Genomic DNA, 69,981 nt, shown 5'->3' on the forward strand with positions numbered 1-69,981 from the left:
TACACACAAATGAAATGCACGATTTTAGGTTTGTGTAACCGTACCGAAACATGTACATTCGTTGGTTCAACAGTAGTTAACCAAATGGTTAGCCATATGAGCACTTTCATATCAACCATATTCTTCTTTACCATAACTAGTTCAAATGAGTCAAATGAACCAGTTAGATAGTTTTCAATTGATTAGAAGTATACAAGACAAAATCGAAGCAAAAACGATTTGATTCACTCGAACCGATTCATGAACTTTATATCCACGGTTTGCAAACTTGCATTCCTTAGTTTAAATAAGTATAAGTTCACGAATAATCTTTTTTAGAAAATAACCAACCTTAATTTCATTACCAAAGACCAATATTCAAGTATCAATCAATGTAAATAAACAACCAAAGGTCGGGTATTATAATTGATTGTTTCAAACGCACAACCTGTGATATTTCAATTATATAACAAAATATAATGCGGAAAAGAAATAACACAGACACAAGAAGTTTTGTTAACGAAGAAACTGCTAATGCAAAAAAAAAACGGGACCTAGTCCAGATTGAACACACACTGTATTAAGCCACTACAGACACTAGCCTACTACAAACTAACTTCGGTCTGGACTGTAGTTGAACCCTAATCAATCTCACACTGATCCAAGGTACAGTTGCGATCCTTACGTCTCTGATCCAGGTAGGATACTACGTACTTGATTCCCTTTGATGATCTCACCCACAACTAATAGTTGATACGACCCGAAGTCGAAGACTTTAATAAACAAATCTGTATCACACAGAAAAGTATACGGTAATAGATAAATCTATCTCCCACAGAAATACAGACGATTTTTTGTTCCGTCTTTTGATAAATCAAGGAGAACAGGAACTAATTGATAAACCAGATATATATTCCCGAAGAACAATTCAGTATTATCAATCACCTCACAATAATCTTAATCAACTCGGGAAAAGAAGATATTCTGGAATCACAAACGATGAGACGAAGATGTTTGTGATTACTTTTATATCTTGCCTATCAGAGATATCAATCTCAAGCCAATCGTTACGATTGTACTCAATATGATAGAAACAGCAAGATCAGATCACACAACTACAAGAAAGTAGTATCGGTCTTGCTTCACAATCCCAATGAAGTCTTCAAGCCGTTAACCTACAGGATCTCGAGAAGAAACCTAACGTTAAAGGAGAATCGACTCTAGGTTATACAACTAGTATCACACAGGAGGTGTGGAGATTAGGTTTCCCAGTTGCTAGAGTTCTCCCTTATATAGTCTTTCAAATCAGGATTTGCAATCAATGTTAGCTTCATAAAAAAACATTCAATATTCACCGGTAGATGAAAACCTGATTAGATTCAAGCTAATATCTTTCAACCGTTAGATCGAAAACTTAGCTTGTTACACACGAATGAAATGCACGATTTTAGATTTGTGTAACCGTACTCAAACATGTACATTCGGTTGTTCAATAATAGTTAACCAAATGGTTATCCATATGAGCACTTTCATATCAACCATATTCTTCTTTACCATAACTAGTTCAAATGACTCAAATGAACTAGTTAGAGAGTTGTTAAATTGCTTAGATCTTATAGAAGTATACAATACACAATCGAAGCAAAAACGATTTGATTCACTCGAATCGATTCATGAACTTTATAGCCACGGTTTGTAAACTTTCATTCCTTAGTTTATATAAGTATAAGTTCACGAACAATCGTTTTTAAAATATAACCAACCTAAGTACGCGGACTAGGTATGCGGACTTAAGTACTCGGAATAAGTTTGTAAATGGTTTACAAACTCCAGCAGATTTTCTCGGGAAGAGAACCTCCGACAGTTCGCGGACTGGGTTCGCGGAATCTGTTCCGGTTTTCCTGAACAACAAAGTACGCATACTTTGGTTCAAGGAATAAGGATTTATACATATATGTTTTACCACACAATGCTTATATCCAACAATGATTATATATTCTAAACTCTCATTTCAATCATTGAAACATTCTTAAAGGACGTTATATAGTTGTTGTTCACAAACTATTTTTCGTCAAAGCCATATTCAAGTAATTGAAACATAATATGACTTTCGTAACTAGGTAAAGATGAACTTGGCCAAAGCGAAATGTTACCAACACATATTTCGAGAAATAGTTAAGCGAGATAAACTCGGCTCGAAATAGCAAATGTGTATAATCAAAGTCTATATAGCAAAACGACTTTTGTCTCAAGATAGGAGATAGAGTAGATAGACTTTTGAGTGATAGATAAGTTCAAGTCTCCACATACCTTTTAGTCGATGAAGTTCCACCAGTTCCTTGAGTAGTTCTTCGTCTTGTATGATGATCGTCGTGGAGTTATTGAGATCAACTACACTTTCTATCCTAGTCCGAGACTTAGCTATAATAGACTAGAAATCAAGACTTATAGTTCTGATCACTAAAATTGACAAACATACTTGAGATAGCAACGAATGCGAGTTCGACGGTGAAGTTCTCTAACATATTGTTTAAAAGAAAAGAAGATGTTTCTTACTACCTTTTGATACGAAGGCTTCCTCTTGAGAGCTTCATCATTTTTAGAACCCAAAACAGATTTAGGGTTTGTAACTGTAACACGAAGACTACAGTGGGGAGGAACTTTTGATGAAACAAAACCAGTATAGGAATAAAACAACGGATGATTAGCAATGGCATTAGGAAATGGAATATAGAACAATCTTGAGAAAATACACTAACCTTAGATGAGAATCCATAAGAGCGGCAGCAAAATCAAGACTTGGAAAGATGAAGAAAATCAAATAAAATCAAGATTCTGAAAAGAGGAAGACGCTGAAGGTTTACAGAAGAGTTGCAGAAAAGAAAAATGAATAGCAAAGTAAAGAAGGAAAATTTATCTCTCCTCGTCCCAGTTAATAAATACAGAAAAAAGACAACCGGTTAATTCAAGGCGTGCAGGTTAGAAAGCAGAAAGCCAATACGTGTAGACGATTAGGCTGAAATCACGGGAATGTGTCGGCAGATAAAAATATGAAAATATGAGAGGGTGCGGAAAAACAACCTGCTAAGATTTCTCTTGCCTCTCCTTATTTCATAAAGAACACCAAGAGAAGAGGAAAAATGTAGGGGTAAAATATCACACACTAGGTTATTAAGCGAAATGGTCTTCTCATTATCATGTGAACGTGATCGCACGCAACATATCCCAGATGACGTCACCAAGTCACGAGTAAGGTGTGAAGAACCATGCGTTTTTAGAGAACACGTGCGAGAAGAGTCAATGTAAGCATTGACGCACGTCAGATCCGAAAATAGGGGCTTTATTAGTTGTCTTCCACTATGTAAACTCCTATATATAGGACCAACCATCATTGTATTGAGAGAGAGATTTTTTTGAGAGCTTAAACAAGATATTTAGGAAAGAGAAAGATTATTTGCTTCCCAAGTTAGGGTTTTCTCATAACTTTGTACCTTGCTTGAAGATTTTAAAGAAAGTTCTTATGATGATTACTTAGATTGTTCTATAGATTTTACTAAGGGTGTGGTTGTAGGATTTCCTGCAACTACATGTGGAATAATTATCTGGTGCCCTTCCTAATAAATTGGTACCGTCATTAGCAGTGTTGAAAATAAAATTTACCCTTTTCAGTAAATTGGTACATTTAATTTAGTAATGTTTAAAACAGGGTTCAGGGTATATTGTTACCAATACCGTCGTTAGCAGTGTTGAAATCAAAATGGAACAAAGAAAAAGAAAAATCTCAGGATATCGATATTTCAATATCCGAGAAGGTGGTATTGTAAAAATTAAGAAGACACAAGTGTTTTCTCTTGCTTAGCTTTTCGAGGATAAACAAATTTGGTTCTCTAGGACCAGTGGCGAATACAACATGTAACTAGGGTGTGCACTTGCTACCCCTGTCCATTGGGCTCCCAAACCAAAATTTTCAAGCTCAAAATTTTCTCTAAGCCTAATTTTTGCTTTCTTGCTACCTCTAACAAGACTTTGCTTCCCTTTAATCTAGTTTCTGGCTTCGCTGCTGTCTGGGACAACCATCCAAAAATATCTTGAATGGAAACTCTCCGAACAGTATGAGAACCACGTTCCAACTAGAGTGTCTTCGTATGGTTTAACGATTACTGTTTGTTTCGGAAGGTTTGAATCTTCTTTTCAATATGGCGGCCATAGAGGCACCTATAGGATTCTGAAATGAGTGGGAATGATATCAAAGTAACTCCAGCAAACAATGAATTATCTAAGAAATTCTTAGTATCACACTAGAAAATCCTTTTTCTAAAGACGACGTGGGGCAGGTGATTTTGCATTTTGGTGTAAATAAAATCCCAGCACCGGACGACTTTACGATGGAATATTTCAAGTGTGCTTGGGATGTGATTAAAGTTGACTTGATGCAGGTTATCAAGGAATTTGAGAATATTAGCATGTTGGATTAGAGATTGAATTGCACAAACATCACCTTGATTCCTAAATGCAATAGGGCAGTATATTTGCATAATTTTAGGCCAGTTAGCTTAATTGGGAGTGTGTATAAAATTATATCTAAATTTCTCGCTGAAAGAATGAAGGTTGTTCTTCCACTCTTTATTTCTGACTTTCAGGGGGCGTTTTTTCATGGCACACAAATCCATGATGAAATCTTAATTGCTTCGGAGTTAATTGATTCTAGATTGCGACAACAAGAGACTGGGATTCTCTGTAAGGTTGATTTTGAGAAGGCGTTTGATAACATAAAATGGAACTGCGTGGACATTCTCTAGCAAAATTTGTATTTGGTATGGAGTGGAGGAGTTGGATTAAATGGTGCATCTCAACTCCAAGATTCGTAGTACTTTTAAAGGGTGAAGCTACTTAACTTTTCAGAAGTGAGAAAGGTATAAGACAAGGTGACCTTATATCACCATGCTTATTCATTTTGATTGCTAAAACTATATCTCTTATGTTCAAAAAGGAGACTGATGTTGGGTTAATTTCAGGGTTCAAAGTATCCCCAAATGGTACATAGATAAGTCCTCTGCAATTTGCAGACGACTTAATGGTTTTTCTGAATAATAATGAACAACAAATCCATAATCTGAAGAATATTCTTTTGGGTTTTGAATGTGTTTCTGGGTTAAAAGTTAACTTCGGGAAGAGTACTATTGTTGGCTTGGGTGATTTACATAATGGGGAGATGTGTGCAGACATTTTTGGTTGTTCTTTATCTCAACTGCCAATAACTTATCTTGGAATGCCTCTCGGTAGCAAGTCAATGAGTAAACTGGTATGGAAAAATATTATTCAAAGATTACATTAGAAATTAGCTTTTTGGAAAAGGACATATTTGTCGAAGGGGCAACGATTGATTATGATTCAAAGTGTTCTTGCAAGTCTGTTAGTATATTATTTATCGATGTTTCAAATGCCTATTAGTGTGATGAATGAGATGGAGAAAATTATGCGCTTGTTTCTGTGGGGTTCTAGTAGTGCCGTCAAGAAGAGAAGTTGGGTCGGTTGGTCTAAGGTTAATTTACCTAAAGCCATAGGTGGTTTGGGGATTAAGAAACTGCAGTTGGTGAATAAAGCTCTCCATTCTAAATGGATCTGGAGATACGGCAATGAGAAGCAGATTTTGTGGAGAAGAATTATCAATTAGAAATTTGGGGGTGCATCGGAGGATTTATTTCCTAATTTTACCAACAAATCAGTATGCAATAGTCTTTGGGAAGGTATTTTAAAGGCAATTTTTTTTGTTAGTTCCGGTATTGTACTTCATTTAGAGATGGTAACAGTATTCAGTTTGGGAGAATGTTTGGATAGTCGGTAAATACCTAAAATTAGATTTTTCAACCCTCTACAAGCTTTCTAGAAAGAAACCTTGTCTTTTCAAAGATATGTTATCTCCAATGGGTGCTTGGGATTTTCTTTTCTCTAGAAATTTGAATGAAAATGAGATTTTTAAGGTGGCTAATCTACTGCAGTTGATTGGAGAGCCACCAGCTCTACAGACAAATGAAGATACTAGAAATTGGAGATATGGAAATGGTTTTTTAGTCGCAAATGCATATACAACACTTGAAACTGATGGACTGCTAGTTTTCCCGTATAAACAACTTTGGAACCCCAAGGTCCCTTTGAAAGTAACTTGGACTTTGTGTTACAGTGGAGCTCCGACCCTGGATTCTTATAAAATGCAGGTTTGATTAAAGATGCAACTTGTTTACTCATTGACAGACATACGAAAACAAATGAACATCTGTTTTTACATTGTAAGACGGTGTGTGAGGTATGCAATTATTTTCTGCATAGCTTTGGTATTCACTGGGTGCAGAATGGTGATGTGAGACTTATGGGAAGGGGAAACAGAAAGAGAAAAAATAGAATTAAGAGAATCTGGTCTCTATTGCCTTTTGCAATATGGTGGAGCTTGTGGAAAGAGAGAAACGATAGACTTCATAATCACGTGAAGAGAACCGTTAAGCAAATCGTTATTTATGTTAAGTGTTTGTTGTTTAATTGGGCTATGTAAATTGACATCTTTGGTGGTTAAAATTTGTCAACTTTATTTTGTAATTGGGATGTAGTGGTACACACTTCTTTGTAACTTTGTTTTCGTCTTTTTCACCGTTTTGCTGACTTATGCTATTTTAATAAGCTTTGGCCTTTTTAGGTCAAAATTTTTCCTTTACCTAAGACTATATCGATTAATTGTTCTTTTCCCTGTTCTTCCTATGCCTTGCGCTAATAATGTATCAAGAACAAACAATTGTCCTTCGCACATCGATGTCATCTTTACATCTGAGACCGCAACTAAGACATCTCTAAGCAGGTAAATGCAAAACATGCTGCATTGAAATGACCAAACTATGACGTGCATTTTTGGGTAGAACGAAAATTTCTTCCGACATCATTCATGGCGGCTTTTCTGCCGACATAGATGATCAGACCAAACATATTGATTAGTTTGGCTGTCTAGCTTCCACAAATTCATTAGTTCTGACAAGATTCAGTTATTTCATTTCTGCCAGAATCATTGTCGTGTCCCTACCACATTCAGTCTTCGACAGTCAACTCTCAAATCGGTCAACTAATACACATGTCGAAAATTCTTGAAAGATCATCAGCTCAAGTTGTTACATCATCTTGATCTTTCGAATATGAACGGAGAAAAAATTTCCCAGGATATCGATAATTCAACATTCCGAAAATTGTATGCATTTGTGGAAACTTAAACGAGACTAGTGTTTTTCGAGGATAAAATTGTATGGTTCTCTGGGACAACTGTCCAAGAATCTCTTGAGAATGGTCGGCGGAGAAACTCTCCAAGTTCCAACTGAGTGTCTTACTTAAGATACTATCTTTACAACGGGTTAGTTTCGGGTAATTGGGAGCCCAGGAATTGGATTCCAAGGGAATAGGCCCAATTCCCTTGAACCGAACAGCCACAAAAATTCCAGAATTATCTCCTATCGGCCCTATTCTATTGCGTCGCTCAGTGGATGCAAAGGAATTCGATTCCGGAAAAAACAAGGGAATTGAGCAGAAAATTACCAAACTGTCCCTCAGAAAGCAAAGTCTGGATCTGTTTTCATTTTTCATTTCTGACTATTTCTTCGTAAGATCGAGAGACAAGAAGAAAAAAACCACTGAAGAGTGAGAGATGGAGATCTACGATAATTAGGTTAGGGTTTGAACTTCTCGTATTATATGTCTTTCTTCTTCAATCTGTATGTAATTTCCTTTTCTTTTTTAACTGCTCGTTTAGTTTAAGTATCTGTCTTGACAGCACGTTTAGTTTCTATAGTCATGTATCCTTGACCATTTTGTTTTTATGCTTTTCGAATTCAGACCCACTTCCAGTATGGCACCTTTAGTCTTGACAAAAAAAAGAAAACTTGAAATGATGACAGATAATATCCGAACAACGTTGGATGCAGTAACTTTATTTTACATTTATTTCTATTCATATGTCTTGCGTCACCAAAGCTGTGTGTTGAGAGCCAATGATCGTTTTGAATTAACTAGGGTACGATTGTGGGTGATGGAAGATTTGGTATATAAAAGAGACACCAAATGTAAATCCCAACTTCGTCTCGATAGACGCACTTTTAGAGTTCTTTGTCATAAGCTGCGCACCACTAGTGGATTAGAAGATAATAGAAATTGTGATGTCGAAGAAATGGTGGCGATATTTTTATATGTAATTGCGCATCACCATAAGAATAGAGTTGTGGGTTTTCAATTCAAGCGATCAGGTGATACGATAAGTAGACATGTGAACACGGTGTTGAAAAGAGTTATTAGGCTTCAAGGAGAGTTTTTAAAAGAACCGGTAGCAGTCGCTACAAGTTCTGTTGACCAGAGATGGAATTGCTTTAAGGTATGAGATTATCTCTAATGAAATATTAAAACCTTGTTAACCTTATTTGTAATGAATATTAACGCTTGGTTTTTCGTATCTGTAATGAACTATTAACACGACCTTGTTTACATTTAGAACTTCCTAGGGGCATTAGATGGAACACATATTAGTGTCCACGTTGCTACAGAAGACAAGCCTAGGTATCGTACAAGGAAAAGCGCAATTGCTACCAATGTCTTAGGTGTATGTTCTCAAGATTTGGAGGTTATATATGTATATCCTGGATGGGAAGGATCAGCTGCCGATTATCGTGTTCTTAGGGAAGCCATTTACAAAAAAAAATGGCTTAAAAGTTCCACATGGTAAGTTTGTTAGAGTATTGTAACTTGAATATGCGGATTAGCGAGTGTTTTTCATGTTTTTTATTAAGATAATGATGGTTTTTTACATGCTTACTTGTTTAGGTTACTATTACCTTTTCGATGCCGGTTATCCAAATAGTGGAGGATTTCTTGCTCCCTTTAGAGGTCAATGTTATCATTTGAAGCAATGGGAGAGAGATCGTCTAGAACCCAGGAGAGCTGAAGAGTTATTCAATATGAAACATTGTAGGGATAGGAATGTAATTGAAAGAGTTTTTGGATTGTTGAAAATGAGATGGGCAATACTTAGGGATCCCTCATGGTATCCTGTGAACATACATTGTCGTTTTATCATGGCATGTTGTTTGATACATAACCTTATTAGGAGAGAAATGTCGATGGATGAAATTTTACCGGAAGATGAATATGAGGATGGACCAATTAGTTTGGTTTCTCCTCAAGAAATTCGAATGATCGAACATGTTGATTCCTCGAATTATTGGGATGTTCAGAGAAAGGAGTTAGTTGATCAACTCATTTAGAGGCTATGTAAGCGATGGATTTCGAGATGGTCGGCGGAGGAACTTTGAAAAACTTTGTGTGGAATGAGCAACTCATTTAGAGGCTATGTCAGCGATGAAGGATTGCCTAGCTTCTAATTGGGCCGATCGACCGGAAAGCCCGAACGATCTGAAGAGAGGGAGTCTTTTTTTGGGCCGACCGACTAGAGGGCCTGAAGGGGGACTTTTATGGCCCCATCTTTGTAAATTAAAACCTAATAAGAATGTTCAATTTGATAAAAAGATTGGAAATGAATTTGGTGGTAGTCTTTGGGACATAAAAAACCTAAAATGTCCTCCTTTTTAGTCTCATTACCCATTTTTGGTTCACCTAACGGAATTTGGTTAACCAAACGGAATAAGGACCAAAATGCTTAACGGAATAGGGACCGTTTTGTTAATAGATCTCAATATGGACTAAAATGACTAACAGAATAGGGACTTAAAATTAATAATATGTGAAATCGTTTATTTATATAAATGCCATTTTTATAAAAATGTTGATAAATATTTTCAAACTTCATATCTTTCAAATGGTAAGTCGGATTTTTGTGAATTTTATATATTTGGAAAGTTCTTTGAATTACCTACGCAACGAGTATAAACAACTATATCAAATTTTTAATTTATAATATATTTGTAGTTCTCCAAAAAAATAGCTATAATTTAAAGGTAAATCGAAAGAGCATATATATATATATTTTTACATATTGCCTATATGATGCTCAAATACTTCATTGTTATACTATAAAATTACTTATAGATTTTAGTTTCGGATACGAAAGATTGTCTCCGTTCCATTAAAAATGATATTTTCATTTCTTTCATTTTTACATAATAATAAACCAAATTGAAAAATAAAATAAAAGTACTTCTTTTATCAGAAATGGAATGAAATATTAAGAAAAAGTAATGTTGCCGACGTGCATCGCACGTGAACACTACTTGTTATTATAACTCCTTAATCCTTATCCATCCTATTTTTTCAGAGGTATAATTGGCAACCAAACTTTAATATAACATATTTTAAAATCCGTGCCTTGGAATTTTACAAATTTTATGCCATTGGAAAGGATTTTAAAAAATCTACACAACGAGTACAAACAACAATATAGAATTTAGTGTTTTTGCGAAAAATTCAATGGTGACTTTTAAAATTTAATGCATAGTCATTATGCAAAGCACCACAAAAGATGTATAATACATTGGGAAATTGATGCAAACCACCACAAATGTTACATAGCACATGGGGTAAATTGATGCAAACCACCACAAAATATGCATAAAAAATGGGGAAAACTTATGTAAACTACCATAAATTGGATGGTTATCAATGTTGTTAGCCTTATAACACCATTACGCATAATGGTGCTTCGTTTTTCTTCGGTCGGCCCTCCTCACCGTGGCAGCGGTGATCTAGTATAGCCACTTTTTTGTAATATTGTATTGTAAAATGAAACCTAACACAAATATCTAATTTGCTAAAAAGATTGGACTTTGTGAGGCTTTTTTTGGTGAAGCCATTTCACATAATTCCCTATGTATAATTGGAAAGCAAACTTTAATATAACATATCTAAAAATCCGTGCCTTCGAATTTTACAAATTTTATCTCGTTGGAAAGGTTATAAAAGAATCGTGGAAATTTCTGAGGAACCCAAGTTTGGTTCCTCTCTCTTCTAAAAACCCGTCAATAAAATGATATATATATATATATATATGTAGTCCAAACTATAAGATCTACCATTAAAAATAATAGTTTTAGATAAGATTTACATCTTCACATTTTTAAATGAACCAATTTAACCTTGATTAGTTACATATTATATTTTTATAAATAATAAAAAAAATTGTTGACGTAGCTACATTTCCGCTCAGTTAGCTAACGTTACATCTGTTAATAACAAATTAATATTTTACCATTAACTTCGGTCAATCTTTGTTTTGCCAGTTTTTTGGCTCAATTATATTGTTCTTTCCCTCTTGTATCTCTCCTCTTATAAGTAAAATCATCATTAGTGGACGAAATGAAAAACACTAGGGTAAAGAAATGTATGTTGTAGATTTTACTGATGATACAAGAACATTCTACGTCCATAAAAGGAGTTTTAGGAAAAGACCAAGCAACAGTGGTAATTATCAGGGTCAAGTAAATGACTGTGGCGGTGGTCATTTTCAACTTGTGATGATCATAGTTTAATCTTTTCACCTCATTTATGTATCATTTGATTTTTCAATCATATATATTAATGATAATTTGATTTTTCATCTTATATATGGATGATAATTAGACTTTTTACGTGGATGATAATTTGATTTTTCACTTTGTATGGACGATAACTTGATTTTACACACCGATGATAATTTGATTTTTCACTTTGTATGGATGATAATTTGACTTTACACATCGATGATAATTTGATTTTTCACATCGTATATGGATGATTGATTGAACTTTCATTATATATGTATGATTATTTAATTTATAAGGTTTGAACTTTAAAAAAATGCTTGAAAATTCATTTTAAGTGGTGAAAATTTTGTTCTTTACTTTATAATATTTCAGTCAAAATTTATTTATTCCCTTGTATTTTGGGGAAAAATTAGGTTTTCATCTTATAATATTCTTGTGAAAATTTATTTTTTCACTTTTATTTGCGTGAAAAAAAATGTTGTCATCTCGCTAGATTAATGGAGAGAAGGAAGACAGAATGAGGTAGAGAAAACCCATATTTATGAAACTAAACCGAATTAAACAATCAAAGGAAGAGTGAGAAAAGATAACTAGGAGAGAGAATCTTTTGAGGAGATTTGTTAGGGATTGACATTTATCGCATGTTTTTTATTTAAAAAAATAAACAAAATTAGTTTCTTAATTTAGGTAAAAAAGGTCATTAGTGTAATCTGTTCTCATTATAGTTAGTTATGGGTTTCTAATATACAAGATCTTATTGGTGGATTTCTGATATAAAAAAATAACAAATTGGGCTAGAAAAAAAATTCCTCTGAAAGAATCTACTCAATGAGTACAAATAATAATATCAAATTTACTGAGATATTTATTATTTTATGCACAATTTTAGAAAATTATGTATATTTATCATGCGAACCACCACAAAAGATACATAATACTTTATGTAGCCATATTTTGGTTATGCATCAACTAATTTTCCGTTGCAACTAATAAAACGACGTGTTCCCTCTATTTCAAGAAAAATGATACTTTCACTTTAGGCACGACTCTCGGAAATTGAATGCATAACCATTATGCAAACCACAACAAAGAATGCATAACACATCATACAACCATATTTTGGTTTATGGATCAACTAATTTTACGTTTCTGGAAAAGTGATACTTTCACATTCCGTTTCAGGAAAAGTGATCATATCACTCCGTTTCAGGAAAAGTGATGCTTTCCCTCCGTTTCAAAATAAAATTTCACTTTTTATTTGAAGCGGAGCAAAAGTATCCCTTTTTTTTTCTGAAACGGAACGAAAGTATCACTTTTTATGAAATGGAGCGAAAATATCACTTTTTCTGAACAAGGCGAAAGTATCACTTTTTTAAAACGGCGTGAACGTAGTCACAGGCAAACCCCATCTTCAGATTTTTCTTCGGTCGGCCCTCCCTGACAACAGTTGTACTAGTTATTTGGGTCTCCCATATGGAGACAATGCTGCCAAATTGCAAAAATGGGAGGAAATCATTGAGAAGCGCAAGATCAGATTCTTGTTGGTCGAAATGTAGTATCATAAAAGCGGACAAGATAACCCTGTCAAAGAGTGTGCTACCAAGTATGGTGTGCTTCCGCCCTTTATTGCTCCTCCAAAGGTGGTAGAATCTTTGGAAAAGTATATTTGCTCCTCCAAAGAAGGGTCGTGTACCCTGCTAAGAAAAGGTGGGCTTGGTATTAAATCCTCGAAGAGCATGAATAGGGCTTTAGTCTTCAAATGCTGGTGGCGCTGTCGGCGCAATGGCAAAAATATGCCTTGGGAGAAAAGTGGTAGTTTCAAAAGTACACTCGACACCATATGATAGAGAAACATTTTTTTTGATCGGAAAAGAAAAGATATATTAGAATGATAGAATTTATAAAAGTCTACCGATGATGGCGGAAATAAACGAAAAGAAAACTTTATTACATGAATAAGTTATCTCAATCATTAATCACAGCACTAGAGAAATTCACATGAACTCTGTTTCCAGCCGCTGCGGCCCATAGGAGGATAGAAGTCTTAACTTCATTGACCAGATCGTCATATATCTTGAAGATATCGTTTGCATCAAAGGTACAGTTGTTGCGCTCTTTCCATAAGGACCAGAAGATTGCTACCGGTATCAAATTCCAAATACAGTTTCCATTGTTTGTAAAGGTTGTATTGTGCCAACAAAGAGAAAGTTGCATAACCGATTTAGGAATTACCCAAGAATATCGAGAGGTGGGCAACAGTTGAGACCATACTCTGAAAGCGACTTTACAGTGTAGGAAGAGGTTGCTTTGAGATTCTAAATCATCACCACAAAGGACACATGAATTATCCAGCTCAATTCCCTTACGCAGGAGGACATCTTTAGGGTTTAACCTACCGTGAACTAAACTCCAAACAAAGAGGTTGATTTTGGGTGGAACAACAGCCTTCCACACAAAAAGATATGGGAAATTTTCTATTCCATATGATTCGACCAGTTTACGGTATAAAGTTTTAACGGAAAACACACCTGAAGGATGAAGTTTCCATCTTCTCGTATCTGAAAGTTGATCTCGAACCGGTGGAATATCACCAATGACAGTGAGGAGAGTGGCGTATTCTCCAACTTCTGAATTAGTTAGGACACGTTTGAAATCAAACCTCCAATTCCCCTCCACAAAAATCATATCGGCAATCCTAACATCTTTGTCTCTGGCCAGTTTGTATAGGTTTGGAGATAAAGTAGTTAAAGATTGCTGGCCACACCATATGTCATTCCAGAATGCAATTCTGTTTCCTGAATGCAAATAAAGTGTTGAGTTCTCACTAACTAACACTGCGGAATCTGCGATAACACGCCAACATGAAACTCCATATGTTTGAGTTACTTTTCCAGGGATCCAAAAAGAGAAATCAGTACCGTATTTATCTTCAATTATCCTATACTAGATTTTATTCTTTTCAACAACATATCTCCACCCCCATTTAGCTAGCAATGCTAAATTCATAAGCCTAAGATTGCATACTCCTAATCCACCTCTTTCTTTACTAGCCTGAACCAGGTCCCAATTTACCAAGTGAGATGTTTTAGCATCTTCTTTGTACGCATCTTTTTCTCTAGAATCTTGATGACAGATATAGGGGCCTTGAACAAAGAAAAATAATAAGTAGGAAGAGAAGACAAGATGCATTTTAAAAGAGCAAGTTTACCTCCTTTAGATAATGATATCCTTCTCCAAATGGATAGTCTAGCATCAAATTTCTCTATGATCGGGTCCCAAATTCCTTTTGATCCTGATTTTGCACCGAGTGGCATTCCCATGTACATAAAAGGTAAGGAATCAGTTGTACACCCAACTTCTTCAGCCCATAAAGATAATTCAGGAACATCGCCAACCGTAATAAGCCTAGTTTTGGATGTGTTTACCTTTAAACCGGTAATAAACTCAAAACAATGAAGAGCTGAGAATAAGTTATGCAACTCCTCCTTTTTATGATCTACAAAAAATATAGTATCATCTGCATAGTGGAGATGGTTAACATTAATACTTGTAGGTGAAACAGAAAAGCACTAAACAAGCATTGATTCGCAGCTCGATCCATGAAACGTGAAAACCCTCCATTGCAATGTTGAACAGAAGAGGGGACACTGGGCAGCCTTGTCTTACACCTCTTGTACTTGTGAAATACCCAAAAGGTGATCCGTTGATAAGAACTGAGAATGAAGAAGTAGAGTAGCAAAAATTCAACCAATTACATAATTTCCTGCTGAAGCCCATTTGTTTTAACACAAAGTCCAGATATTTCCAATTGATTCTGTCGAAATCCTTCTCAAGATCAATTTTGCACACAATACCAGCATTTCCAGACCTGAGTCTAGAGTCTACCAATTCATTGGCAATTAAGGTACCATCAATAATTTGTCTCCCTTCAATATATGCACATTGAACAGGGGAAATAAGCTTATCCATCACAAGTTTTAGCCTTGTATCCAGAACTTTTGCTATGATCTTGTACACACTAGTTAGAAGACAGATAGGTCTACAATATTTGATAGTCTCTATGTGATCCTTCTTAGGCACAGGAGTAATGAAAGTAGAATTGTGTTTAGAGTTTATTGTACCTGTTATGGAAAATTCATTCACCGTACTCATAATATCTTCCTTTATAAATTGCCAGCACTTCTGAAAGAAAAGTATTGGGAAGCCATCTGGACCCGTCGTTTTATCATTACCTAAATCTATCTCCTATGGCTTGCAAAACTTCTTCTTCGGTGAAATCAGGTTCTAAGATTGTATCCTCTGTAGAAGTTATGCTATCAAACACAATCGCTTCTAAATCAGGTTTTATAATCTCTTCTTCAGTAAACAGAGCTTTATAGTAATCCACTATATGTATTTGCAATCTTACTCTGTCAGAAAAACTATGATAGAGAAACTAAGCTTTTGCAGACAGGGTGAGGCACATGACCATCTTTCGGGTCTGTTAGAATATGAACATCCAACTCAAAACCAATTGGCAATGAGTGGAGAGGCCCTAAGGGGTTATAAACTACAAGATCTTAGATTTCCCAACAATGTGGGACTAATAGTATCAACACGCCCCCTCACGTGTAGCCTTATTGGGTCTAACACGTGGACAATTAAATCGGGTGATGCGGAGTAGAGGCGCGGTCAAAGACTCGTCGCAAAATAGCCTGCTCTGATACCATGTTAGAATATGAACATTCAACTCAAAACCAATTGGCATTGAGTGGAGAGGCCCTAAGGGGTTATAAACTACAGGATCTTAGATTGCCCAACAATGTGGGACTAATAGTCTCAACAGGGTCGATGTGAACCCACTAACGGCCACTCAGTTTATGACGCTCAAATTTCTTTCGGTGCAAACAGGGTATGACCCTTCCAGATTCCAAGTTTCCAACATAGTTTCTTTCGGGCACTCGTTGTACTTGTAGTGTTTTTAAGTTGTTGACATGATGACTTCTTTAGCGCAGAGAGTAATCCCTGGAAACATCATGTATCGTGTGTAATTGGAAAAAATCGTCCTGACAATACTTGTTCTAAATCAATGCCTTGCATCCATGAACGCTAACATTATTAGCACTTAAAAGTGTGCTATGAGTATTCACATCTGTATGCTCACTATCACATGGCATTTACCAAGATTTGAACAGCTCTTCAAACGGATAGCGGTACACTGATCGATTGGGCTCCCCCATTGAAATCCGACTGGACATCCAATGGGCAGGAAGGTAGCGCTCCTAACATCTAGACAAGTGGAGTGCACGTGCCTGCACGTAGGCAAACCATGGGCTTTTCTTTTAACACTTGATCAAAACCAACAGATGAAATCTTACCTGGAGTCGCACGATTGCGTCTTCGTAACTGTGAATATTAAGTTTGTAACCCTAGAAATTGGACTTGTGAATAAGGTGTTTGGAATTTTATTAAGAAAATCTTCATACATCATGAATTGGTTGAAACCAAGCTCAAATAAATGTAGTTTCTTCTCGGAAAAATGTTAATGGAGGATTTGATGTTTCTGGTAATCACTGAATGGGAGACCCTTCAAAACCATGGATAAACATAAATCAAACGTAACCACCAAAATTAACAGAACCGTAGAACTGTAGAATATATTAGAAAACGATTTTGGTTTTAAGAATTTAGCTGTGGAGAAGAGAGAGGGGGTTGAGGGAAAAGAAGAAGAAAGAAAAGAAGTAGCAGCTGGAGCCTGGAGATGGACTTAATCCAACGGATAACTATAAAAATACGCGTTGGACGAATAGTACGTGCGGGAACGAAAAATAGTTAGCGGTTTTTCAAGAAGGGTTGTTGGCATCAAAGGGGGAGAGATGTGTGCGGGCATATGGGCCCCACTGCTTGTCTCAGTCGGGATATACTGTCGGAACTCCAAATCGGTAAGCATACCGGGTTCACGAATCCCTTTCGGTAGAGTTTCCCCGGTATATGTAGCATTACTGCATCACTATCCACGTCAACCAAAAAAGAAAACACAGATTCTTATCGTCTTTGTTTTGAAAAAGAGCGACAGAAATTGAGATGGAGATGTTTATGATGGGTATTTGTCGATGGACAAAGGAGATTAAATGCTCGTTTTAGTAGATCAGAACAACAAGGGACGTGGTAAGGTGTTTGTTTTAGAGGCCGAGATATAGTAGTGACGGGTGAGAAAACAAGACAAGATTTGTAGTTACTATAATGGTTTGATCGTATGGTCGTTGGTGGTTGGTGATCCATGGTCAATGTAAATCCAAAAATGGGGGTTTGTGGCTTGATTCTGGTGATATCAAAAGTAAATTGTTCCAGTTGTGGGACATGAAGAATTGGTAAAAGAAAAGAAAGGAAAAAAAGTGAATTGTCATGGTGTTGCTGTGAAAGGCAGAATTGCAAAGAATAAGGGTCGTTGTGGCTGAGCATTGAAGGATAATAATGGGTTAACTGATGCCGAGAGACGACGGTGTTGACAGATGGGCTAGAAGGTATGGAGAAACAATCATGTATCTCCTCTCCTCAGAAGGGTTATATGATGGAGACCAAGAATGTATTTCCTCGCTCCATTGTGGGTTAGATGCTGGAGAACAAGCATGTATCTCTCGTCCAAATCTAGTGCGTGATGGTTGGTTACAGTTTTTCATTGCAAAGGGCTACTGCCTGTTCATAGTGGTTATGTTTGCGTGTTTCGTAAAGATATGTTTGGCGTAGTTTGAGTTTGAGGGAGGAAGGTATCATGTTGGAGTTTAAGCTCAAACATGTTGGTGTCAGAAGTGTGGTTGAAGAGTTTGTGACGGAAACTTGGAATACCTGCAAAGTATGGCATACTTTGTAATAGTAATATAACGCTTGTGGCATGATAAGATTGTGACAGAATCTTGAAAAGAAACTTGGAAGTGTGAAGGTTTCGCAACAATAGTGTGACTGGAACAGAGAAGAAGAGACAACAATAAGGTTGTGAAGTAAGAGAAGCAATCACCAAGGGTGATATGTGAAAAGACAACAAGAGGAGGTTATAATACATATGAGTTGTGGAAGATGATCAACAAGAGGTAGGCGAGTGAAGTCTACGAGTTATGGTTTAGATAAGACTTGATGTACTCAAGGGGCATGAGAAGTGAAGCAATTCCAGCGTGGAATTTGAAGAGTGAGACAGAGCTATAATGCTCTGTGTGGAAATCCTGCGAGTGAAGTAGATTACAAATTATGAGTCAGTAAGTTGGTATGGAAATCCTACGAGTGAAATAGGTAAAAAAGAGAAATGATGGAAATCCCGCGAGTGAAGTAAGTAAAGAATTTGGTTTCGTGTTTGGTTAGCAAGTTGATAGAACACAAAAATAGTATTTCTAGCTTATTAAAGATTTGTTAAAAATATCTTGGTTTAAGGAGGATGTTGGAAGTTAAACCAAGATATGGTGAAGTGGTCATTGAAGCAACTAGTTGAAGTGGATACGGATCGGTGAAGCAACTAGCACAAGTTGACACGGTGTGTTTAGCTTGAAGATGAAGTAAACTTGAGAAGCAAGTTTTTGGAGTATTAGAGTTTATTACGTATAGAGTTTGGAATTTTCTAGAAGAGCCTTTGTTTAGAGTTTGATCTTTGTTAGGAAAGTTTTTTTTGCTTGGTAGTCTAGTTTGTTAACACTATGAATAGGTTGTTGAGCTATGTTTTTATCAATGTAGTTGTTTGTGCATTGGTGTTTATGTTCTCCTCTCTCCTACTGGATCCTACATGCTATGAGTATTCCTATTTGTATGCTCACTATCTCATAGCATTAACCAATATTTGAACAGCTGATCAAACGGATAGTGTTACATTGATCAAGCTGGCTTGACACTGAAATCCCGACTGAACTTCCAATGGGTACGAAGGTAACACTACTAGCATCTAGATCAGTGCGGGCATATGGGCCCCACTGCTTGTCTCAGTCGGATTTACTATCGGGACTCCAACTCGGTAGGTCTATCGAGTTAACGAATCCCTATCGGGAGGGTTTCGGTGGTATATGTAGCAGTACTGCATCACTATCGATGCAAACAACAAAGAAACGCCAAATAGAAACATAGTGGTTCAGATTCTTATCGTCTTTCTTTTGAAAAAGATCGACGGAGATTGTGATCCTTAACTCTTTCATAAAAAGGGCTCTATTTGTCTAATAGATTTAAGATAATCTATCAGATAATACTAGAATGTGTATGGACCAAATATTGGGGTCAAGTTCCAACTCCGGTTGGTTAGCGATACTTTTCTCATTTCCAGTCGGTAGTACAATAGTTAGAGAGGTACTTGCGAGCTGGTGGTTGCATATGTGGGCTGGCCTACTTGGTTTAGTATTCGTCCCGACTCCTGCCTTACACTCCCCCTGTCACCTCTTCCATTACCCGTCTTGACGTCAAAATTGATTTGCTCGAGGATGATAAATTGTATCTTAGTTAACCAAATAGCGTGCGCATATGGAAAGAATATACCTATGTGTCTGATACGCAAATGCGTGCGTCCCAACATCACGAGGCTCAGGCGGACACGTGACATGATCATTTCAGGAGTGTCCCTGCTACATAACATGCAGAAGATTTGCCCCCTTATCCTCATATCTTACCGCGTGTCTAAACCAAATTCAATCGCCATGTCAAATTTGCTAACAGATGTCAAATCCTACGCATGCACAGATGCACACTCTACTTGTTCATTTTTTATTTGTTTTCACTTCTTTTGACTGGACAGTTCTATAAAAGGAAAATGACATTTTAGTTTTGAATTTATCGTCATCATAAATCGAGTCAATGGAAATAATAGAAGATGATCATGATCATAGCAATAAGATGGGTGGATCATCTCTACCGCCCATTGGAATATTATTGGAAAAAGATGTACCAGCAGCAGCAACAACAACGACGGTTGGGATATTAGTATCGTCGGGAGGAAATGAACTCTGCGGTGGTGGTTGTGATGATGATATAAGCAGAGATATTTTACAGTGTGTCTCACACGGTTCTGTTTCTGTGTGCGGTGGAAGACCGGAGATGGAAGATGCTGTTACTATAGTACAAAACTTATTACCTTCATCAAATAATGTCCGTCCGCGCAACCATGATCATGGGGGAGAAGTGAAATATGATTTCTTTGGTGTGTATGATGGACATGGTGGCTCCGTTGTAGCAAACCTATGTTGTGAGCGGTTACATAAGATACTGGTGACTGAGACTGTATCATCAAATCTAGATGGGATCGAGTGGGAGAATGTCATGGTGAGTTGCTTTGAAAAAATGGATAGAGAAGTAAGTGAAAAAGAAGTTGAAATCAAAAGTATTAAGTCGCAAGGATCAACGGCTGTAGTTTCTTTGATTAGCAAAGATAAAATTATTGTTGCTAATTGTGGTGATTCTAGGGCTGTCTTGTCTCGTGCTGGCTCACCACCGATCCCACTTTCCCAAGATCATAAGGTAACTTTACTTCTGCTATTTATTTATTTTTAAGTAACATACGACGTGTCAACAGATTAATTTGCAGTTTAAGCCTGACAGGAAAGATGAGATGGAGAGAATTGAAGCAGCTGGAGGAACGGTAATCAACTGGAATGGATTCCGTGTTCTCGGTGTCCTTGCTACCTCTAGATGCATAGGTGCTATAACAGTGCTATATTTCCTATATTATCCCTTAAAAACTATAGCTTCACATTTTGTAGTTTGTACCATAACTTGTAAGCCGCTGCTGGTTTGGCGACAAATCCAGGTAAAATCAAACTGAGCATCCTCTTGTAAGCTGGTTTTTGTAGTTACAATAGAGAAACAAAAAAAGAACATAAAACAATAAAGATTACCGAGGATCCCTGTCTGAAACTAAACCACACTTAAGGCATGCAGATTTAGACGTTTCGGCTCAATTAGCTACCAAATGACCAAAGTAAAAACCACCAGCACAGACATTTTTTAAGCTGCTGCGCCAATGCTGTTTTTTGTTTCCATTTTTGCACAGGCGATCGCTACCTCAAGCCATTTGTAACATCTGTCCCGGAGGTCACGATAACTTCACGAAACGAAAGCGATGAGTTTCTGATATTTGCTAGTGATGGTTTATGGGATGTTATGTCAAACAAGATGGCTTGTCAAATAGCAAGGAAATGTCTAGAAGGTAAAGTAGCAAGGATATCCTCATCGCTTTTGGATCATACTTGTAATGCTGCATTCGCTGCGGCAGTTCTGGCTGAAGTTGCAATGGCTAGAGGAAGTAAAGATAATATCAGTGTTGTGATAGTTGAGTTGAAGAAACTAATCCAAGTAGATGGCTAGTTCTGGTTAGCCTAGTACTAATTATAGTTTTCCAAGTTTCCCTTTCATTGTCGTTAGTTTCATTTGTTTTAAATTGCTAGTGTTCCAGACAATGCTTATGTACCAAGAGATCTGGAAATTGGGGTATTTTATTTTCTTATCCGGCTACCTGGATTTTTGTAGGTAGCAAGCCTCTTCCTATCAATGAGGTTTATTAATCTTCTTTTCCCTTTTCTTCCAAAGCCTTGCTCTAATTGCATCAAGAACAAACGAGGTTCAATTCTTGTTCTCATATTAAGATTATCTTCACAGCTGAACCCCCAATTTGCGCCTTTCAACTGTTCTTAAAGAGCATGGAAAAACTGAAGGGCGAGCAGACACGGGTGTGATATGCAAGACGGACAGAGGAGTATGAACAGTTGGAGGGGCTGAAAAATTGGTCGAGTAGATTCTCTCTTTCTATGGCTTTAGATTTCTAAACCTATTTCATGTCTCGTCTCAGAGTCCCTACTAGTGATGTTACAAGGTTAAATCATATATGCTCAACATTCATAATAAGAAACTGTTTCTGTGAGTAAAAGATAAAAACAGAAAAAGAGCTGAAACAAAGAGTAGTGAAAAATCCCAGCCTAAAAATTACCCAACTGAAGAAAATAAACCCTGAAATTTCACTATGAAAGTAAAAACGCAATGAACAATCCTCCAAAATTCTATATGGGAACAGGGACTAACGAACTCATTGCTGCTTTCTAAACGTTAAACTCTAGTACAACAGGGGTTTTATCATAGACGGAATCATTGGTAAAAGATTCAAACCCCATGGGTAAAAAACTTCATCAGTTGATTTAAGATATGAATCTCCAACTATATAATCCAACAAATGCATTTTCTGTTATGCTTTTTCTACTAAAACAAATGTAATAATACAACGTAAAACTGAAAATACAGCAATTGCTTTGTCAAGTTTCTATGAAGAATTGTAATAGACAGGAATCTACCAGAAAGACCACTATAGACGGAAACATTGGTAATCAGCTCTCTCAGATTCCCTCTTCTACATAGAGTTGAAGAAAGATTATTCATTATATTCATATTTGACTGAGGTAAACCTGAAAAAACAATCTAGAGTCAGAACTTCAGAAACGAAAAATATGAATTGCAATCAGATATACTCTCCAATATAGAAGAAGACATGGAATCACGAGACGGAGCAACAAAAGTGAAATAATATACGAATGCCTGAACTTCCAGACTGTCCTACATTGTGGCTTTACACTACAATGTACTACTTATACACGATATTCCCCTAACATTGTTCTTCATAGTGGGAAAATCATCCATCGTAAGATTCAAACCCATGAATAGAACACTTCGTCAATTGATTTAAGATAAGAATCTCCATGAAACACACAAATCAATAATATTACAGTGCATGTTATTCACCAACTACAGGAAACACCCGCCGGATTCAACAAATGCATTTTCTGTTATTCTTTCTCTACAACAAATGTAAGAATGGCCACTCTAGGAATCCAACAATAATGGTGTCCTGAGGAATCTAGGCCTCTTTAGAAGTTTTCAATCTAGCCGTCAAGGATGGCAGCCAAAGAACAGTTGATTATTGCAGGTCGATATCTGACATCCAACTGCAAGAGATGATCTAGAGGAAGTTCAAAAGGAAAAAGAGAATAGTAAGAAGAAGATAATGAAAGGAACCACAGGTGAGTCTAAGCTTGAAGATAATAACAGAAAAGGGTTTGAGATCAGTTTTATGTTTACAACCGACTTCCCCTTTAAAAACAATAGAGCTCCTGCCATTACTTGATTAGCAAACAAGGTTAAGGCTGTTAGGAGACGCAGGGAGCTATTTATTACCAAACTATCTAACGGCGCGTTTCATGTCAAGGTAATCAGTTATTTTTTCGAGCAACTCATACTTCTGTATTCTACATATATGAATCTTCTTACACTGAGTGTGATTGTTTACATGTTTTACAGTTGAAATATGCATGTAATACTCATAGCATTTTGCAAATGGAACCATCAATGTTCGAAGCACTGAACAAAAAATAGAAGGATTCTAATTGGGAAAACTACAAGTAGTTTTAAAGTTGTCAAGTCTCTAAATTATAAAATGATTCTTAGATAATGTAGCAAGAACTAAGAAACATAGAATTTTTTTTAATCTCTAAAATATTGTCTGTTGCTAACCCGTAATTAAATCTTTAAAATGATTACACACACTTTTAAATTTCAACGAACATATGACATATCAGATAGGGCTCCTAGGCACATGCATCAGTTATGTTGGACATGACCGCATAACCTCCCAAGAAATTTGATTTATATCATGGAATGCGGTGGTAAATGGAACTCCTGATTCTATTAAGATTGACTGGATAGAGGACATCTGAAACTGTATTTCAACATGTCGATTTCATATAGAACCTCACTCTATCCGATTTGACACCTAGTTTTAACAAGTAAAATAACATCAAATCAGGCTTAAAACGATTGATATTGTGATTCTATAACTACTGAGCCAATCACCTTTACACTACATTCAATTCAATTCAATCAATTAAACGATACATTTCTTAAATTACAGAAATCAAAGACCTTTTTTCTCTCTAAAAACAGCCTCTACAATAATATCGAAATCTTATGAACTATAAACCATAACAATCTACTATAAGATGGCTATTCGAAAACAAAGAGATTTAACAATGTGGGTTAGTCAAATCAGTGAGGGAAAAGAATGCCCTAAGTAACAAATTGGATTGAGGGTTCTTCTAGTTACCCTTGTGTCAAGGAGGATGAAGGTATTCCAAATTAAGAAATGGAGAAAGTAAAAACAAGAAGAAGAAGAAGAAGCTTAGTACCTGTGTCTGCGGAATCAAGCTGTGAGGAAGATGAACTGAGAAATGGAAACAAGAGACAAAACTTCGTGATCAACCTCTTGGGCTCTAAATTGGCCCTGAATTGTGTTTTACTTAAGGCAGCCAAAAGCATCCGGATGAGAAGATCATCACATGTTTACTTAGGGCACCCCAATCCGAAAAACAAAAACAAAAAAACAATTCTAACGTGTTTGGATGCACATGATTTTTCCAATTCAAAAAGAAGAAGTCAGTTTGGTATAGAATTTTAAAAGGACATCTGGAAGGTAAAAAGGTTAAAATTTTGTAGCTCTACTTCCGACTTCTCAACTCCAAGACAAAATTAAAAAAGAAATAACAAAGGGAAGGTAATGCCAATAGGAGAGAAACCAACAACTCCGGACACAACACCAAAAAAGACAAGCAACAATGAATGATAAGGGCCTCACCTCGTTAAAGATAAGTGGTGTATCTTAATTTGTCATTTTTGTCCTCTTTCCAAATTTGCTCACTCCGTTTCCATTCTAATTAGTAGGGTGAACTGGATCAGGTTAATTAAAGCATTTACCTTTGGTATCCCCTTCAATCTCACAATTGCCCATTCTTCTTCTTCTTCTTGTCCTTTTCCCCTCTTCTTCCATAACTTATTCATTTTATCGTTAATTAATCGGTTTTCCTGCTTTTTGCATGACCCCTTCCATCTTCTGACATCCTTTTTTATCGGTTGCTTCTTTGTACATCGCTTCGAGTCGATTTAGTCTCACCTGCAAGCATCATCCATGTCCCTCGTTTAGACTTTCTTTTTCTGCGAGAGTCCGCTTGGATGGGATAGAAGCCTCCTGATAACAATATGATGATCGTCCGGAGTCCTCGTCGGATTGTTCGTCGGGCGACACATAGTTCGGTTGAACTCTCTCATCAGCGTCTCCTTTTGCATGGGTTTCCCTCCCGATATCCTTTCGGACTAGCCAGGGACTCGGACTTCGTCCTCCTTATGCTTTTCGACTCCCTTGTGTCTGGGGTTAATGTCAAATGTCTCTTCCGAATGGATACTCGCATCGTCTAGGAGCTCCTTTTTCCTTCGTGGGAATTGATCCTCGATAGCTTCGTTCTGCATATCGGGCAGAACGATATGCTCACCGTCAACTACTTTCTCTATAGGGTTTTTTCCCCTACAGGGACCTCCTTTGGTATAGTAGACAATTCCTTCTTTTTCACCTAGTTCCTTAGCCTCCTATTCTTCTTTTTTAATCTATTGTTCGTCGTTCTAACCTTTTCATTCGTATTTCCTTGTTTTTCATGATGGCCTCGAGGGCGGCAGTATTGTTATCATGGTTAGAGGAAATATCCTTTTGCGTCGTGGTATTAGATACTGGGTTTATTAGTCCTCCATTCTAAGTCAAATGAACTTCATCTCGATCCTCGGATGAGGCATCTTTTTCATCGGAATCAGAATGATATGTTAGTCCTTCACGATATGGGTTATCGGGCGGTCTTTCTCATGAACAGATGGTGTTTGGCTGAACCTCTCCCGGTTCCATCGCGTCTAGTTCATCGGACGGCATACGTTCAACTCCAAGGGTCGTGCGAGCGGGTCGTCTCGTCATCATTGTCTTTCCTGCGAGAGATGCAGTAATACTCAATTTGTTTTTTTTTCTGAAAAGTGGGACCCTAGATTTGCAGGTCACATGAAGTTCCCAAGTCAGAGTTCAGACTGTATTGTACGATTTGAAGTTCAGAAAGACTTGACAGCAGGTTTTGTAAATACTTGAAGATGATATTAAAAACATTCGTCAACTGGATAAAGTTTTTGTGTCAGGAAAAGGGATTTTTCTTTTTCTCTTTTTTCGAGTAAATTACCTTCTCCAGCACGTGATACCTTTGATGGGTAGAAATCAGTTTTTCACGATTAGTACTTTTTTCCATTCATGGAAGTGTTTCTCAGCGCTTGTAGATTTTTATTTTCAACATTTTTATGGTTGATGATTGATGATATACTCTTTAACCTTTCTTCCACGTTTAGATCTAAGTTTCTAAAAGGGATTCTGGGCTGTCATGAGTTTTATGAGGCGAGAATTCTTCAAAAGGCCTTTAACCTTAGCACATATTCAACTGTCGTAACTTGTTTTTCTTCTACGAAGTTTACTTGGCTAGATCTCTTCCCAACTCAATCATGGAGGAGGTTTTGTGAACTTTTGCAAGAAGTCAGTGACATCTCTGATGTTCTAACCATCAACTCTCGTGAGCGTCTTTAGGAAGGTGGTAAAACAAATTTAAAAGGCTTAAATCGAGAAGAACAAGCGATATTTCTTTAGATTTAATACTCATGAAGGATATACAGGACTTTGCAGCCGTGAAATCATATAGATGTCACTGTGTTCGAGATCAATTTACTAAGTTTGAGAGAAATCAACGAAAAAAGAAAGGACTTTCACTTAAGGTTTTGAAGAAAAAAAATTAAGGGACGTAGAAAAATTCTTTATACCTCATAGTTTCTAGCGTCAAAATGTAGTTGCATATTTCTTGCTAACCGCACCCATGAAGATCTAACAACTAATAAACATTTAAGATTCAAAGTAAAGGAAAGATGTAAACAACACGAAAGTAAGTATGAACACAACTATGTATCATGGTTTGGCCATGTAAACCTACAGCCACGGTGAAGAAACTATAGCTTATTTACGAGGGTTTTACCCTTTGATGAGTTACAAATATCTCTCAAACTTCTAACTCCTCTTTCTCTAGTCTCTTTATGGAATAGAACCATTCAAGATTACATGTCCATTTCCTTCTACATGAACGGGTATTTATAAGCAAAGTAAACTTCTATAGATATGATAAGGTGCTTCTCGACTAATAACGATATGGTACATCTTTTTATTGCTCGGACTGGCTCATTACTACTTCCCTTCGATGGATATTTTACCCTCACACCTTCGGGATTGCAAGAGTCAAACTGCAATACTTATACTTGTATGTTGTTCTTATTCTCACTGATAAAAAATATATAGTAGACCTTCATAGAACCAACCAAGCATATTTTCACCTTCAGGATTTGAAACACCCTTACTTGGTAAAGGCAGTAGGCTAGGAATTCTCGCCCCGCTAAAATTTAAAGCTGCCTAGTGGGTAGCCTATTAAATCTGCTGCATGCATTTCCAAGGCCGCGAAATCTTACAGCTCATGCCAAGCAGGTAAATGCAAAACAAATTACATGGAAAAGACTAAAGAACAAACTTTGATAGTACATTTTTGGGTGCCTCTGACATGAATCACATTTGATGATCAGGTCTTTGTTTTTTTTAATGAATCAACATGCTTTTACAGGACTCGAAGTTTTTATTAGCTTTTCTTTTTATTAGCCAGTTCGCCGTACATTGACAAAGTTCCACTTTTTTACCCCCTGCCAAAGTCGCCGTACCTCGACAAACTTCCACTTTATTACCGCCTGCCAAAATCATTGTCGTGTCTCTACCACATTCAGCCTTCAACAGTCAACTCTCCATTGAATGACATGCACGATATTTTCTCTTTCAGGTGTTATTCGGTCGTGTCTATACCAAATTCAATCTTTATATCAAATTTACTAACAGAGGTCAGGTCAGGTCATTCATTCTCATTTTTTCTTAACGAGTCCGAGAGTTCCATAAAAAAGGAGGAAAATGATATTTGGGTTTTGAGTTTTATCATCATGAGGTAGGAAGTGAAATTAATGGTCTCAATGAAGATAATGGAAGATGATCATGATCATGATCATCATAGTAAGAAAGACGATGTACCAGCAATACCGAAGGTTGGGATATTAGCATATCATGGCTCTATGTCTGTGTGTGGTAGAAGAAGAGAAATGGAAGATGCTATTACTGTAATCCCAGGTTTACTACCTTCATCAAATCGTAACTGTCCATGTGATCATGATTTCGATTTCTTTGCTGTGTATGATGGGCATGGTGGGTCTGCTGTGGCGAATCTATGCAGCGAGCAGTTACACAAGATACTTGTGGATGAGATTCAGGGTTCATCGAATCTTGATAAGATTGACTGGGAGAATGTTATGGTGAGTTGCTTTCTAAAGATGGACGGACAAGTAGTCAGCGGAAAAGAAGTTGAAGATGAAAACATAAAGTCAATAGGATCAACGGCTGTGGTTGCTTTGATCAGCAAAGATAAAATCATTGTTGCTAATTGTGGTGATTCCAGGGCTGTTTTATCTCGTGCTGGCTTACCGATCCCGCTTTCTCAAGATCACAAGGTAACTCAAACTCCGTAAATTTTAAAGTTTCTTTGGTAATCCTTGTGGTGGTATTTATTTTTTTCCTGCGTTTTTTGTTTTTCTGCTGTTTCAAACATTGTAAGTGTAATTTGTGGCGTACCCCTTTAAAGCCTGACAGGATAGACGAGAGGGATAGGATTGAAGCAGCCGGAGGAACGGTTATCAATTGGGATGGTTCTCGAGTTCTTGGTGTACTAGCTACCTCTAGATCTATAGGTACTAGAGCAATGCTACATCCTCTCTCTCCCATTCGGATAAGTCTTTTCATATTGAAGTTTCATGCAAAAAAAAGTTTCAGTGGGCAGAGTACAAAAGAGCGAAAGAAAGAACATACAAACAAAAAACAACAAAGATGTTTCCTACGCTGCTGCTGCTAATACCAATTTTGATTTTTCTTTTTGCGCAGGTGATCGCTACCTCAAACCATATGTAATATCCGTCCCAGAGGTCAGGATAATTTCACCAACCGAAAGCGATGAGTTTCTGATATTGGCTAGCGATGGTTTATGGGATGTTATGTCAAACAAGATGGCTTGTCAAATAGCAAGGAAATGTCTCCAAGGTAAAGTAGCAAGCATATCCTCGTCACTTTTGGATCATACCTGTAATGCTGCATTCGCTGCGGCTGTTCTGGCTGAAGTTTCGATGGCTAGAGGAAGTAAAGATAATATCAGTGTTGTGGTTGTTCAGTTGAAAAAACTAATCTAAGTAGATGGCGTTTCCATGTTTTCCTTCATTTGTTGTTAATCTCATTTGTTCAAGTGCAAGTGTTGAACACTTAGTCAGACACTTACATAGTAGGGGTATATTTTTTTCTTATCAAAAGAGAAATTATCTGCTCTAACTGTATAAAGAACAAACGAGTGTTCATTTCCTACATCTTCTTCCATGCTTAGCTCCTGATCGGAATTCTTTCGAAGCCATGGGAAGAGACAATCTGTAAATATCTAAAGATTCTAAACCTATATCATGTCTCCTTTCAGAGTCCCTACTAGTGATGTTAAGAGACTAAATCATAGATGCTCAACAATAGTAATAAACAAGCAGACATTCCTATTCCGATGGAATAGTCGGAATAAAAAACTGTTTCTGTGACTATCCTCAAATAATACAAAATATAGACAGAAAGAGAGCTGAAACATAGAGTAATCAAAGTAAAAAGGCAATGAACAATCCTCCAAAATTCTATATGGGAACAGGGATTAACGAACTCATTGCTGCTTTCTAAACGTTAAACCCTAAGCCTTAGCTGTCTCTAGTACAACAGGGGTTTTATCGGCGTAGATAATATGACCTTCTTTAGGATTATTGGTATAGACAGGGTGAAGCACATGACCATCTTTGGGCTCGACGTGAACCCACTTACGGCCACTCAGCTTATGACGCTCAAATTTAACATTACCTTCTTTCAGCGCAAACAAGGTGTGATCCTTTCCGATTCCAACATAGTTTCCAGGATGAAATCTTGTGCCCCGCTGACGTACTATTATGTTTCCAGGAATTACTCGCTGCAAAAAATCAATTTGAAAGTATCATCAGTACATCTAAGTAAATGGACACTCTACTATATTCTACAGTTTGGCCACGCCAACGCGTGGACAGTCATGTCCAACAATAGGACACTACAGCGAGTACTTGCACATGATAATGTCTGATTTCGTTTACGCATAGTATGAAATTGGACAAATTGGTCTTGACCTTAGTATATCGTTCTAAATCAGAGTCTAATATCTGTGTATGTCTAACAATATTAGAATAATAAAATACAACGTAAAACTGAAAATACAGCAATTGCTTTGTCAAGTTTCTATGAAGAATTGTACTGTTAGTTATGGCTTTTTTTCGCTCACTGTGTCAAACACCTCATTCTAGAATTGGACACAGATAACAGCAAGGTTGAGTTGGCAAGGTTTGAATGACATCAATCAGAAAGGATATCACTCTGCACGTGACAATTCTTCATTATCACACAACAGATAAGGGGACAAGGTTCGACAAATCGATGGCATAATAGAATTAAATGAACACTTGCCTCCCCGCCAAATTTCTTCACCCCCAAATTCTTGGGATTTGAATCGCGACCATTCTTTGAGGATCCAGCAGCCTTTTTTGTAGCCCATCGTCTGGTCATCAAGCTTGCTAGTCCTCCTTCAGCTGCTACATCTAAAAAGTTAAGTAAACAACAGTATTAGATACAAGTGACACCTTAAATTGATCAACACAAAAACTTAAAATAATAGACAGGAATCTACCAGAAAGACCGCTATAGACGGAAACATTGGTAATCAGCTCTCTCAGATTCCCTCTTCTACATAGAGTTGAAGAAAGATTATTCATTATATTCATATTTGACTGAGGTAAACCTGAAAAAACAATCTAGAGTCAGAACTTCAGAAACGAAAAATACGAATTGCAACAAAAGTAAAGATACGAATGCCTATACTTCCAAACTGTCCTACATTGTTGCTTTACACTACAATTTACTTATACATGACATTTCCTTATCATTGTTCTTTGCCAAAAAAGCAGTTTTAGTAAGAAAAACACTTACTAAAACACTTCGTAGGGGACAAATCACCCGTCGTAAGATTCAAACCCCATGGGTAAAACACTTCATCAGTTGATTTAAGATATGAATCTCCATGAAACAGAAATCAATATTACAGTACATGTTATTCACCAACTATAGAATCCAACAAATGCATTTTCTGTTGTGCTTTTTCTACTAAAACAAATGTAATAATAACCACTCTAAGATTCCAATACTAATGGTGTCCCTGAGGAAAAAGAAGTTTTCAAATCTAGCCGTCGAGGATGGCAGCCAATGGACAGTAGATTATCACAGGTCAATATCTGAAATCCAACTACAAGAGATGATTTGGGGGAAGTTCAAAAGGAAAAAGAGAAAAAGAGTAAGAAAAAGATAAAGAAAGGAACCACTGGTGAGTCTAAGCTTAAAAGTGAGTATAAAAGGGTTTGAGATCAGTATCATGTTTTACACCTGACTTCCCTTTATTAACAGAACGCTCTTGCGATTACTTGACATCTTAGCAAACAAGGTTAAAGCTGTTAGGAGACTCAGGGAGCTATCGACTACCAAACTTCCTAACGGCGTGTTTCCTGTCAAGGAAATAAGTTACTTTGGTATTCCATTTATGTGAATTCTTCTTACACTGAGTGTGATTGTGTACATGTTTTACAGTTAAAAATGCATGTAATACTCATAGCATTTTGCAAATGGAACCATCAATATTCGAAGCACTGAACAAAAAATAAAAGGATTTTAATTGGAAAATTACAAGTAGTTGTATAGTTGTTATCTCTACATGATAAACGATTCTTAGAAAATGTGGTAAGAACTAAGAAACATAGAATTTTTTTAATCTCTGAAATATTGTCTATTGATCTCTCATCTAATATAGTCTGTTGCTCTCTTAGTGCCATAAACTAAGTCAAGATCAGACGATTGCTTCTAATCATCAGAACTAAAACTTTAAAATGATTACACACACTTTTAAATTTCAAGGAACATATCACATATCACATAGAGCTCCTAGGCACATGTATCAGTTATGTGGGACATGGCGGCAAAACCTCCCAAAAAATTTGATTTATATCATGGGATGCCGTGGTAAGTGGAATATTATCATGTAGCTTCCCTACATCAGGCAAGTAAAACAACACATATGTGACTGAAACCCTGATTCTATTAAGATTGACTGGATAGAGGACATCTGAAACTGTATTTAAACAAGTCGATTTCATACAGAACCTCACTCTATCTAATTTGATACCTAGTTTTGTTTTCCAGAAAAACATGACTTTTACAGGAATGTTTTAACAAGTATAATAACATCAAATCCGGCTTAAGATTGATATTGTGATTTTATAACTACTGATCCAATCCCCTTTACACTAATGACCAATGAAACATTCAATTCAATCAATTAGGATACTTTTCTTAAATTACAGAAATCTAAGATCTTTTTTTTCTCTCTAATTACAGCCTCTACAATAATCTCAAAATCTTATGAACTATAGACCATAACAATCTTATATAAAATGGGTATTCGAAAACAAAGAGATTTAACAATCTGGGATAGTCAAATCAGTGAGGAAAAAAAATGCCCTAAGTAACAAATTGGAATGAAAAACTAACCGGGTTTTGGGGTTTAAGGGTTCTTCTAGTTACCCTTGTGTCAAGGAGGATGAAGGTAATCCAAATTTAGAGATGAAGAAAAAAAAAAGAAGAAGAAGAAGCTTAGTACCTGTATCTGCAGAATCAAGCTGTGAGGAAGAGGAACTGGGAAATGGAAGAAAGCAAACAAGAGACCAAACTTGGTGATCATTGATCAACCTCGGGCTCTAAATTGGCCCTAAATTGTGTTTTACTTGAGGCACCCGGATGAGAAGATCATCACATATTTTACTAAGAGCACTCCGATCCGAAACAAAAAAAAAGAAAAAAGACTTTATAACGTATGAAGCACGGATACTTCAAAATCCGTGACGTATCCGTGTCGAACGCCGTATCTGTTTTTATTAATTACGAAAAGTGTCAGATACTTGAGAATACGTATTGAATACCTTATTTAAAGTATCTTTTTTTGTTAATTACGAAAAGAGTAGGGATATCTCTCGGATATTCTGAGAGGGGATACTTCATATAATATAATTTAAATATTATTATTAATGGATAAAGATTATTACATTAACAGTTGGAAGTTTAACAAGCTAAGCTCCAACAACATTTCACTACATTAATTGAACAGGTTGTTGTGCTAGCTTACCAGCGAGCCTCATGGATAACCTATCCAGGGGAGCCGATGCGGATGGGGGGCTGAGATTGTGTAACAAGGGGGGAAAACTAACTCTACCTTCCATGTTAATTTATCCAATATTACGTCATTGGAGGCTCGAACTTGAGACCTCCTGGAACGCATGAAACTTTAGGGAACGGGGATGACCAGCTGAGCTTGGTACCCGTTTTTTTTCAATTGGAGCATATAATTTTTATCAGTGGAGATAAATTGGAGCATATGTAATTTTATCCATTCAATGAAGAGAAACAAGATTGAATGATGGGCGAGCGAGATGTTAGACAGCTTTTATCTGTTATATTTTAGTATTCCATAAAGTATTTAAGAATTTTTCTTAATTTTATGTGATTCTTTTTACTAAAATGAATTATTATAAAATTAAATGACTTTAATAATTACACGTATCACGTATCTCTATTTTTCAAAAATTGACGAATCCCCGTATATGTATCTCGGTATCCGTATCCTTGTATCAGTATCCATACTTCATAGTTTATAGCGTACTTGGATGTAAAGGTTACTTTTTGACTTTTAAAAGTCAAAAAAGGAAGAAGTCTATTTAGGAAGAGAATTTTAAAACTTCTAAAAGTAGACTTCTGCTTCTAACCAGTAACTTCTACTCCAGGAGAAGCAAAAATAGTTCTGTTTCTGATATTCAAACGCGTTATTAACATTCAGGAAGAAAAAAAAACGTAAAATAAACATAAATCAACGCACTATTGACATTCAGGAAGGGAAAGAAAACGAGAAATAAACATAAACCAACTCTAAGACAAAAAAACATAACATAACAACAAAGGGAAAGAAGGTAAGGCCAACTCCAAATACCAATAGAAGAGAACAACTCCATGCACAACACAAACAAACAAGTAACAGTGAAAGGTAAGAGCCCCAACTCATCAAAGATGAGTGCCGTTTCTTAATTTGGGACCTTTTCCCTCTTTCTAATTCTCCATTTTTGTCTTCCATTATTGTTAATAGGGGTGCACTGAATCAGGAATTATTTTGATAATCAAGATTCTCAAAATTTTCATGGTATTCAATTTAGATTCACTTGGATTCTTAATTTTTCAAGGTATTCAATTTCATTGATATTAGACTCCATAAAAATTAGAATCGGAAGTATTCAATTTGTTTAGAATTTTGTGCATTGTTAGGGACCAAGACCTTTGCGGAGTCGTGTAAATATTATAAGCCAAAATATCCTGGATAATTTGAGACCTATAAAGGCCCACCACTAGAAAATAAAAACGGGTCATTATGAAGTAAAATCAAAAACCCCTTGTATACCTTCTTTTTTCTAATGGCTAATTTATTCCTGATTCATTAGTATTAATTCAGATGACTAATTGACGTTTAATCTTGTTAACCTAGAAATCAACAAATGTTAATTCATCATCCAAACATGAAACTTTTTTTGATTTTTTTGTAAAAACATCAACCCGGAATCAGTGGATTTCATGCATTCATAGACCGATTGATCACATACGGCTGATACAATCCTCCACATGTGCTTAATTGTAAAAAAACTCAAAAACAATAATTTTTGTACATAAAAATACGTCCACAATTGGTAGATATAATTCCTTTGGTGTACCGATTGTAAAAAACTAAAATTCAACAGTTTTTCCGCAAAAAAAAATTATGCCAGAATCAGCTATATGCCTTTATCAACCGAGTATAAATCTAGGCATTTCTTCGACTGTTTTGCTCATAACTTCTTTGTCCGATGTCGAAATGACCTCATTCTTTTTTCGTTTAACTCGTAATTTCATGCTCTATAATTTATTATTTTTGGGTTTGTGCTAAAATTCAAACATGGTAAATGAATGGGTTGATATATGCATTAACATATATACCGATTGTGTTGATGTTAATCAAACACGAAAAACATCAACCCGGAATCGGTTGATGTGTGTATACCCTATGCACCGATTCTGGGAGATGTTCTTCGTGTTTGATGAAAATTAACAACAATCGGTACACATTAATGCTTATATCAACCGAGTCTAGTTGAGTTTCAGAAAAATTTGATCAAGAAAAATCCACACCAAATTATTGTTGGACATGCATCGAAAGCACATCCAATTTGATCCACGATATTCTATATGACTTGGGTTCATGTTTTCCTTGATGGAATTTGAGTGTCCATGAAAATGATCAATACCAGTTTGCTTGGAATGATGGTTTTTCCTTTACTTAAAGAGTATGACCATTTAGGAACCTTATTCGACATGTAAATGTTATGAATCTCATCTATAAGACAATAAGGTGAAAGTTTTCCTACTTTCCATGTATTGATATCATCAATGTACGTGCATTTGTTAATTTTAAAGTGGAAAAAATTGAGATACCGGAGGAAACAAAAAAATTAATTACACAATTGAGGAAACTTTTTATTGCACGAAGCAAATGGTTCGGTGTCGGTAGAGTCGGAGAAGTGTGTTTTCTAGGCTTACTGATAGTCATATATACAAACATAAATCATTACCAATGTACATCATTCAATTGATCTCAAATATTCACAGTAATATACATGTGGTTTTTGTCTTGGCTACGTACAGTGTTTCATTTGATTTTTGTACTACATTGTTTATCCGATGACTGTTGATTAATCGTAGTATTATTTGTTAAAGCAATGATACTCATCATAACCCACCACAAAATTTAAGAGTTTGTGTTGTGTACTAATTAGATTATGTAATTTTGGTGGCACTGACGAGGGGTAAGACATTACCCTTTTCTTATCTCTCATAATCGTTTTCTCCGGTTTTCCTCTTCCTGATCTACAAATTTTATGATTTCGTTCAATTGTAATCCAAATCTGTCAGATTTGATCTGATTTTTTCAGATCTTTCTGATTGATTTGGCTACAAGTATTAGTTAGTAGTATTATTAAATAAATCATCATTTTCTTTAAAACGATTTTAGGGTTTGTATATATATGTTTATTTTATTTGTATTTTGTAATCAATTGATTTCAGTTCTAATGGCTCATCTTTGCCAGTTAGAAGAAGATTATTATAGCCGTGATGGCGTTTCTATTAGATGTTTTCATCACAGATATATCATCGTGAATGATTTTCAGGAAGTGGTCATGATTCTACAAGTTTTTGAAGATATGTGGCTACAAGAAGTGATCATGATAACGATGAATTGGGCATATTACACCCTTCTGGGACAATTTACTCTTACAGGAGAAGAAAAATTGAATTGGGCAGATTACTCCCTTATGGGACATTTTACTCTTAATGTAGAAGACAAATTCAGATGGCTTGAATTTATTTCACATGCCATGTTTCAAATATCAGTTTCATCTACGAAACAAGATATATGTAATTTTTTTATTGTTTTCATCTTTGATGTATCTGAAATTGATGTATTTAATCTTACAATACTAATAAAATCAAGATGTTTCCTTCAAGAAAAAAATTGGTGGCACCATCAAAGGACCCAGTCACCCAGGGAAGTAAACAAGTCGGTATCGAAAAATTTAGGTAGGTAGGCTCAATGCCGCATTTCCAAGAGATATTTGGCCTCTGGTGCTTACATGGACTGTTTCTCTTTGCAAAATAATGCATTTAAATTTTAGAAATTTTGTTCACAATTTTTTCTACAGGAAAAAGTAAGGTAAAACACCTTACTGAGGGATTACATCCTCAACAATATCATTACAAAGATCATTACATAGATAATTGACGTCAAGAATGGCTAGTTCATGTGAGTCCTCAGCTTTCAAAGAGATAATAGAGAAACTTTAGTAAACTTGAAACTAAGAAGACTAACAGCTCTTGAGTTACAGCAAATGAAATCACCTAATAATACAAATAGTTGGGTCCTCTTCTTGTAAAGGTTAGATGGAATTGTTTGGGATGAGTTATTTTCTCTCAAACTAATTAATAAACCTGCAAAAAGCAGGACAGTTAGGAGGAGAAATTGATCCATCCACCTCTCAAGGTTTTTATCGTGTGGAAAAGAACTAAAAATTTTCACACAAATCAAACTTTATTGGTCAGGTAGTTACAAGACAGAAATCTAAAAGAACTGACTACTTTCAAAACTACTAACACACTAGCAAAACCCAAGAAAGGAATGACCATACAATAATCCATTTTAAGTAAAAAAATAGCTGAAAAGAATCCTAAACATGTTTACTCATTAGAGATTTAATCTTGCTTGATCTTGGAGTTGAATCTGCGATTGATGTTGTTGTTTATGTGATTGTTGTTGTTGTTGTCGTGATTGTTATTGCTGCTATAATAATTGTTGCTCTTGCTTCTGCAATTTTCAAGATCAAAGAAGATGTTGTTGCTGCTACAGACTTTGTGATTGTTGAAGAGGAAGAGAAAAATACTGCCGAAAAAATTGGGTTTGTAGATGAATTGTGGATGAATCTCAAATTTTCTCCCCATGGGAGACGATCTGACCAAACAACTCTAGGGTATTTTGGTTTCTCTTATTGGAATAGAGATGGAGAGAGGTTGGTTTCTCTTCACCCTTTTTTCAAGCACTAGATTTTCGAATACTGTTCATAATTAGGACCTTGTATTTCACTGATTGATTTACTTTATCTCTAACATTTTGTGTTTCTGTACATTATCCCTAATCTATAAATTTCTCTCTTTCAATTAAAAAGAAAAAATATGCTGCATTTGCCAGCCTAGTATAAAAATCTATCTGAATTATTGTTGGACGTGCAACAGAACTGCAGAAGCACTTTTTAAAAATGTTTTATGTATCTTCCTCCCATTTGATCCTAGTATATTAACCATTTGCACGAGGGTGATTCTCATATCGACGTAGAATGTATAGATCCATTAAGTGACCTAAGGGGTTTGATCCCAATACCTTATAAATGATAAATACTCGTAATACTTAGAGAAGTTCCTATGGACTCAACAAATCAAAGATTTGTTCATTTTCATCCCACTATGGACTCAACAAACATGAAAACCGGATGAACAAACCAACAAATTTGTTGGTTTGTTGAGTGAGATGGAAGAACAGGCGTGCACTTGAAGGAAGGTCGGGCGATCGTGGCACAACCGCTGGATTGTGAGCCAAAAGCGCCGACGTTTGTCACAAAACCGCTCGTTATTCCATCACACGTAAACGTCTCTGGTTAAAGCGTCGCGTTTTTTCCAAAACCGTCAACGGCTAAATCTGGACGGCTGCAAAATCTTGTGATCCAACGAATATAATTTCAAGTTATATAAATACTCTTCATATCAACTCTAAATTCACACATTCTTCACTCTCAAATCATCTACAAAAATGCCTCCCAGAGTTTGTAGTGTTAGCTTCACTCAACAAGAGGATTTAACTAATTGTAGAGCCTTTGTTATTCACATACAAGATTAGGAATGTAGCCGAATTGACGTTGTGTTTCTGGGAGAAATTTTATAGAATGTTCGACTCTGAAACATTAATGAGGGTGATCCTCAGTTATTGTCGCATCGTTTTAGTTCAATTAGTTGAAATGTATCGGAATTCATCGTTGTACTAATTGATAATCACAGAAATAAGCTCAACGATGAAGCTGTACATGAAGTGGAACCCATAAATCTAGCGGTGTGGGAAGTATCTCACGGCGGACGTCCTTTCGACTTTCATACTTATTTCAACAGTATTAGGGTGCTCAACAAATTTATACAATCCCCGCATCGCCCTAGGAATTCATCCACCTGACGAGAATTGACGCATATGTAGTAGTTGTTTTAATTTAATGTATTTATTTTATTCTCATGTATGATGTGGTTGTTCAATGCAGTATGTTTTTATTTATGATATTGATGGTGCAATGTTTAATCTAAAAAATAATTAAATTAGTTATGATATTGATGGTGCAAATGTGAAGACGTCCACATGGTTGGTTTTAGATAATCGTAATAACACAAAATAAACAGCAAACTAAATAACATAATACCATAGTGAATCGATTTGTCCTTCAACTTCAATCATCCCACTCCACCAAAAAATACCTAGGACATTTCCAGAAATGCCTTTCATATGTATCTTCTTCAGAAGAAGTGCACAAATGCATAAAAGTCTTGCAACCGGGCTTTGAGCATCCACTGATTCTCTGTGGACAATGTTTGTATTCGTGATCTCCATATCCACAATGCTTGCAGTGTAATAAATTCTTCTTCAATTTGGCTTTATGTTTGAAGTTTTTGCAGAGTGTTGCAATCTTTTCTTCTTCTTCTTCTTCTTCTTCTTCTTTAATCTTCAAAGCATCATCTAGCATATGTGGTTCCTCTGGACAGTTGGGATCTTCATATTGCAGATACCGGAGCTTTTCTGGTTGTGATTCAATCACCATTCTGATGCGTGAACAACCTTCCCGCGGATACTTTTAATACGTCCACGGGAATTGCATAAGACTGTGGTTATCCATGATACCTAATGAACAAATTTCTTTTGCTTCAACACATAATATTTGCTTCGCGTTGCCTTTAGAAAACATGGTGGATGTTGTTGGCTTAAGAAAGAAATCTGTTGGTTTGGTTGAGGATAAAACCTAGTGTTGTATTTATAACAAAAAAATAGGCGCTGGTAATTCAAACGGGCGGTTTTAGTTAAGCAGCACGATTTTACTACAAACGCCAACTCCTATAGTAATTCAAATGGGCGGTTGTAGTAAAGCCGCGCGGTTTTACTCCAAACTGATTCTTTCTCGCCCTATAAATTCATTCTTTCTATCTCCAAATTGACATCTTCTTATTCTTCTTTCTTTCTAAAACTCTTAATCTCTCCCACTCTACAGAAATGTATGTTAGAAATCCTGATCCCAAGTCTACTGAAGAAGAGGATATAACTATATACAAAGCATATTTTTTTCACAGGGTAATCGTTGGTATGGGATTTCAAGACGGTTCTTTTTGGGATAACTTTTTTACAAGTTCGTCTCACTGACGGGGAACCCGGGAAATCGAGATGCTCATCGATTGCATGCTCGTTTTCAATCTATTAGGCTTGCAGTCCAGCCATTTCTTGCTCTGCTAATGGAACTTGATCGAGAAAAGTTCAAAGGTGTAATTGAAGATGAAGTCATCCAAACAACTCTTGATAATTGGGAGGAAGCGCACGGTAAACCTTTTTGTTACGAGGCGTATTTTAGAATTCTAAAAGATGGTCCATCTCAAGCACATCTATACTGCACTCGAATGCCTCTCCCGGTCTTACAATTGAAGAAGATGTTACTCTTGTTCGATGTTGGTTACATCGTATGATGAGACAAATGAACAATGACTATTTCTGGTAAAGAGTATTGGGACATTTTGTAACATTGCGGAACGAAACCATAAGAAACAGTAGGAGCCTAGAACTAAGAACTGCGTTCATCACTAAGGAAGTCAAACATTATACAAAAGTTTTGTGGATGGTTCACCGTAGAAATTCTGGATTATCTAACAAAGAACTGGTGAGTATCTTACCTTTGTCCTCAATGATCAACTGAATATCTGAACTTGTTGTTTATCTATTTTACAGAAAACCATCGCTCAGACCAAGTTTATTAAAGAAACCGAAAGAGAGTTTAAGCATTTTGAATGCTATGAACTTTACAAAGATAATTTCGCTGGGTTGGATGTAGTTTGATGTTATTGTTGTGGTTTATTAAAATGTAGTTTAATGTAATTTGCAAGTTTAAATTGTCCCACTATTAATTGACCTATTTATTTTTAGATTTTGTCCCATTAATAGTTGATTTTATATCATTTGATACTCATGTTTATATTCGTTATATAGGTGTTTTAAAATGCTTTTCAATTATATAATATTTTACGAATATTTCTGGTATAGTTTGAGAGATAAATCATTTTTAAATTGTACTACTAGGTCAATTAATAGCGGGACGGAGAGAATAATAAATATCGCTTAATCTGAAGTGGAAACCTATTTTAAAATCTAAATATTTTCATTCATTGATATTACTGCCAATTCTTTTACAAGATATAAACTTAGACAATAATAAAAAAAGTACTAAACAACTTCAATAAAAATCAAGTACAAGCTTTGGCCTCCTGTTTATCTTCATTTGACATATCTTCAATTCAACGCGCTCTTTGACAGTTTCGCCTTTGTTTTTGAATTTTTTTGTTTTTAACTTTCCAAACTGGAGCTCTTCTTTGCCTTTTAACGGAAGATTTTCTTGGAGCAACTTCAAAAACTTGCACTTCCCTCTTACAATTTTCAATCTTTTTAAAACTCTCACATGTCTTAGAAACAACAGCTTCAAGTTTTGCATCGCAAAAACGTGTGATCTCCTTTCACCCATTTCACCAACAATAAACTAAAAAATTGAAATAGATTTAGAAGAAAAAATTCAAAAGAAGTGAATTTTGGTGTGAGTGAGTTGTTTTAGATGATGGTAATTTATAGAGGTAAAAAGTAAATTTTGAATTTTCAAAAAACTACACGTTGGCGTTGTGCTCCAAATCCCAGCGTGCGAAGAATGAACGTTGCGATGTATCAAACGCCCGTGTTTGTGGTTTCAACGCCGAGTTTGAGCTACACACGCGAGCAAATGTCCCTAGTCCTGGCGCTTGATGATCAACCGCTCACTTGTGTTCCATAATGGAGAAACCTGTTTGGCCATCCACCGGACTCAACAAAAAATTGGATTTGTACATTAACATATGAATGCCCTCAAGGACCACTAACTAACCACTATTCTAACCCATTGAAAAGAAACCAAAAAAAAAAAAAAAAAAGGTAGAATATGCCTTTTGGCAAATGACGTTCCAGAAGCATCCTTATGAGAAGGTCATCACATTTCTACTAAGGGCACCCCGATCCGAAACCGAAAAAAACACTAAACAGAGAAGAAGGAAAAAAACGAGAAATAAGCTAGATTTTCCTTCAGTCATCTTCCTCTCTATTATTCGCTCTCAGATAAAAACCCTAACCCTAAAAATCTCCAAATTCCCCCAATTCGATCCATATTCTTGAATTGAATTGATCACTATTATCATCATACAGAATGGTGTTAGGAGAATTAAGCGGGAGTATCTCCCGTGCTTTAGCACAAATGAGCAATGCGACCATAATCGATGAGAAAGTATTGAATGATTGTCTGAATGAAATCACTCGTGCTTTGTTAAAAGCTGATGTCCATTTCGATCTAGTTAAAAATATGACTATCAACATCAAAAAGATTGTTAATCTTGATGATTTAGCTGCTGGTCACAATAAACGCAGAATCATCCAACAGGTATGTATCCTCATAATGAATTTTGGTTGTTGTTTTCAGATTTTGATCTCAAATTTAGAGAAGAAGGGTGTTTGTTTATGGTTACATAGTTGAATTTGAAAGATAGAACAATTTGTCAATTTTAGGTTAATGTTGTAGTTTCAGACATGTTCCTCGTCCACAGTGTACCTAAGGGCTCAGGTAGATAGCTTACTAGTAATTGATGTTCCAGTAGGTGCAATGTAAGTTTTAGGACTAATTACAAGCGATAATGCAGTGAATTGGAAGAGATTGTAGCGAAATTTTGTGACTGAGAGGAACACTTATATAGCCAGGGTAGATAGCTTACTAGTAACTACTCTCTGGTGAGTGTCTGTTTTGACGTAGTTACTAGTGACAATGCAGTTAATTTTAGGAAATTGTAGCGAAAGTGTAGTTATGATGCAGGGGAATTCTACTCTATTGGTTTTCTGGAACTGCATCAATTTAGTTTGGTCTTGCTTAGGGGACACATACTTGTGACTAACAGGAATCACTTTAGAAGACTACAAGAGGGAACCTAAGTTGTCGATGAAGTTAATACTTGTATTTGAAAGAAAATGTTCTATATCAGTTGACAATTGTTTCGAGAAAAGCTTTTGACTCACGTCTGCCTGTCTAGTTGATACCTCTTCAAAATGGTGGTAATCAAGATGTTTAGTTTCAAAACAATGTTGGCTACAAACTATGTATTTTATTTGTATATTTGTGCTTGGAAAAAATAATCCGCCCAAACTCTATGATGCTTCTATCTTTTTTATGGGAGTTGCTGTTAGCTAGTATATAAATTTTTAGCTTTTGGGTTTTCTGCCTCCAGGTTTCTGAATCTCCTGATAGAGATTGGGTCATCCTGCAACTTTTGCTATGCTATTATAGTTTGCGGGAATAATAGTTTTTTTTTCTTTTCCCTAGGCCATATTCAATGAGCTGTGTAAAATGTTGGATACAGGGAAGCCTTCTTTCATACCTAAAAAAGGCAAAACAAGCGTTATAATGTTTGTTGGTTTGCAAGGTATGATAAAATTTTCTTCTCTCTCTTTTTCCCTTCTGCACTTATTCATCAGTGGATCTGGATTTTGTTTCTTATGGTTTTGTTTATCATCTTTTTTCTTCTGACTATGTAGGTTCTGGAAAGACAACCAGTTGTACGAAATATGCGTATTATCATCAAAAGAAGGGTTTCAAGCCAGCTCTAGTCTGTGCAGATACATTTAGAGCTGGTGCTTTTGATCAGTTGAAGCAAAATGCGACCAAAGCTAAGATCCCATTCTATGGAAGGTTATACATTTGGATTCTAATCTTGTCGATTTGGTGACATTTTTTTGTTTTTGGCTTAATTTGGGCATCGCGTTAGAAAGACTGATTTAGAGTCAGCCCCTCTGCTTGTATTCTACCAATTGTTGGTGGCAGTAAAGTAGCTTATTATTTGGTTAATTGTCCACTTGCACGAAGTGTTGCATTATGTCTCACGTAGTGCCACCTCCTTATTGAAACCCTTGGATTTCACTGCCTATGGGATGTCAGAGCTATGTAACTAAACTACTCGTTGCAGTTTCTTTGCTAGTTGTGGTATGAGGAGATTTCTAGAAACAATCAATTGTGGTTTCGAACTCTTTTCATATATGAAGATTCAGTTACACAATTTCCATTGACTACTTAATTCTATGTCACTTCCTCACGTAGTGATTTGGTTTATCATCAACAGCTATATGGAATCAGATCCTGTAAAGATTGCTATAGAAGGAGTTGAGAGGTTCAAGCAGGAAAACTGTGATCTTATTATTGTAGACACAAGTGGTCGTCACCAGCAAGAAGCTTCTCTGTTCGAAGAAATGCGTCAGCTGGCTGAATCAACGGTAATTTAGGTTTGCATGTCTGTCTTCTCTGGTTCTGTTTGTCCGCTTGGTAAATAATCTTTAACTGTTTTTTGTTAATTCCAGAAACCAGATCTTGTTATTTTCGTTATGGATAGTAGTATTGGTCAAGCTGCTTTCAGTCAAGCTCAAGCCTTCAACCGAAGTGTTTCAGTTGGTGCTGTTATTGTCACAAAGACCGAGGGTGCAGCAAAGGGAGGTGGTGCACTTAGTGCGTAAGTGCCACTCTAAAGCTACATCTGTTTCATTTGCTCTCTTTACTGCATTTACTTCTCGAATATGTCATGTTTGGCAAGGTTTTATATATTTCTATTAGATGCCCTTAGAAATTCGAACCAATTTGGCTGACTGCTGACGCTTTGAAGAAGGGTTATTATAATACCCAAACAAGAGTAACCCTTCTTTACATAAGAACCGTATCAGTTTTTGTTGTGGTACAAAATGTAAGCTTTGGATGATGTGACACGTAAATTTTAACAGAACATCGATACATAAAGTTTTGTTTAGGGGAACTGCTTACAATTTGACTAAATTGTCGACTGGGTTTGTTTTACTTTCAGTATTAAGATCTGAATTCAATTTTTCTTGTTTAATAGAGTCGCAGCCACAAAGAGTCCTGTCATATTCCTCGGGACTGGGGAGCACATGGACGAGTTTGAAGTTTTCGATGTCAAGCCATTTGTCAGCCGTCTATTAGGTATCATTAACTAGTTGTTGTTGTGGTAATGCAGTCATGTTTGATATGGTTCGGCTTTTAAAAGTTCCTTTTGTATATTTAACTGTCAAGTTAATTTGGAACAGGTATGGGAGATTGGTCTGGCTTTATGGAAAAAATCCATGATGTTGTCCCCATGGATCAACAACCTGAGCTTCTACAGAAACTATCCGAAGGACAATTTACTATGCGCATTATGTATGAGCAGTTCCAGAACATACTCAATATGGGTCCTATTAGCCAGGTCTGATATTTCATATCCCTCCTGTTTAAAATTCGACTTTGGCTTCACTTTACTTGTTTTTTCTTCATAGGTCTGCATGTGTTGTGCCTCCAAAATGACTGATCTTACTGTGGCTTCTTAGGTTTTCTCTATGCTTCCGGGATTCAGTGCAGAATTAATGCCCAAGGGTCGTGAGAAGGAAAGTCAGTCAAAAATTAAACGCTACATGACTATCATGGATTCAATGACAAATGAAGGTACCTCTCCTTGTATAACACAGTTACCTCTTTGTAACTGTGTATGTTGAGATGGTGCTTGGAGTTTCTTCTAGGGATGCTTAGAAACTAAGTGCATTGCTTAGTTTTTCTTTGAGGTGCGAACACCTGTATGTTACCTTGACACGTTTGTGACATCTTACCAGAGTTGGACAGCACCAATCCAAAAATTATGAACGAGTCTCGGATTATGAGGGTAGCAAGGGGTTCAGGTCGCCAGCTTAGAGATGTGATGGAGATGTTGGAAGAATACAAACGATTAGCAAAGGTCTGGGGCAAGATGAAAGGTTTGAAAATCCCCAAGAAGGGTGAAATGAGTGCGTTGTCACGTAACATGAATGCACAGCACATGAGTAAAGTTCTTCCTCCACAGATGCTGAAGCAAATAGGTAACCTCCTATCCATTGGCATAAGTATCATCAAGTCTTGTGGGGCACAGAATACCACTTGGCCAAAACAGTTGTGGGAGACTGATTCCTTTCTAAAACTTTTAACATCAGCTCTCAACATGGGTTTCCGATAACCTTAATTTTTTTCTAGCTTATCGAGTCGCATAATTAATCCACATTACTAATCACCTGATAACTTAATACTTAATTTTTTTAGCTTATCGAGTCAATCCACATTACTAATCACCTGATATCTATACTTCAATCTTTTTAGCTTATCGAGTCGCATACTTTATCCAAATTACTAATTCACCTGATAACTTATACAGGTGGCATGGGTGGTCTACAAAACCTGATGAAGCAAATGGGTTCATCTAAGGATATGATGGGTATGCTTGGGAATATGGGAGGAATGGGAGGAATGGACCAATAGTTAGTTCAACATCCACATCTTCTCATGAGCTCTGTCATAATCTATGAACACACCAAGACACATATAAAGGGTCTTTTCCAGGACCACCTGCTAGAACACAAATCAACTTTATATCTTCACTATTGGTAGAGTAAATTTTTGCAATACCAAGTTACAAAAGATGATTTTTTTTTTTTTTTTTTTTTTTACAGTACAGTTTGTGTTTGTGTGTGTGTTCTCTTTTGTATACTCTCAGCTACTCTCTCTGTCTTTTAGTTCACTCTTCTTCTATCTTTTTCCTCCTTTTTCTTTGAGGTTAATTCTTATCCTTACTTTGTTTCATAAGTTTCTTCTTCTTTAATGTCTGAACTCTAAATGTCTGAACTTTAAACCACCCTTTGTCTTTTAGCTTTATTTATTTTTATTTTATTTCTTTATGACAATTATTATTATTACTGAGCACTGTGTAAAACAAAGGACAATGTCTTTAGTCTTTACATACCTTGCAGAGAGAAAGAGAGACTTCATCTGAATCCATCTCTCTCTCTCTTTCTTTGTCTCTCTATCTAAAATCAGTTCCTCCAGCCATGGAAGAACCTTCTGTTTCAAGTAGCATATCTCCTTTCTATGGATTAGACAGCTCTGAAAAAGAAGAATATAGAAACCAAGAAGAAGAAAAAGGAATTGATCTGAATAAAGGGTTTTCATCAGATTTCTCAATTGAATCTGAAATTGAGTATCACAATAATCAAGAACTCAATCTGATAGGAAATTTCAATGTGGATTCATCATCAACATCATCATCAACAGGGAAAAAGGAAGAAGAAGAAGAAGAAGGTGAGGAAGAAAGTAGAGAATTAGATGCAGAAGAAGAACCAAGAGTATTTTCATGTAATTATTGTCAAAGGAAATTCTACAGTTCACAAGCATTAGGAGGACATCAAAACGCACATAAAAGAGAGCGGACAATTGCTAAAAGAGATCGGCATCTTGGTGAAGCTGCTGCAGCTGCTTTTAATTATGCAAACATGCACCACCACCTCAACAATCCCTACAACCACCATCAATATCAGTTCTCAAGTATGGGTTCTTTACCTCTTTATGGTTCTAGATCACTAGGTGTTCAAGTTCATTCTATGATTCACAAATCCACATCACCATCATCTTCTCTACCATCTCTTTTACCTTCTTCATCTTTTGGTCATCCTCAACATCTATATGGACAGAATCATCCTGGATGGACTGCATCATCATCTTTTAGGCCATCCATAGTTGATCATCAACCAACAATCGGACGGTTACCGTCATTTGTATCTGGGTCTATGCCACGTGTCCCTAGGTTCAATAATTATGAAGGAGGGGTTGGTGGTGGTTTTCTGTTGCAAGGTGGTGGTAGTGATGGTGGTGGAAGGAGTAGTAGTACTGCTAGTAACCAAGGAGAATTGAAGAGTATTGATTTGGCACTCAAGCTTTAGTTAAACTTTTTTTTTTTTTTTTTGCTAAAATTAGTGTTTTTTACACTTTTACCATCATCAGTCTGTAATTTGTACTTGGTTTTCAATCTATTTATGTCTATCTTAGTTTTTACTAAATTTGTAGTGATTCAATGCCTTGCCTTGTGTAACTAAGTTGTCAATGACAATGAGCTTATAATAGAAGTACTAATGTTGTGTAGTGTACATTGTCAATGAGCTTGATGTTAGTCCTTTGAAAATATTGTACTTGTATTTTATTTTTCATGATTGTTGGCCTGAAAGTCAGGCAGGCTCCACTGTATATGGCTTTCCCAACAACTCAAGAGGGTAAAAATAATGCAACATGAGAAGATCAAAGGGTCTTCTATTGTTATAAGCCTCAACAACTGGCAGCTACGCAGAATAAAAAATGTCTTTAAAAAGTACATCCGTATTGCCTTGGAAGCAACATATTGAAAAAATGATCCGGTAGATGTTTAGCATCATGGTATTAGATTATGAGGGTGTTGTTGTCGGATTGTTACTATTTGGTTGGTGGTTTAATTTGGTTGTCAGGAATGTGGACAAATAATAGGTTTTGTTGTGCAAAGATGTGAAACTGATTTGGATTTTGGAGTGACTAGGTAAAGGTAAACTCAGTTGCCCTTTACTTTCACAAAGAGGCATCGTACGAGTTTAATATTAAGCTATTTTAGCCGCAGTCAGGATACAATAATACTAATCTAATCTCACTTGCATACTTGTTGTGCGGTGTTAGCAAACTGCGTGCTAATCCTAGTATTTGACAATTCATAATCCCAAGCACAGTTATTATTTGTATATTTTAGCGGTATATCGGCCGATCTGGATTGAGCGGTAAAAATAAATATGTAATTTGACAATTCATGATAATTCATAATTGTTTTTAATCATTTATGTATTTATCAACAAAAAAATCCTTAAGAAAACTCCCACTAAGTAGCGAGGACGCATATCCACACAAAAACTGCGGGATTGATTCTTCAATTGTATCACAACGCAACTTATAACAATGGCGACGGAGAACATATTCAATATTGCAGGGGTTACCCAATCTATTGAGTCACCACACGTATAGGAACCAAAATTTGTTTTTCTTTTTCTTTCTATTCTCAGCTCATCCAAAGCGATTTCTTTATTCTTTCATCGCCTTCTTCCACGTTCAATCCTGGTTTTACCTAGAGATATTTTAAAGGTACAATTCTGCAACACAAATTCAATGCTACTGTTTAGTTCCCATATGTGGTTGTTTGTAGGTAGAGAAAAATCAATGTGGAGAAACGTTAGATGCATGTTAATTCAGAAAGGGTTTAAATGAAAGATGCCTATTGCTATTGCCATTTGCAGTGGGGTTTTAATATATTCATCATAGTACACTACAGACAGACAGACTGTAATGGATGTAGACTTGTACGTGAAAGTGTAACAGTATAACCATGTGGGAAGTGTACCACATAAACAACGACACATCAAAAGAAAAAAAACACTTTCTTTTCCGTTCCTTTTTTACTTAAAAACTTGTATTAAAATCTAAACAAACTACTGTTCTAATTCCATCACAAAAATCTTGTTTAAATTGATATCCCACTCCCACCTAATCAAAGATTGTAATCCCAAAGTTTAAGTACAACTCATATTAATCAAACTCATGGTTAGTGCTATTGCAACAATTGTACTAGATCTCATGGATGGATGCACGATGCTGTTGAATAGTGAGACAATATTTTGTATTATATCTGACACCAAGCATGTACAACAAAAACAATTGAAAGAACACAAACCCAAAGGGTTAGAGATTTCATCATGTGGATAATATCGACCTATCTACAACTCTTGTATGTAGCAAGCACAGTTGTATACATGGATACTCATCAAACGTTATTTACAAGGTGTAGTTCTTCTCCTTCCACCTCACTTTGTGGGGGAGCGGTCCCCACCCCAGGAGCTGCCTGTCGAGGTCTGCTAGCCTAGAAGTGTAGGTCTATAGGCCTTTTTGGTTAAGCTCGAGATGTGGCTTGAGTAAGCAAGTATTTAAAGTACGACACCAAGTGGGTGGTGGGTAGGGGACTTTTGGAGAAATGAAGAGTGGGAACATCGTTAAGCGATCAAGACTCGATCACTCGGTTTAGTTTGTACCGTTAGCGATTTAAATTAGACCTCCTGCGATCAGAGCTTTACCTTTACTAACATTTACTTCAGTTTTCATTCACAAAAAAAAATAAATCAGTTCCTTCTCTAGAGAACAAACCAGAGTGACTTGTTAGTTAAAAATAACTGAATGGATTTTGGGTGAACTATACTTAAGTCTCGGTGAATGCTTGTGTAAGGATACAAATAACTTGAATGGATTTTGGGTCGTATTGGAGGTAAGAACCACAATCCCTTTTTATTATATGATTCATTATCGAGTTAATTGTTGAACTGGTATTGAATGTACTAACACAACAATGTTCATCGATGTTATTTTTCAGTATTGGTGGTATACTCACTTTAAGGTCTGCGAACCTGAGCTTCACGATCTACGATTATTTTTTTCCAATTGTGTACGAGTACAAAACTGATAATTGGGTTGGTCAAACTAATGATGGTCAAAATGTCGTTGCTATGCAAAGGATGCAACAAGTGTGCAGAACTAGTATCAACATTAGGAAAATATCGTATACTTCTATTGACGAGTACCATGAACCAATTGCACAAAGCATGCTACAGTTAAGCCTTAAGTGACTTTTGTTTTACGGTCCTGTTATCGGTCATGGTATTTGGTACTACGGAGAAAAACTTATGTTTCAGGTACAACGTAGAAAGGTAAAAGCAATCAATCAATTTCCAACTTCAGTAATTTCACAGGATGATTGGATCACGTTGATAAATAATGGACAACCTTGGGAAGAAGCTGAAGATTTGATCCAAAACCAAGATGATGACTTTGATTACTACAGCTGGTTTCAAAAGGTATGCAAGCTAAATATTACAGTTCATCCACAAAACTAAGGTAGTATTGACTTTCCAGCAATTGTCAATTTGCCACTTACAGATCTTCCATCCCAACCTCCATCACCGACGCGCGAGCATATACGTACCCTAGCAGTCAAATGGGATCGTCAAATATGCCTCAAATATCTTGGGAAGTCCAGACTTTATTACCCCGTAGAGATATTGTTACAGTTCCACTTAGTAATGAAGGTATGCAGTAGAGGTATCCATACTATGGTGTGGTGGAATCACCAGAAGAGTATCATCACCAGTTGAACATTTTAACGTTTTTTTCGATAAATTCCCGAGTTTTCACTTGAGATAGATGCAGATACAGCGGGAGAATTTCAGTTTCGAAATACCCGAGACCCCGTTAGGGTCAAGTTCTCAAGTAGGTTTAGGTCGTGATGGAATTTACCCTAGTGATAGCAGTGTAAGAAGTCGTGCAGGTCGAAGAAGTCGTCATTCTACTCCGACTATGTGGAAGATACTCAGCTACCAACAACAGCAGGAGAAACATCATTAGCATACGTGGAGATAACAGATATTCAGTTCTAGTCTCATATTGGTTTCATGCCCCAAGGTCCTGTACTTACTCCTGTTGGTGGCGTAAATATGGATGCATTTAGGCAATCCGTAATCTATACCATAAAAAGTACTTCAGCATTTCACCGATTTCAAGCAGCTACTCATCCAATTCAACCATCTCTGGTACCATATCAATGTTTTAAATCGCCTGATGCTACTCAACCACCATCTCAGACTCAAAATAGTGAGTTTTCGGAGGATCACATAGGCATAGGGAAATATATATTTGGAAATCGTTAGTTTGATAAATTTTAATCGTGGTTTAATGTAATTGCATTTTTGTTTAATAAGTAATAATATTCTTTCTAAAGTTTTCTACTTAAGTTAAAATCAAGAACTTAAAACATATAAATTAGATAAATTTGGGAAACACTTTTAAGATTTCATAACAACTTCCATATTGGAAATCCTTTCTGTTGTTATGGAGCCACTCTGCATAATACCTTTGATCAATGTCCAGCATGGTTTCACTACTTATTATATTTCGAGCCGCTTCCCTTATCATAGCAATATACTTGTTAACATTCTTAGAAATTATGGAGGACATAGCACTCAACACCATCGAATCACGATTGTTAAGGTTCGTTGTTTCTTTTTCAAATTTCAGTAAAACGCGTCCCCAAAATGGAATGGCATGTAATGCACAATCAACGATTGGATGATTATTGAAGAAAACATAATTCCTGCAGATGCAATCATCTTCTAAGATACTAAATTTGCGATGATTTGTAGCTCTTGCACGTCTTTCTCTTCTTATTTCATTTTGCACATTAGCTCGATAACTCTTCGATATTCGGCAGCAGGTTGCTCTTCTATGAACTGAGCCACGTTCATATTTTGTGAAATTAGAAAATCGAAGAAAATAGGAAGAAAGTGTGAGTTCAAATGAAATTAGAACTGGGTATTTATAAACTAATGGATTTATGTTTGTTGGATTAGATCTAGTGGACGATCTTGTTTCCATCGAGCGGCCGAGTCTCTGTCGCTATCGGTCTAAACTAGACCGTTGGGTGCTCTGTCGAGATTCGACCGCCGGTAGAAACTTGACTTCGCCTGGTTAAGTGGAAAATTTGCTATTTATCCATGCCCATAGTGGGTGCAAAAGTGGGGCTTTTCCATGCCCATAAGAACCAGACTCCGTAGATATAAAACCGACTTCGTAAATCATAAATCTTTTATATATTTTTCAAGATCATATATTTTGTAGTATCTCCACTAATTCTTTCCTATCAAATATATTTCTTCAGATCTAATTTTTTTTCCATAAAACCTTCTTCTCTCTCGTAAAAGAGAGGACCAAATATCTATAGACAAACTGATGTTGAAAGTAAAACTATATATAGAAACACAAGAAGACGACTAGATCAAATCCAACCAATGTTTCTCAAAACATGTAAATAACATGAGTTCAAATTTTTTAAGTTTAGATTGCATAATGCAATCAAGGTAGTAGTAACTCAACTAATAGTAACAGTATCCAAAAAGTAGCCAAAGTTCCTCGAGTAGTAACCAAAGTATCTCAAGTAGCAGTGGTAGTCTGAATCGATCTTTAAGTTTCTGAATCAGAATATATCGGGATGACACGGCTTTGGACATGTGGTAACAATTTAAGTAATAGATGAACTGGATGATGATCTTCATAGACTTGTTGTCGTATTTGTTTTCATTACCAAACCTTAAAAAAGAAAATCTAAACTAAGAAAAGAAAGCCTAACGTATTAACCATACATACTAATTATAAAACAACATATAACGAGATCCTCTCAACACCACAAACAGAAAAGATAATAGCAGTGCTGAGCACTTCGGTGTAGTTGAATCCAATGCAAAATTTGCCGAGGAAACTTTAATTTCCTCAAAGATTAGGGCTAGAGAAGATGATATGTTTTTTTTCTTCTTTGCCAAAGAACTAAAACCGCACCCATGAGGAAAATAGTAAACATACCGCAAACAACAACCTGAATGGTCCGTTCTAAAAGAAGGATCTTAAGATCCTTAATACATGGATGGCTGAAAAATTTCCTCCATAGAACACAAACTTAACGGAAAATATGTTGGAACTCATATTACCGTCGGGAAAAAACACCACCAAGATTGTAGCAAAAATCGGTTAAAGCACGATCTGATCTTAAAAACCCTACTACAAAGAGGATTACAAGACTCAAGTATGAAAAATAGAAAGCAAGCAGAGAAGACATAAAACTAGTCCTATTAGTCGAGTAAAACCATGATGTAAGAATAACTCGATCAATAAAATAGCCCCAAGAGGAATAAAAGGACAGCCAAAACTACTAATGGGAGCAGTTAAGTTCGTAGTTGGAGATGCTGCAGATGGCGTAGAAGATGGAATGCCTTGATCTGTTTTCTTCGCCAGATCATACAAGACACAACAACCCCTCATTAACAATAAAAATCCAATCAATTTAACCCAAAATCACCGGGAAAAGAAAAGAGAGAATGCAAAAACTAAAACCTAAACTGTTAAATAAGTAATCAGACTTAAGATTAGAGAAGATTGAAGGTTGAGGTAAAGGTTGATCTGCTCAGATCAGCTGTTACAGAGCTGATCTGAGCAGAAAGGGGATCAACCAACTAGGGTTTTCGTCCTTTTTTTTTATGAGAGAAAGTTAATTTCTCAAGAAAAAAATTAATATCTTTGCTTCACATGAAAGTCGGCATTTTTATTTCTAAAAGTCATTCTGAAATCGTTTACCCAAATTAGTTTGTGATTTCTTTTTTTGCTTCTAGAAGTCAAAAATAACTTCTTTAACCGACATCTAAATGTGAGATCTACATTTTGTATATAAAAATGTAAAAAATCACAAGATAAAAACCTACCGTGAAAATGATATGTTCAAAGTCTCTCTCCTCAAGGCAATGATTAATATCTCAATTTGTTGATAGCAAGTTTCACAGTGTTACAATCTAAAATTTCTGATGATGTTTTATTTTTATTTTTTCTGAAAAACACCACTCTTTTGGGTCCAACCCACATTCCAAGCGTGTTACAAGAAACTTTATAATGGAATCCAAATGAAAGTAGATAGTCACTCTCGCTGCATTTGGCAGTGGGCAAAGTGAAAAGTCACTAGTTGCTATGAGCTCCAACCACTCTTCAAGCTCCAACAAGAAGGGGCCGTAACATGCACTTCCAAAACTTTACAAGAAATTCTTAGAATGAAATATTTTTTGAAACCATGAGACTTGTTCTAACTTATAGATTCTTACTTCAAATGATTGTTGGTCTCCATGGCATGGCAGGGAAGAAGAACACCATATTCTCATCACAGAATGTCAACAACTTGTTCATGTCGTCTAGTGTAGGCAGACAGTAGGCACATAACTTACCGCGTGGTTGAAAGGACTCCATGGAGGCCAAAAATGGGGGGGTCCCCATAGCATTCATTCATTTGTTTTATATTATTTGGATGGAATGAAAATAACGTCAATTATTGAACAACGGGGATTGTCAATTTTCGTTTTGAACTGCTGAAGTTGGCTCATTTTTTGTATTTTTTTTTTGATTTTGATGTTTTTGTCATTTTCTTATTTTCTTATGAATTAAAAACTAGTCCTAAATCTATAAAAAGATTTGGTAGTCTTTATCTGTCGAATAGTGAGGTCTTTATTAAAAATAATAATCATGATTTGGTCGCCCATACAGCTACTGTTTGCAATTCATCACAAGTGTAGTTTTCTCTTTATTAGTGTTGGTGGATGCTTAAATTAGAAAAGAAAAGAAGCAACAAAGACAGTCTTGTAAGTTGTAATGGGGTTCAACAACCTTTTTGGGTGGCTTGTCGACAAGATTGTTCTTAGTTTTGGTATATTCTTGAATTTTATTTCTAATCCGAATCCTACCTTGGTGAATTTTGAACTCAAATCACAACAATTTTATGATTGTATTACCATGACACAGATAAATGAAAAGACCGTAATTTCTAATAAAACTAGAGGTGGAAATGCTTTGCCTCTCGAACAAAAAAATACTATTTAAAGTTGAAAAGTAAAAAAAAAAATTTAATAAAAATACATATATTTTTTTTTTCTTCTTTAAGTCATTCTAAAATTTAATTTGGAAATTACTTTTTGATTTCTCGATTTAGTTTTTCTTATAGGAAAAAACGGAAGAGCCTCATATGTCAATAATAATACTGATGATACAGTGAGTCAACTCGGTTACATCACTGACCAGGAAATTAAAAGCAGACCTAGATTCATCAAGCAGACAATCGACACATCCTATAATGATACATAAACTGATTTTGAAAATACATCTAACCATTCCATTCCGATTCATAATTAACAAGATTAGTTTGAATGGCCTGATCTGGATTAAGAGAATCGAATGCAAATCATTAAACAAATCTACATCATGTAGAGATGTTAGGATCCAAAGATTCAACCATTCCTCAAAGTTTTCCTCAAAGCTATAGTAACACAGTTGGTACTGGAGATACATCCCACCAATAATCAACCTCTTTTCCAAACATACAGTTGTAAAGGTAACACAAATAACCAAAATCTACTATCCAAGGGATGAATCGGTCTGGATCGGTCTGAAAATTCATCGAACTCGGTCTTTTAAATCTCTGTGTTGTTGATATCTTTAGTGTTGTTGTTGCTGCAAGTGTCTTAGGAGAAGCTTTTGCTGCTGGTGTTAGAGATCGTTTGATGTTGCTACTGGTGTTCTTAATCATCTTCAAAAAGTTTAAGATTAGATCTAAAAAAGCAAAGAAGAAATCAAACCCTAACTAAATACTTAATGCAGAAACAAGAAAAGGAAGGAAATCAGTAAGTAATCTAAAGATTGGAGATGTGAGATTAGACATTAGAGATTACATGTCCATATCTGCTCCAAAAAGAAGAGATTTCTCGATTTAGTTAGTTAAGTCGAAACCATTTTTTTGTACAGTATTCAAACACTTAATGTGTACAGGGAATTTTATAAAATACTCCCACTTTAAAATATTTGAAAATGCAATTTATAAATTTTTTATTTTTTTTTCAACTTTTACAAACACTTGATCATTTTCAGCTCTAAATTAGAGGGTTTGTTCATAGTGTCTCAGACGGAGTCGATCGACTCAATCTGAGATGATCGGTTCTAACAACACCGATTGAATCATACTGAGGCAGCACACAGTTCTAGCAGAGAAGTCTATCGTCTCACACAGAGATGACATGTTTAGACTGAGCCGTCAACAGTTAGTCCAGTCAACGGCTGAGAATCCACTCCTTATAACTTGAATTGATTCCAACTCCAAAATCACACCTTCTCCACATTTTACACCTACACATTCTTCATAATTTCACTTCAATCAACATCATTCAATCTCAAAAAATTTCTACCAGAGTCCTAAGTTTTCTTAGGAAGAAGATTCAGCAATTTGCACAGCTTTCTGACAACAAGTTTTTGCAATGTTCGCTACAGAAACAGGGAACCTGAGAAACCGTGATGCTACTGGAATGTCAGCTCATTTTCAATCAATTAGTCATGCTTTCAACCAATTTCTTGGTATTGTAATGCAAGTTAACCGAAATTTGATTAACGGTAAAACTGAAGATGAATTGATCCAAAGAGCTGCATCGATGTGGAAGGAAATTAACGGGAGACCTTTTCAGTTTGTGGGTTGTTTCAATATCCTTAGAGGTCTTCACAGGTTCGACCCCTTCTGCTTTCTAGATGCTGCACCAGCCACTCCACAAGTCACTCCACCAGGCGCTCCACTAGCTGCTCCATGAAGGAGGATGCTCTATTTCCTTGTTTTTATGATTTAGTAATTAAGTCTAATGTAACAATTAATGAAAGCTAACGTGAGACTAAGTAACGTTTAATGAAATCTAAGGTTATTTGATATAAGCATAAGAGTGGTGCAAATACAAAGATAGTTCCATTAATTAAGCTAATGATAACATAACGGTGGTAGAATCAGTTCATACACTTAATCAGTCCACTCCAACTTAAAACACGAAGGGCATCCACATCAGTGTTTTCCATATGTGTCTTCCTATGTAGAAGTTTGCAACTGCATAAATTTTTTGCAAACAAGGGGTTGAGCATTTAAAGAAAAGACTAATCATCTGTTTAGTAAACTTTACTTCTCCGAATTGGTTGGGTTGTGGCTTCTTCGGCCGGAGTTTAAGCTTCATGTTCTTTCGCGATGTTGCTTCTCCGAAGTTGTCGGGTTGTGGGTTCTTTAGCCGGACTTTAAGATTCACGTTTCTCCAAGATGCTTCTACCTTTTCATCTTCTTTCTCCTTCATAACATTAACATTCGTGGTTCTTCACGACAGTTAGGATCTTGACATTGCAAATACCTGAGATTTCCTGGTTGTGATTTAGCGACCATTCTGTTAGCTGAACAACCAACTTGTGGACACTTAGAATACATCCAAGGACATTGCATCAGACTATGTTCATTCATGAAACATAATGGACAAGCCTCTTCTGCTTCCACAGATAAATTTTTTTTTCCCTTTGCTTTCAAAAAATATGGTGTTGGATGAAGAACCTCTTTTGTTGAGAATGTTTTTTGTTGTGTTTTGAAAAAATAGGTTGCAATATATGATATATATATACATATGAGCGTTATAATAGAACCATTTATCTCGTCTCACAATAAGACGATCGGCCTTGGTTGAGCCGACAAAGACTAGTATCATCCAACGGATCTCATTCCACTCCCTATAAATTTCTTACGATTTCAACTCCAAAATCATACCTTCTCTATCTTAATCTTTCATTCTACTGTACTCAAAAATCTCAAAAAATGTTTGCTAGAATTCCTGGTCTTAAGTTTACTAAAGAAAAGGATTTAGTTATATGCAAAGCCTACATTTTTCATAGGGTAGAAATTGGTATGCGCGATCAAGACGTGTCTTTTTGGCAGAACGTTTTTACAATGTTCGTCTCCCAAGTGGGGAACCCAGGAAACCGAGATGCTCGTGGATTGTCTCATCTTTTTCAAGCAATTAATTGGGCTGTCACTCCATTCCTTGATCAGGTAAGGGAAATTCATCGGTAAAAATATATCGGTGTAACTGAAACAGAAGTGATCCAAACAGATCTGGATAATTAGGAGAAAACTCACGACAAACTTTTCTTTACGAAGCTTGTTTCAACATTCTTAAAGATGGTCCAACTCAAGCACATTTGTACTGCACCCCAAGGGCTCTCCCTGTCTTTACTATGGAAGAAGACGTTACTCTTATTTGATGCTGGATACATATTATAATGAGAAATATATGACCAGTGACTATTTCTTGGAAAGAGTGTTGCAAAGATTTGTAGAATTTCGAAATGAGTATATAAAAAACAACAAGAACCTAGAACTAAGATTTTAATTCATCAATAAGGATGTCATCAAACATTATACAGAAGTTTTGTGGATGGTTCACCGTAATAATTCTGGATTTCTCAACAAAAAACGGGTGAGTATGTTAATACCTTTGTCCTCATTGGACAACTGCAGTAATATTTTAATCAAATTCATATTTGACGTAACTTGTTATTTATCTATTTTTAGAAAACCATCGTTGAAACCAAATTTACTGAAGACGAAAGGGAGTTTAAGCATTATGAATGCTATGAACTCTATAAGGTTCATGTCGCTGGATTTGATGTAGTTTGGTGTTATTATTGTCGTTTATGAAATCAAGTTACTATATATGCAAGTATCGCTTAAATATACAACGGAAGTCTAATTCAAGGTCCAAATATTTTCATTTATTAATATTTTCGCCACTTATTTTACAAGATATAAACTTAGACAATTGTAGTACAATCTTTGCCCTTCTGTTTTCCTCAATTGACGTAACTTTCATTCAACGCGCTCGTGAACTGTTTCTCCTTTGTTGTTTGAAACTTCTATTGTTAACTTTCAAAACCGGAGCTTTTGAATGCCTTTTAGCGGAAAATTTTCTTGGAGACACTTCTAAAACTTGCACAAATCTTTCCTTTTTTATCATTTTCGATTTTTTGTTAATTACCACACATTTTATTTACAACTGCCTCAAATTTTGCTTCATAGAAAAAAGAAATTGTCTTATGGGACATTCAAGAGAAAGACAAGTGGAAAAAATTCAATAGAACATTGAATTTTGGTGTGAGTAGAATGTTTGAATGGATTGAATATTTATAGGAGCAAAAATAGTCGTTAGGAATGCGGGCCGGTCGGCTCCAGCTGCTCCGACCGGCGTATTTTAACTCCTCTCCCCGCCGCCAAACTCAGTTTGGCCATCCACCTGGACAGGCATACCAATAAATTAGATGGTGCCCATTGGAGTTGCTCTTAGATCTTCAATAACATAATAGTGAAGGAAAACAAAATCCTCTCTTAAATTAGCGTATCATTTTCTAACTTGGTAAAATAAATGGGCTTGCGTCCAAGCAGGTTGGTTGGTTAGTTATGGGCTCGCAGCCAAGCAGCTGCGCTGTCACTAAGGCATCAGAAGCTTGATACATGTTCAAGCAAGAACAGTTTTGGACGCTTTAAGCAGGGTTAATGTATTAATACACTTGTTATAGGTAATCCTGCCAGATTTGTTATCAAAAACCTTAATTTCAGATGATGTTAATTTCCGGATGCTTATCACTTTAACAGAATATTTGTACTGAACTGACTAAACTTCCAGGCATAAGAAGTTTAGAAATGAACTTAGGGCGTTCAGTTGTAAGAATAGTAACTGTTTAATTTTCAGTACCCCCAAAGCACATTCTTGTATATTTCAGATATGGTGCCTGGAGATACTATTAAGGAAGGTCTGGGGAAAGATGAAAGGACCTGAGATTTAAAAGAACTGCGAAATGAGTGCAGTATATGGAAATATGAATGCACAAGCAGCACATGACATGAGTAAAATTCTTCCTTCACATACACAACAAATAGAACAATCGAAGTTGTAGCTCAAAATATATCACTGTACTAGTGCGACACAAAACGAATCCTTATTACAACATGAGTAGGTACGCTAAAGTAATAGTTTCAAAGGACTTGGGCAAAGATGTGTTGTTCTGCGCTGACCGTGATAGCTCCGCTGATACTTCTTCCATAGTTGGCCGAGTAAGGGGATTAGCATGCAAACATGAAAATCCAACTTTCACAGTACACATTATTTCATTCTGAACAGCAGCAGGCGGTGCTCCAATGCGTTGGTCTAAGATATCTCCCAACCTTATGTTTTGCCCCACGTTACTCGAAGACAAAGACGAATGAAGTATCTGGGAGAGTAATTTGATGATTTCAGATGGATGCCTTCCCATTAGTACTTCTAATATGATCACCCCAAAGCTATAAACATCGCACTTCTCGGTGACCTTCAATGTAAATGCAAGCTCTGTAATTAATCAAAGCAATGGACATGTGTATTTACTTTTTTTACTTTAAAAAAATGCTACCAGTAACAATCAGATTATAAGAGTTTCTGTAGGATTATATACCTGGAGCCACATATCCGTAAGTTCCTGCAAGTGAAGTCCAGTTGGATGAATCTGGCTTCAAAATTCTCGCTGTACCAAAATCAGAAACATGAGCTTCATATTCAGAATCCAACAAAATATTGTTGCTAGATATGTCCCTGTGAACTATTGCTGGAACGCAATCGTGGTGCATGTAAGCAAGTGCATTAGCTGTTCCCCTTATGAATCTTAACCTCTTTATCCAGTCGAACCCCACTGCTTGTTCCCCGTCGCATAAAACATTTTTCAAACTTCCCCTCTCTACGAACTCATAAACCAAAAATGAGATTTTCCTTTCAAGATTACAGCAGAAACCGAAAAGTTTCACGATGTTCCGGTGTCGGATTTCTGTCAGTGCGTGAATTTCACTTTCAAATGACTTGATATCGAATATCTCGGAATCTTCACCTGACACGTGAAGTTTCTTCACAGCAACAACCTGACCTGTTGACAGCCCTGCTTTGTAAACACTCCCATATCCTCCTGTTCCAATGCAGTATTTAGCATTAAAATCCTCAGTTGCTTCAATTATGTCTTCGAACACTATTCTCCCATCATAATTACAAATTGAAAACAAATTTCTTCCGGTATTGGTAACTCCAGGTTGATTTCCAAGTGCCATATTTCTTACTGATATTTGTCGAAGGCGAAACAGAATGGCGAGGAGTATGAATAAAAGAAACAGCGAACCAAACAAAGGAAGCAGGATTATTAGCACGAGTTTATTATGCTTGGGCTCTTTTTTCCCAATAACAACTGGAGAATTACAAGGTTTTAAACCTCTAAAGTTGTTACTACATAACCCTTTGTTGTTCTTGAAAGCATCAATGGAAGCATCCTTAAAGGCCTTGATGTTTGGAAGAGGACCATTCAGTTGATTGTAGGAAATATTGACAGTGGTCAAGCTAAGCATTTGATCAAATGAAGATGGAATTGAGCCAAAAAGCTTGTTATGAGATACATTGAGATTTATCAGTTTGCTTAATTTTCCGAGAGCTGACGGTAACTCTCCACTCAGCTCATTGTAACTAAGATCTAACAAAATCTGTAATGAATCCAAGTTTCCTATCTGGGGTGGGATATTTCCATTGAAATTGTTTGAGTTCAAATTCAAAGATAGTAACTTTGAACACTCTCCTAATTGTTTGGGTATTGGTCCACTGAACATATTTCTCGATAAGTCGAGATCTTGCAGGCTGGATAACATTCCAACCGCAGAAGACAACTTACCTGAGAGTTGGTTATTACACACACTCAAATAGATCAATGAAGACAATTTGAACAACTCCTCAGGAATTTCCCCTACTAAATTATTGGAAGTAAGATATAGTGCACTTAAACTCTTCAACTTTCCAATTTCAGATGGTATTTTGCCACTGATATTGTTCCATGTGAAAGATATGGCTGTTAAATTCTGACAATCCCCCCAGTTTTTTGAGAGTTCACCATAGAACATATTGAAAGCCACATTTAATCTAAATAGATGTGGATACACGTGAAACGCCTCGGTTATATTATCTAACAGATTATTGTTTTCAACTCCGAGTACTCTTAAACTAGTGCAATTTCTAAGACTTCTTGGTATGGAACCCGTGAAGTAGTTATAACCTGCCAAAAATTCTTGCAGCACTCCGCTTTGACATACATGTTGAGGTAAATAACCAGAAAGCTTATTCTCAGCAAAATCCAATACTTTCAACTGTGTCAGATTGTTGATTTTTATTGGTAGTGAACCAGTTAATTGATTTTGAAAAAGAGACAGACGAGTCAAATTTCTCAAATTACCCACCGAAGCAGGGATTGAACCAGTAAGTTGGTTTTGGAACAACTGTAAGATGGTAAGAGACCTTAACCTTCCAATATCTCGAGGGATGGTGCCAGTCAGTTGATTTCCATAAACTGATAACCATGCGAGGCTGGCCAAGCGGCATATAGAAGTAGGGATTGAACCATTGATATTGTTTCTGGACAAATCAAAGGTGGTAAGAAAGCGTAGCCTTCCTATATCTCGAGGAATGATACCAGAAAGTTGATTTTGGTTAAGGGAAAGATCGTCTAGTCTAATCAAATTGGTTAATGAAGCGGGAAGTGAACCACTGAGATTGTTTGTAGACATATCAGAGCCTATAAGAGACCGTAGCCTTCCTATATCTCGAGGAATGATTCCAGAAAGTTGATTATTATATAGGTAAAGAGTGTCCAGACTAGTTAGATTGGTTAAAGAAGCAGGGATTGAACCACTAAGACTGTTGGTGGACAATTCTAAGAAGGTAAGAGAACTTAACCTTCCGATATCTCGAGGAATGACACCCGAGATTTGATTTTCATAAAATGATATACTGGTCAAGTTAGTCAGATTGCAGATAGAAGAAGGCATCGGACCACTCAGATTATTTATGTAGAACCTTGCATCAGTGAGAGAATATAAATTGCCAATTTCGCGAGGGATGGATCCACTAATTTGATTTTGAGAAAGGTCTAAATACAGCAGACTTGTGAGAGATGCTATTTCTGGTGGAATATGTCCAGAAAGTTTATTGAAGGAAAGATCAAGGTGGGTGAGTTTTGAAAGAATACTGATTCGGGATGGAATGGTTCCGAAGAGTTCATTGCTGCTCAAGTCAAGACTAACAAAGTTGGAGAAAGATGAGAAATTGAATTTATGGAGCGTACCTTGTAAACCCAAACCAGCTATATTCACTTCATCGACGCTTCCCTCTCTGTTACAATTGATTCCATACCACTTGCATGGACTCGTTGTACTCGCAGTAGAATTCACCTTCCAAGAAGAGAGAAGAGAATGATTTTGGTTAATAAGTGATGATTTCCATTTCAAAAGAGCATCTACTTCTTCTTCAACTAGTTGTATATTGTAAGTTAAAGAAACAAAAGAACGAGAAGCAAAGACAGATGCATTCGAAGATGAAACCAACAGTAATGCCAGAACTAACAGAGCAGCAATGGCAACGTTTACTTGTTGTAACATTTTTGCAAATAACAGATGATGAACAATTTTAGTTTTCTGAGTGATGATAACATATACATGACCGGGTTATAATCTACTGACTGTGTGCTCCATTTGTACTGAGTCCAACCTGCACCACAAAAACAATGAAATTAATGAACCAAAGAAAAATATTGAATTCTCTTCTCAGTTATTGCATTCTGAAGAAAATAAGCTGCAGGTCATTAGTATCCGTAGGCCACACCAAATATAATAAGCAATTTATGTTGCTGCAAAAGATAAGCTTGTCCCCAGTCTTTTGAAAGTTGAGAGTTCAAAAGACAACATATTGACCATCAGACCAATCCTATTCAGATGTTGATGCAAGTTAAATGCCACTGTTAGATTATCTATCAGTTCATTAAATGAAGGCTCGAGATGTATAAGGCTGGTGCAATCTCTAAGGCTTCTTGGTACAGAACCAGTGGAATGGTTATGAAATGCCACAAATTGTTCAAGTTTTCCACTTTGACAAAAATTTTGAGGTAAAATAACCAGATTTTTTTTTTTCATTCAAAAACATCAGTTTCAAATGTGTAAGATTGTTGATTCCTATTGGTAATGAACCAGTTGATTCATTTGCAAGAAGATATAAAAAATGTCTAAATTTCTCAATTTACCCACAGAAGCAGGGATCGAACCAGTGAGTCCGTTTGTAGATAAACTAAAGCTCGTAAGAGAGCGTAGTCTTCCTATATCTTGGATAAGCACTGTTTCAAATATTCACTTCTGTCAGTACAGTTAGTTTCTTTTGTATACTCAGTTTTTCCTTTTCATTTTGCTGGCCAACCAGAACTAAACAGAAACAGAATCTGAGGTCAGAGACCAAAGATAAGAGGAGGGGGGAAAGATGGTAAGATAGTTGCAAGCATAACTTGCGGAGAACATGGAAGCATTTGTTTGCTTCTGTAGCAGTGTGTGAAATTGAAAAGTTTTGAGAGGGCTACAGATTTGCAAAGATGTTTCTTAATAGGTTCCCTGTTCTCCAGGGGACTGCCATAGACTTTTAAAGTAGATTAAGCAATTGCAGGCAATCACTTTCAATCTTAATCTGAGGAAAGGAGCAGTCCAAAGCAAATTTTGGACGCAATAAGCAAGCTTGAGGCTCTGCGACAACAGGTGCACTGTGATTAGATACCATACAGATTGCTACGAATCACAGCGCTCCAGCAAGTTGGCAGAGGCCCACTGCACTTTTTCTACTCAGCTATTTGGCTAACAAGTTGAACATAAATTTGAATATATTCTAAAGCTTCTTTTGCATCTTTCTCACTAACTTACAGAGAAAAATCATCACTTGTTAATGCAAACTTTTCCTAGTCCTGTACGAAAAGGAAAAAAAGCAATTTGGTGTTCTTTTTGGAATACTGACTCAGAATGCTCCGCACTAACTAGGACCCAAGTGCTTTCGCATGTGGAAAGGTTCTAGACTAGTACCATGTTTCTATCATTAGTTGCCTAAAATTTAAAGTTGTGCAAAAAGCATGCATTTTTAAATGTCAACTGCAAAGAAAATAATGCATTTTTTTAAAGTACCTTTGTAGGCTCTCAACTTTCTGCAAAGCTAAATTGCTGTAGCCTGTCCGCAATCTTTAAAATTGCTGTAGCCTGTCTGCAAAGAATAGTTAGATATGTAACCGGATATCAACTGCAAAATGGTCCACCGGAACATTGGCCTTGCCTGTCACATAACCAATTGTACAGCAGTAACACTGAAACTTCAAAACTTTCATTGAATAAACTAGATTGAAACTATGCACCGAAAGTGGACTTTCTTTTCATTAAAGTAGGTTAACAGAAATTACAGTATCGAATACCCAATTGGTCTATTCTTTCATTCTTCAATTCCATGAATAATTCTTCACATTATTGTTTTTAACATGGTAATTCAAACTAAGAGGAAACATGGAGAGCATCATACATATGGATCAACCAAATTTTGACCCTTCCTGTCTTCAATTCAGTTCAAATAACACTTAACCATGAATTTGAGCATACCCATATTCACATAGCAACCTAATTCATGGAAGAATCGCAATGAAAAACACGAAAATCGCATTTCGGAGAAATGGCTTCCAAAAGGAGTTTAGCAGTACTCTCCTGCCTAATCACAGCTCCTTTTTTCTCCACCAAAACTCCAGCAACAATCTTCTCATAACCACCACCACCACTTCCACCAGAAACATAAGCAATCAATGCCGATTGTACGGGTCCCAAACTCGGGTTATACGCAGCCGACTCCGTATAAGACCCCTTATACACCTTCCCTGCAGAATCCATTAAAGCAACACCTGATGGGCACCCACTGTATGGAGCATGACACTTATTTGCAGCTTCAAGTGCACAATTCTTAAGCTGAATCCAAACCTCCTCATCCTCACCCTGCATTCCATTTAGAATTCCATTCCGTTTAACAGAATCAACAAGAACCAAACAATTATTATGTGCCTCCAACAATAAAGGATGATCTTTCTCTAGCAAATCAGGAGGACCAAATGGATGACTCAACATAGAAGACAATGGATTAAAACACAAATCAGAATCTTGAATTCCATTATAATCAGCAGGTATAATCATGATTTTGATATCAGTACCTCTCCTAATTTCCTGCATAAATTGTCTGCAATGGCCACAAGGTGTTGCAGAAACAGCAATATGTGAAATCCAAACAGGTTTCTCACCATTAATATTAGCATTAGTAATCAAGAATTGCTCAGCGTGAACTGAATGATGAAGAGGTAGATATGGAAATTCAAGATTTCCACCAAAATAAACCCTCCCATCAGATCCTAATCCAACAGCACCAACATGGAACTTTGAAATTGGTGGTCTTGCTAGCTTCTGTGCAGATTTAACTAGTGAGGGTAAGAGCTGAACAACAGTTTCAAAACCTAAGTCTTTTGCCATTGATTCAGCTTCTTTTGCTTCAATTATAAATGTTTGTTTCTCCATTTTTTTTTTTGATTAGATCTCGATGATGGGTGTGTTTGATTTTTGATTTGAAGAAATGGGTTTGTGGTGATTTTGATTTTTGATTTGAAGAAGAATTTAGAGAAGAAGAATTGAAGGTTTTTAGTCTGTCTAGACTTCAGTTTTATCCTGGAAGTGAGGAGGAATAGAAGAGACTCGAATAATGGAAATGAGGAGGAGGAAGGATTAAGGGCCTGTTTGTTTGGTTTATATAGGGGAAGATACCTCTGCTAGGATATACGCACCTAGACCACTACTTCCTTGTAGCGCGTTTGGATATAATTCTTCTTCTGACTTCTGTTTTTTTCAAAAATAGAAATCAGAAGCAGAAATCAGAAGCAGAAATCAGAAGCCAGGATATTTCTCTTCACAAAAAGTTAAATTTACTATTTCTGGAAGTCGTTTTAAAATTATACAACTAAACTGACTTTTTATTTTTTGCTTTCTAGAAATCAAAAAATTACTTCTAGTGAGATGACCAGGGGCCAATCGAGATATGACAAAAATGGAGCCAGTTATGCACTTATGCTAGTTTACATCAATTGACTATAAACTTCCCAAGTTTACATTTATAGGAAGCAATTTTTTTTACCCCCTCTCATTTGCAATGTTAGAAATATCATTGGTTTCTCTTATCTACAATTGTGAATATATCATTAGTCGTCTGGCTGTACTGTACACAATCCATTTAGATGTTATTTAAAATGAATGTCATGATCCGAAAATCCCTGAAATGCTTTCGGATTCCAAAAACTAGTGATCAAAGTAATGAGCGTTCAATCATTTGGAGAAAAGGATGAAATGCACGATCAAGTAATGAACATCCAATCATTTTGCAAGTGGAATTTAAATAAAGCAGTTTTCGTTTGTTGTTTGCATGTGGGGTGTGATTAAGGAGAGGTGGGGAAGTGTAATGACTGGTCAACGGTGGTCAATGTATAGACCAAGTGAGTGGATTCAAGAGTAGGAACCCTTTGGAATCAATTTTCTTGATGAAGATGAATATTCTCCCCCGGGTCCTATATATGTATAAAATTTGGAAAATGCATATCACTCACGTCTTCACCTAAACAACATTGCAAGTGCATGCTAATTACGTTAATGTGATGCGACGTAGACGTGACTGACATGCTAACCTGTGCAAATGAAGCTGCGAGTAATTATTACAGTATATATCGGTATCTATTGTTTCCTGGAACGTACCCTTGATTTTAACATCACGTTCACCAAATGGTAGTCAAGATCTGCGGGAGAAACAATAATAAAGTCCATGTTGAATTATCTTAAGCACTAATTTTAAGAAAATATATGTATCCAACATTATTTTATTATTATTATTATTATTTCTGGAGAATAAATTAGTGAAATGCATTACCAAAACAAACCACGGAAATAAGTTTGTTTACTGCAAAAATAAGTTTGTTTTGCATGGAATTTGATATCCTCGCTTATAAGTTGATACACCCCATGAGTAAAACATGGAAGGTTGGTTTTTATAAGTTTGGTCTACGATGAAGCAGGGGCGGAGGATCTAGCCCTCCTAAAATTTCTAAAATCCATATTCAGCTTTTTGTTATCTTAGTTTTTTACGTTTAGTCCACTAGTATTTAGAATTTAGCCCCCTGATTTCTAATTTTTTTATATTTTAGTCCACCTAGTTTATCAACTTTTTTTAACCCCTTTAAACTTAAAAGTTGGCTCCGCCACTGCAACGAAGTAATCATCATCTTAATTAGTATCACTATCTATCTTATTAATCAAAAGGTATATAACATATCATTCTTTATCTTAACCACGATCATTTACATACTAGAGATCATGTCTTGTTAATTAGATATTAAAAAACAAAAACCCCCAATAAATTATACGGATTGAAAACAAAAACACATTCATAAGAGGAAAAAATCTCATTGTTTCGCGTACACGATGTGAAATGCTCAAAGGACTCTGCTTCTTCGTTTTTTAGGTTACTCAAATCTCTCAAAACTATTATCATTTCTTTTTCCTGAGCCAGTTTATCAGATTCTTATTCATCCACAAATGAACTCTACAAAGGCTCTAATTAAGGGCCGTTCTTGTATATACCCCGATAAAATACTAACGGTACCCCCTCGTAAACATACCTTCAACGTTTATCTACCTATCCAATTCAATGAGAAAAAAGATCCTACCCCTAACAACAAAATAGAAATAAGAACACAAACCCATCGTCAGCAATCAACGGAAATTTTTTCGGATCTTGTTCTTCTTCCCTTTAACCGTGTAAAAGCTTTCCTATTGTTCTTTACGCTCCATATTAATTGCCTTCACACTTAAAAATTTCTACCTAGATTTGGTTATTTTCTTTTTAACATATATTATTTTGGAATCTTAAAAGTTTCAAAATTCTTGTTAATAGTATATGAAAGTGGGTTTAGCTTAATTTTATTTGCAGCTTGATCATAAACCATATTCATAAAGAAAACTCTGTTGATAACCGAAATTTGATTTGATCTTACAGTATGATCTTTTATTTGTAGGAATCGGGGATGAACTTTCATAAAAGGTTGTGAATTTGATCTATATTCGATTTGGGTTTGGCAGAAATGTATTAGGAGACATACTTTTTTGATCACCGTTAGACATGATTTGATCTTTTAAATT

General features: G+C 36.2%; 9 protein-coding genes and 1 long non-coding RNA gene across 17 annotated transcripts; 5 read left to right on the forward strand and 5 right to left on the reverse strand.

Moving 5' to 3' along the window:
- Positions 1–8,176: 8,176 nt before the first annotated feature.
- LOC113294009 (protein ALP1-like) lies at positions 8,177–9,263 on the forward strand. The gene is made up of 3 exons (XM_026542444.1): positions 8,177–8,377; positions 8,495–8,711; positions 8,824–9,263. The coding sequence occupies exons 1-3, from the start codon at positions 8,177–8,179 to the stop codon at positions 9,261–9,263; spliced, it is 858 nt and encodes a 285-aa protein (XP_026398229.1).
- Positions 9,264–13,439: 4,176 nt separating this feature from the next.
- LOC113294010 lies at positions 13,440–15,626 on the reverse strand. Its single transcript, XM_026542445.1, has 3 exons — positions 15,089–15,626; positions 14,683–14,991; positions 13,440–14,269 (listed from the first exon to the last, which is right to left on the reverse strand). The coding sequence occupies exons 1-3, from the start codon at positions 15,624–15,626 to the stop codon at positions 13,440–13,442; spliced, it is 1,677 nt and encodes a 558-aa protein (XP_026398230.1).
- A 4,647-nt stretch (positions 15,627–20,273) lies between these two features.
- On the forward strand, positions 20,274–21,779 carry LOC113294011 (protein phosphatase 2C 51-like). Its single transcript, XM_026542447.1, has 3 exons — positions 20,274–20,933; positions 21,007–21,112; positions 21,466–21,779. Exons 1-3 carry the CDS (start codon positions 20,274–20,276, stop codon positions 21,777–21,779), a joined length of 1,080 nt encoding a protein of 359 aa, XP_026398232.1.
- Positions 21,780–22,403: 624 nt separating this feature from the next.
- LOC113292920 lies at positions 22,404–24,711 on the reverse strand. Its single transcript, XR_003331947.1, has 2 exons — positions 24,641–24,711; positions 22,404–22,867 (listed from the first exon to the last, which is right to left on the reverse strand). It is a non-coding gene; the product is annotated as an uncharacterized LOC113292920 (long non-coding RNA).
- A 3,656-nt stretch (positions 24,712–28,367) lies between these two features.
- LOC113294012 (probable protein phosphatase 2C 8) lies at positions 28,368–29,697 on the forward strand. Its single transcript, XM_026542448.1, has 3 exons — positions 28,368–28,889; positions 29,021–29,126; positions 29,317–29,697. Exons 1-3 carry the CDS (start codon positions 28,368–28,370, stop codon positions 29,616–29,618), a joined length of 930 nt encoding a protein of 309 aa, XP_026398233.1. The 3' UTR covers positions 29,619–29,697.
- Positions 29,698–29,926: 229 nt separating this feature from the next.
- LOC113300491 (50S ribosomal protein L27-like) lies at positions 29,927–33,309 on the reverse strand. The gene is made up of 4 exons (XM_026549693.1): positions 33,179–33,309; positions 31,163–31,273; positions 30,943–31,073; positions 29,927–30,418 (listed from the first exon to the last, which is right to left on the reverse strand). Exons 2-4 carry the CDS (start codon positions 31,254–31,256, stop codon positions 30,149–30,151), a joined length of 495 nt encoding a protein of 164 aa, XP_026405478.1. The 5' UTR covers positions 31,257–31,273; positions 33,179–33,309; the 3' UTR covers positions 29,927–30,148.
- A 9,251-nt stretch (positions 33,310–42,560) lies between these two features.
- Positions 42,561–47,195, forward strand: LOC113295160 (signal recognition particle 54 kDa protein 2). Its single transcript, XM_026543508.1, has 10 exons — positions 42,561–42,944; positions 43,875–43,974; positions 44,087–44,240; positions 44,668–44,818; positions 44,903–45,051; positions 45,433–45,533; positions 45,638–45,795; positions 45,917–46,031; positions 46,196–46,438; positions 46,768–47,195. The coding sequence occupies exons 1-10, from the start codon at positions 42,714–42,716 to the stop codon at positions 46,869–46,871; spliced, it is 1,506 nt and encodes a 501-aa protein (XP_026399293.1). The 5' UTR covers positions 42,561–42,713; the 3' UTR covers positions 46,872–47,195.
- A 33-nt stretch (positions 47,196–47,228) lies between these two features.
- Positions 47,229–48,524, forward strand: LOC113295161 (zinc finger protein 1-like). Its single transcript, XM_026543509.1, has one exon. The coding sequence runs from the start codon at positions 47,438–47,440 to the stop codon at positions 48,323–48,325; it is 888 nt and encodes a 295-aa protein (XP_026399294.1). The 5' UTR covers positions 47,229–47,437; the 3' UTR covers positions 48,326–48,524.
- A 12,244-nt stretch (positions 48,525–60,768) lies between these two features.
- Positions 60,769–66,023, reverse strand: LOC113295164 (MDIS1-interacting receptor like kinase 2-like). Of its 8 annotated transcripts, XM_026543518.1 has the most exons (4): positions 64,989–65,437; positions 64,339–64,459; positions 61,347–64,143; positions 60,769–61,243 (listed from the first exon to the last, which is right to left on the reverse strand). In XM_026543518.1, exons 2-4 carry the CDS (start codon positions 64,348–64,350, stop codon positions 60,858–60,860), a joined length of 3,195 nt encoding a protein of 1,064 aa, XP_026399303.1. In that variant the 5' UTR covers positions 64,351–64,459; positions 64,989–65,437; the 3' UTR covers positions 60,769–60,857. The 8 variants fall into 8 exon arrangements, with proteins under 8 accessions (XP_026399303.1, XP_026399300.1, XP_026399301.1 ...); XM_026543515.1 differs by lacking the exon at positions 64,989–65,437 and adding an exon at positions 65,905–66,023 and having other exon boundaries at positions 61,347–64,459; XM_026543516.1 differs by having other exon boundaries at positions 61,347–64,459; positions 64,993–65,437.
- Positions 66,024–66,121: 98 nt separating this feature from the next.
- Positions 66,122–67,531, reverse strand: LOC113295165 (cytidine deaminase 1-like). Its single transcript, XM_026543522.1, has one exon. The coding sequence runs from the start codon at positions 67,318–67,320 to the stop codon at positions 66,385–66,387; it is 936 nt and encodes a 311-aa protein (XP_026399307.1). The 5' UTR covers positions 67,321–67,531; the 3' UTR covers positions 66,122–66,384.
- Positions 67,532–69,981: the final 2,450 nt, after the last annotated feature.

Source organism: Papaver somniferum, chromosome 7 (genome assembly GCF_003573695.1).
Source record: "Papaver somniferum cultivar HN1 chromosome 7, ASM357369v1, whole genome shotgun sequence".
Classification (NCBI taxonomy): domain Eukaryota; kingdom Viridiplantae; phylum Streptophyta; class Magnoliopsida; order Ranunculales; family Papaveraceae; genus Papaver; species Papaver somniferum.

Excerpts from the sequence above, each read along its gene's own strand:
- LOC113294010 (XM_026542445.1), bottom strand. The coding sequence starts at position 15,626 with ATGAGTACGGTGAATGAATTTTCCATAACAGGTACAATAAACTCTAAA. Across the intron at positions 14,992-15,088 it reads GTTCAACATTGCAATGGAGG|ATGATACTATATTTTTTGTA; the intron begins GTTTTCACGTTT and ends TCCACTATGCAG. Across the intron at positions 14,270-14,682 it reads GATATCATTATCTAAAGGAG|GAAACAGAATTGCATTCTGG; the intron begins GTAAACTTGCTC and ends ATTTGCATTCAG.
- LOC113294011 (XM_026542447.1), top strand. The coding sequence starts at position 20,274 with ATGGAAATAATAGAAGATGATCATGATCATAGCAATAAGATGGGTGGA. Across the intron at positions 20,934-21,006 it reads CACTTTCCCAAGATCATAAG|CCTGACAGGAAAGATGAGAT; the intron begins GTAACTTTACTT and ends TTGCAGTTTAAG. Across the intron at positions 21,113-21,465 it reads TGCTACCTCTAGATGCATAG|GCGATCGCTACCTCAAGCCA; the intron begins GTGCTATAACAG and ends ATTTTTGCACAG.
- LOC113300491 (XM_026549693.1), bottom strand. The coding sequence starts at position 31,256 with ATGAATATAATGAATAATCTTTCTTCAACTCTATGTAGAAGAGGGAAT. Across the intron at positions 31,074-31,162 it reads CGTCTATAGCGGTCTTTCTG|ATGTAGCAGCTGAAGGAGGA; the intron begins GTAGATTCCTGT and ends TTAACTTTTTAG. Across the intron at positions 30,419-30,942 it reads TGAAGAAATTTGGCGGGGAG|CGAGTAATTCCTGGAAACAT; the intron begins GCAAGTGTTCAT and ends GATTTTTTGCAG.
- LOC113295164 (XM_026543515.1), bottom strand. The coding sequence starts at position 64,350 with ATGTTACAACAAGTAAACGTTGCCATTGCTGCTCTGTTAGTTCTGGCA. Across the intron at positions 61,244-61,346 it reads TTACGGATATGTGGCTCCAG|AGCTTGCATTTACATTGAAG; the intron begins GTATATAATCCT and ends GATTAATTACAG.
- LOC113295165 (XM_026543522.1), bottom strand. The coding sequence starts at position 67,320 with ATGGAGAAACAAACATTTATAATTGAAGCAAAAGAAGCTGAATCAATG.
- LOC113294012 (XM_026542448.1), top strand. The coding sequence starts at position 28,368 with ATGGAAGATGATCATGATCATGATCATCATAGTAAGAAAGACGATGTA. Across the intron at positions 28,890-29,020 it reads CGCTTTCTCAAGATCACAAG|CCTGACAGGATAGACGAGAG; the intron begins GTAACTCAAACT and ends ACCCCTTTAAAG. Across the intron at positions 29,127-29,316 it reads AGCTACCTCTAGATCTATAG|GTGATCGCTACCTCAAACCA; the intron begins GTACTAGAGCAA and ends CTTTTTGCGCAG.
- LOC113295160 (XM_026543508.1), top strand. The coding sequence starts at position 42,714 with ATGGTGTTAGGAGAATTAAGCGGGAGTATCTCCCGTGCTTTAGCACAA. Across the intron at positions 44,241-44,667 it reads AAGATCCCATTCTATGGAAG|CTATATGGAATCAGATCCTG; the intron begins GTTATACATTTG and ends TATCATCAACAG. Across the intron at positions 45,534-45,637 it reads ATTTGTCAGCCGTCTATTAG|GTATGGGAGATTGGTCTGGC; the intron begins GTATCATTAACT and ends AATTTGGAACAG.
- LOC113294009 (XM_026542444.1), top strand. The coding sequence starts at position 8,177 with ATGGTGGCGATATTTTTATATGTAATTGCGCATCACCATAAGAATAGA. Across the intron at positions 8,378-8,494 it reads AGAGATGGAATTGCTTTAAG|AACTTCCTAGGGGCATTAGA; the intron begins GTATGAGATTAT and ends GTTTACATTTAG. Across the intron at positions 8,712-8,823 it reads CAAAAAAAAATGGCTTAAAA|GTTACTATTACCTTTTCGAT; the intron begins GTTCCACATGGT and ends TTACTTGTTTAG.
- LOC113295161 (XM_026543509.1), top strand. The coding sequence starts at position 47,438 with ATGGAAGAACCTTCTGTTTCAAGTAGCATATCTCCTTTCTATGGATTA.